Genomic DNA, 72,089 nt, shown 5'->3' on the forward strand with positions numbered 1-72,089 from the left:
GGTTCTCTTTTATTTTGGTGCCGTAGTCGGGCCATGAGTGTTTGGATGATGTAATGTTATTTATGTACTTGATTGACGTGGCGAGTGTAAGCCAACTATGTTATCTCCCCTTTTATTATTATATTACATGGGATGTTTGTGAAGATTGCCTAACTTGCGACATATGCCTTCAATGCGATTATGTCTAAGTCGTGCCTCGACACGTGGGAGCTATAGTCGCATCGAGGGTGTTACACCACTTCTAAACCTTTGCAGGCATCTGTGTGAATGACCAACCCATTGGGATGTGCAATAGCCCGGCGGAGATTATGCAAAAACCAAGTCCAGTTCTCCTCAGACTCTGTCTCCAGCACACCAGAGGCAACTGGAAATACAAAACTGTGTGCATCAACTGCACAAAGCTGCTACTAACTGTCCTTTAAACCTCCCTGTGAGAAAAGTGGCATCAATAGCCAAATAAGGCCTGCAGCCTGCCAAAAAAACCCGGCGACAAGCCTCAAAGCAGACAAAAGCCCTCCTAAAGCATTCCTTGGTCTTTGTCACTCCCCTGAATGTGTACTCCACAATGTGGTGATCAATATCTACAATACTACCTGGGCTTGTCCTCTCCACTTCACCTTTGAATGAATACAACAATTGAAAACTTTCCTGCCAGTTACCATAAATAGAATCCATAGCATGTTGTTTACCATTGAACAACCTCATGTATGGTAAATCTATCTTGAACTTATCTTTGATGTTCTTCTGCAAATTCCTTTGGACCCACTTGCTGGTTTTCTTTCACCCACTTCTTTACTTCTTCTGCCATCCATCTTGACTTGGCTCTACTGATTGTATCCTTCCTAAGGGTTGATTCCTGGCATGTGTGCTTAAAAGGGTTCACTTTGACCTGAACATTAGTGCTATTCCGCATTTTAGATGTGAGCAGCCTCCATGGACAATCCTCAGTCGGACATTGCACTTTGTAACGTACTTGATCGCTCTTGTCAACTTTGAAAGTACGTTCTACCTTGATGCAGTATGTCACAAGTGCATTTCTACACTCATTCATGGATGCAAAAACTATACCTTCTTCCATATGAGGGTTCAAAGGGTCCCATTCAACAGTTGCAAGGTCTTCGTCCTCACCCATCGCGTCATCATCCACACGGACTGCATTGTGAGCCTCATCTTGGTTTTCAGTCCGAGGTGCCCGTCGTAAATTCCGAATAACATCAGAATATAGCTTCTCTTCATCAACCCTAGAATTGTAGCCATCAGGCTCCACTTCAAGGGGGACCCTACTGCTGTTGCCCACACTTGTCGAGCCACCACGTCGCTGTGCACCAACTGAACTATTCTGGCTAGAGATGCCATTACGACGACTTGGTTCTCCCCGAGATGTTGCACCCGCCATCCTAGGTCCAAATGCCTGCTCAAGCACATCAACTTGCAGCCTCACATGAAAATTATCTTTCTCTTTATGCCTAACAAACATGGTAGCTAGCTCTTCATCATTACTAACTGTCACCCAATTCTTTTCCCCATCATAGTATTTGTATACCACTTCATCAAGCAAACCCCAAGGATATTGGCTACAAATTACCTCCCCAAATTGTCTGAAACTCCAATTACTAGCCATTGGCAACCGATAATCAAAACCTCCTTGGTATTTCTTCTTATTCTTTGCATCGAACATGTACCGGTCCCTTCTAATGTGCACCATGAAAGCAAACCGCAACTCCATCCTAACCGGTGAAAAACAGAGACGCAATCAGCACACTAATTGGGCAAACCTACTCGAATCGAGTGTTTAGATGCACAACTAAGCTCAATCTAAACAAGAGGCGAGACTTACCCCTCGGGAACCCAGTCGTGGACGCGGCGGATCTCCGGCCCGATGCCTGCCTCGCCAAATACTTCGGGGTCGCCGCTGCTCACCATTTCGCCCTAGGGTTCTTCCTCCTAGTTCAAATAGCTCCAGCAGCCCCCCACCTTTGAGCGCTCCGGTCGGGCGCACGGAAGGAGGCCGCGCCGCGGATCGAGCAGGTGGCGGGCGCCCCACCCGTGGCGTCGCAGGAAGGTGGTGGGCGTCACAGGTAGCCATGGAGCGTAGGCGCAGGGCGGTAGAGGCAGAGCAGGCCGTGTAGCTGGTGGCGGGGCAGGTGCTGGCCGCGGCGCAGGTGGCGGCGGCGGCGACGCAGGACAGCCGGCCGGGCAGATGGGTGTGAGCTAGAATGATTTGGGGATTTAGTTGCACGGGCCTACATGTCAGCTCAGGACCCACGTCCACGCGGTCCCATGTGTAAGCTCTGGACCCACAACCACTAACGCCAGCGGACGGAATGGACTCAAATATGGCCGTTTGGCCTCGTCATAGTTGTTGTGTTCGAACTAGGGGCAAAACTGAGGACAATTCGCATCTGAGGGCAAAACTGAGCACATGGACACCACTGAGGGCAAAAGGATAATTAACCCTAAAAAAGTTTGTTGGACATAGGCCTAATCTTCTTATTGTGGAACTATATATAGCTTGGACATGGATAAATTTCTTGTTGTGGAGTATATGTCACCGATGAAGGAAATGGTTCAGTTTAACAATACATACTTATATTTTTCTTTTTATTTATTTCTCTTCTTTTATGTTCTTTCGTTCTTCTTTGAGGGGAAGGTAACTTTGTTCTCTTAAGGGGTGTAGAACAGCATAATTATTTGAACGATATAACTCTCGTAATTGCAGACAGGTTCGCCATTCAGTACCGTGGTTCCTGAATATTAGTCTTGGCTATGATGTTCAAGATATTTTATTCCCAAACTCTCACAGAACATATTATAATCTAGAGAATCTTCTTCACACTGATACTGTGTAGTATCCTAAATTTTGCATCGAGAAGAAAATATTGATGGTTAGAAGGATCTGAAGTTCATTCTTTGAATTACAACAAGTTAAGTATCTGGTGTTGAATCTATCTAGAAGAAAAAGGATGCAGCATATGTACTCCAGTTCCCTTCGCCCCTGTGTGGTCCTTTGCTTTTTATGTCGACATTACTTGATAGAGATTAATCGCTAACATAGCGATTTTCATTCTGTGAAGTTATACCCATTTCCCTGACACTATTGTTGTTTGTATCGGAACATGTATGAACTTAGTATGTATGGCTCAGCTCAACAGAGCATTTGGTAATTCCATAAATGTGCAACGGCGGCCTCTCGTCATTTCCAAACCTGTATGTTCGTTTTTTTCTAATTTTGCTGAAGGACATTTTCATTCAATCGACATGTCGAGATAATACAACCACACTAAGCGAATGCCCGGCCTCTGCAACGCACGATGCACACAGCCACCACGCCCAACCCAATCTCGATGCACACACCGTTGATGACTAGTGCGCTAACTATTCAGCTCGGTTCTTACCATAAGTTTCATGTCTGGATAATTACAATGCCACATATCTTAAATGGAATCCTAAACTAGTTTTCTATACAAAGGGCGATATACCCCCAAGCACCTGAAGGCTCCTTCATGTGTCAGAATCAGCAGCGGCTGGAAAAACAGGCCACCAACCAAAAGAATGAAATGATAAATCCAGCAGAGAGCACTTCGCCAAACGGTCCCTCGGTGCAGCTCATGCTTCACACGTTTGATACGCGAGTTGTGCATGCGACGATCATCTCTTCCTCTCGGACCGACAGTGCCACACATTTTTTGCCATCGTCATCTCACGTTGCAGCAATGGGTGCTACTAGATTGTAATTTCCTCCACAGGCAGATCATGTTCTGTGGAGACTGATAGTGCGTGCAGTGAAGTAACCATCGAAGCAACCAGCCTGGTAGAACCTGACATCGTGCTGATACTCTACTGACCTATGAGTGATGTTGAATTTCTCCACCCACATGCCCATGCTGACATCTTCCATCTTAAATAGCTGCACAATAAAGAATTGAATGTTTAGCCATCACCATTTCTGCACGACGTGAGTAAATTCAGTGGGTAGGTGTTGGATAGCGTTAGATGTTTACCCGAAGTGTCTGATCGCCAAATTGAGATACAATGTAGCGTGCAATATCTGATGAGATCACATAGACAGGCCCATTAGCATAACTTGAGTAAGCCTCCCCTGGCCATTCCTGGAAAGAAACAAGAAACTGTATAAGATGCCCTTCTGATATTCAAATCATGGAGATGGAAGGCCAACAAGGACAACACAAAGTTCAAAACATCAGACTTTGTTGTCACAGGATTGTATATCCATGTTTTCCACATAAATCAGTTTGTCGACTGTGCATCATGATTTAATCATTCCAACAACTATCCTCATAATTCACTACAAGATTTGCACTTTTAATGTGCCTGCGAATTCATGCAGCAAGCACATAATGGTTTTCACCAATAGAATACCAGGTGTTAGGTGGTAATTGACGGTTTGCCATGTGGCAGCAAACGGAAAAATGGGTGTACTGCGCTTTTGATGTACCTATGAATTCTCGCAGCAAGCACGAAGAAAGAGAGGTCACTTCTCTCTATATATGTTCATGATGATCTTGTGTAATTAATGGTTTCCATTGTTTGCTTACTAGTTAGCGTCGAGTTCTCTATCTATATATATGTAGCAGCTAGCGTCGACCAAGCATGGAGAAAGAGAGGTCACTTCTCTCTATTAGCTAGCTAACACAATATGAAACCCCTAAACCCTCCAAAACCCCAAAAAAACCCTTTCAAAAAACAAAAAAACAGCGCCTGAGAGCTGCTGATGTGTGACTGCCTTTTACTCCCGGTTGGTGTTACCAACCAATACTAAAGGTCCTCCTGCATGGGCGTCCCACAGCGGCCACGTAGACCTCCTTTGGTCCCGGTTCGTAAGCAAACCGGGACTAAATGTTTAGGGCATTAGTCCCGTCTGTTTTGTCCCGGTTCCAGAACCGGGACTAAAGGCCCTCTGAAACCGGGACTAGTACCGTGTTTTCTACTAGTGCAACACACAGAAACACCGGTGTGCTGCGCTTTTGATGTGCCTACAAATTCACGCAACAAGCGCATGATGGTTTTCGCAAATAGAATACCAGTTACTAGGTGGTAATTGACTGCTTGCCATGTGGCAGCAAACGGAAACACAGGACAGCCATTTTTCATGCTCACATTTCTTAAGCAATATGATATATTCTGGAAACTTCTTACACAATATAGATGATGAATGGTGGTTCTGTAATACAGGACATCAATTTACCTCATAAGTCACAACTCACTTGCCAGATCTCAGTGGTCTATGGTAGTAGTTCATGCCTGGCAGATTGGAGGTTTTCATAACAACGACAAGTTTTGCTATTTTCTACCTAAATCTGGGCAGATTCCCAGCACTTTTATCTAAATCTGGGTGGATTCTCAGGCATGCCTCAGTGCAAGTCTGGGGCGATATATCCTCCACACCGCAAGCACTCGGGACCGGCCTAGCTGGATGCATGCACACAAGCTCATCTTCTTCAAAACTTTTTTTGGCTGTCTTCCTTCAGGCCCTATTTTTTTGTTTTTGTTTTGGAAATGTCTTCTTCAAAGCCTTTTATTAAGGCTGCTTTAACGTCGCGGATTCATATAGCTTGAATTTACAAATAACTGCCTACATTTTTATAAACCATCATCTTTGGTTACTTCTAGTCCATGTGTATTTATGTCAATTTGTCAAACCCCTTATGATTTAAAAAGTTAATGGAAAGGTGCCTAGATTTTTTTCAGAACAATAAAGGTTAATGGCTCTGCATATTTTCAAATCAAGCTGTGTAACAACTGAAATGCACTATAGCAGTACCATCTTTCAGCTTGCTTTTTTCTCCGCCCCTTTTCCTTTTGCTGTTGTTTATAAGCCAGTTCATCTTTCTCTTGCCATTTTATAACACATATAAATAAAAGTTCAAGACCCAACACACAAAATGAGACGATTCATCACCTGCGCAATTGCTAACTCATCAAGCAAATCAAGCATGATCCATTAAATAAATTAAATAAATTCGGCTGTTCATGCATGCACTCCAAATCAAGCATGAAGCTGTGTCGAATTCATTCACAACAAATCCATCACTAGACTGGATAAATCATTCAACATGTTCCACAATTCTTCACCACTATTCTGAGAAGAAGATGCTAATCAAACTAACATCTCTGATTGATGAGTCTAACTGCTTCTTTAGCAACATCTCAGTTGGAGGAAGAAGATGCCTTGCAATGCAACTGTTTCATCATACACACAGTGTTACAGGGTACAAATAGAGCGAGCCCCCAATGTTTCCCGTAAAGCTAGGCACACATGCCTCATATGTGGAGAGGGGGTCGTGATCCTACAATCAAGGGATCGATACGACATATGGTTATAGAACTTGACAGCCCCCTGCAGTCAGAACTCTCTCAGGGCGGAAGTTCAGGCTGGACCGAAAATCAGCCAAAATCGTAATGGGCCGGCCCTCAGAGAAGACATCAGCGTATTGGGAAGCCGATGGGACGTGGAGGACCCGCACCTCTCCAAGAGCAACACAATCCTTGACGAAGTGTAGATCAATTTCAGCGTGTTTGGTACATTGATGTTATAACCTGGTTTGATGAGAGATACGTCACACTGATGTTGTCGCGGTAAACGATGGTGGCACGAGTAGGAGGATACCGCAACTCCATGAGAAGCTGGTGAAGCCATGTTGTTTCGACAACGCAGTTGGCAATCCCCATGAGGGAGTCTTGGATTAGGGGGTGTTCGGGTAGCCGGACTATACCTTCAGCCGGACTCCTGGACTATGAAGATACAAGATTGAAGACTTCGTCCCGTGTCCGGATGGGACTTTCCTTGGCGTGGAAGGCAAGCTTGGCGATGCGGATATTCAAGATCTCCTACCATTGTAACCGACTCTATGTAACCCTAACCCTATCCGGTGTCTATATAAACTGGAGGGTTGTAGTCCGTAGGCAATCAACTCCATATACAACAATCATACCATAGGCTAGCTTCTAGGGTTTAGCCTCCTTGATCTCGTGGTAGATCTACTCTTGTACTACCTATATCATCAATATTAATCAAGCAGGACGTAGGGTTTACCTCCATCAAGAGGGCCCGAACCTGGGTAAAACATCGTGTTCCCTGCCTCTTGTTACCATCCGGCCTAGACGCACAGTTCGGGACCCACTACCCGAGATCCGCCGGTTTTGACACCGACATTGGTGCTTTCATTGAGGGTTCCTCTGTGTCGTCGCCTTTACGCCCGATGGCTCCTTTGATCATCAACAACGATGCGGGCCAGGGTGAGACTTTGCTCCCCGGACAGATCTTCGTCTTCGGCGGCTTCGCTCTGCGGCCCAATTCGCTCGGCCACCTGGAGCAGATCGAAAGCTACGCCCCTGGACATCAAGTCAGGTTTGGAAGCTCAAACTACACGGCTGACATCCGCGGAGACTTGATCTTCGACGGGCTCGAGCCACGGCCAAGCGCGCCGCACTATCTCGAGAGGCATGATCTAGCTCTGCCCTCGGACAGTGTCCTGGAGGCCGCACACGCATCGGTTCCAACCCCTAACTCGGAGCCTATTGCGCCAATCGAGGATGAGTGGTTGGACGTCACCTCCGGGGCTGCGATCCCGAAAGTGATTGAGCCGAACGCTAGCCCCGCACTCTGCACGACCCATGACTCCGAGGATCCGGACTCCTCCCCGGACTCCGAACCCCCCGCGCCCCTGCCAATCGAATCCGATTGGGCGCCGATAATGGAGTTCACCACCGCAGACATCTTTCAGCATTCGCCTTTTGGCGACATCCTGAATTCTCTTAAGTCTCTCTCTTTATCAGGAGAGCCCTGGCCGGACTACGGTCAGCGAGGGTGGGATACAGACGATGAGGAAATTCAAAGCCCACCTACCACCCACTTTGTAGCCACTGTCGACGATCTAACCGACATGCTTGACTTCAGCTCCGAAGACATCGACGACATGGACGACGATGTAGGAGACAAACAGGAACCAGCACCTGTAGGGCGCTGGAAGGCCACCTCGTCATATGACATATATATGGTGGATACTCCAAAAGATGGAGATGGCGATGGAACAGTGGGGGATGACGCCCCCAAGAAACAGCCAAAGCGCCGGCGTCAGTGGCGCCGCTCTAAATCCTGCCAAAGCAAAAACGGTGATTCCGGCACGGGAGATAATACTACCTCGGATAGCGCCGAAGAACACCCACCTCAACAAGATTCGGCACAGGAAGATGGAGAAGCCAGCCCTCATGAGAGAGCGGCAGACCGAGAGGTCGAGGATGATAACTATACGCCTCCCTCCAAAGACGAGGCAAGCCTCGATGACGATGAATTCATCATACCATCAGACCCCGCCGAACAAGAGCGTTTTAAACGCATGCTTTTAGCCACGGCAAGCAGCCTCAAGAAAAAGCAGCAACAGCTTAGAGCTGCCCAAGATTTGCTAGCTGACAGATGGACTGAAGTCCTTGCGGCCGAAGAGTATGAACTGGAACGCCCCTCCAAGAATTACCCGAAGCGCAGGCCGCTACCCCGATCAGAGGAGGAAGCACCTACATCACTAGCGCATGACATGGCAGACCGACCACCTCGCGGCCGCGACAGAGAGGCCTCTCGGCCCTCCACCCAAGCCATGCCCCGACGCCGCTCAACTAAGGCACGGAAAAATGCGCCCGACCCGCGAGACATACTGGAGGATAAGGCAAGACAAACAAGATCGATCTACGGATCGCGCAGGCGCCCTACGGCATGTGACAATGATCTTCACGCCGGATACAACAAATCCGGCCGGGCTGAACACAACAGACATAGCTCTTCCAAGCTGCGTCGTGATATAGCCCAGTACAGAGGCGCCGCACACCCGCTATGCTTCACGAATGAAGTAATGGATCATAAAATCCCAGAGGGTTTCAAACCCGTAAACATCGAATCATACGATGGCACAACAGATCTGGCGGTATGGATCGAGGATTATCTCCTTCACATCCACAAGGCACGCGGCGATGATCTACACGCCATCAAATACCTCCCGCTCAAACTTAAAGGACCGGCCCGGCATTGGCTTAACAGCTTGCCAGCAGACTCAATCGGTTCTTGGGAGGACCTGGAAGCCGCATTCCTCGACAACTTCCAGGGCACTTACGTACGACCGCCGGATGCCGACGACTTAAGCCACATAATTCAGCAGCCAGAGGAATCGGCCAGACAATTCTGGACACGGTTCCTAACAAAGAAAAACCAGATAGTCGACTGTCCGGACACAAAGGCCCTAGCAGCCTTCAAGCATAACATCCGCGACAAGTGGCTTGCCCGGCACCTAGGACAGGAAAAGCCGAAATCCATGGCAGCCCTCACGACACTCATGACCCTCTTTTGCGCAGGAGAAGACAGCTGGCTAGCTCGCAGTAACAACTTATCAAAGAACCCTGGTAATTCGGATACCAAGGACAAAAGTGGCAGGACACGTCGGAACAAGCAAAAACGCCGCGTTAACAGCGATAGCAATGAAGACACGGCAGTCAATGCCGGATTTAAAGGCTATAAATCCGGTCAGCGGAAAAAGCCATTCAAAAAGAATACTCAGGGCCCGTCCAGTTTGGACCGAATACTCGATCGCTTGTGCCAGATACATGGCACCCCCGAAAGGCCAGCCAATCACACTAACAAGGATTGTTGGGTGTTCAAGCAGGCAGGCAAGTTAAGGGCCAAAAACAGAGACAAGGGGCTGCACAGCGACGACGAGGAGCCCAAGCCGCCGAACAACAATGGACAGAAGGGCTTTCCCCCACAAGTGCGGACGGTGAACATGATATACGCAACCCACATTCCCAAGCGGGAGCGGAAGCGTGCGCTACGGGACGTATACGCGATGGAGCCAGTCGCCCCAAAGTTCAACCCATGGTCCTCCTGCCCGATCACTTTTGATCGAAGGGACCATCCCACTAGCATCCGTCATGGCGGCTTCGCAGCATTGGTTCTCGACCCAATCATCAACGGATTTCATCTCACAAGAGTCCTCATGGACGGTGGCAGTAGCCTGAACCTGCTTTATCAGGATACAGTGCGGAAAATGGGCATAGATCCCTCAAGGATTAAGCCCAGAAGAACGACCTTTAAAGGCGTTATACCAGGTGTAGAAGCCAACTGTACAGGCTCAGTAACACTTGACGTGGTCTTCGGATCCCCGGACAATTTCTGAAGCGAAGAGTTAATCTTCGATATAGTCTCGTTTCGCAGTGGCTATCACGCCCTGCTCGGACGAACCACATTCGCAAAGTTCAATGCGGTGCCGCACTACGCATATCTCAAGCTCAAGATGCTAGGCCCTCGAGGAGTAATTACGGTCAACGGAAACACCGAACGCTCCCTCCGTACGGAGGATCATACGGCGGCTCTCGCAGCGGAGGTACAAAGTAGCCTTCTCAGGCAATTCTCCAGTCCTACCATTAAAAACCCAGACACTGCCAAGCGCGCCCGGAGTAACCCACAACAGGACCGCCTGGCACACTCTGAGCAAGCGTAGCAATGCGGCCCCAACCCCAGCTTTCACGACATAGCGAAACCAGTACCTCGCGTACATAACTACGCCCTTGAAATACCATGGGCACAGGGGAAGGGGCACAATAACGACACGCCCAAAATACGGCTTAAAACGTACTAGGGGCTGCCGGATTCTTTTTTTAATTTTTTCTTACTTTCATGACTCCATACTTCGGACGACCTGTTCGGCAATTCGACTGCCGCACAAACGATGCAAGATCCAGGGAGGCAGACAAGCCATGCCGCATTATGGAACTCCCAGGTGGTCTCTGTTACGAGCGGTATACCTGTTTTAAATACAATTCCGCGGCCTGCCCCTGGTCAGGACATACTGAATAGTCCAATAGCTTTTGCTTACCGCACTATTTGTATCGTTCGTCTTTGATAAATAGCCTCTCTATAAACAATTCTTAGCTTCTTGTCTATTTTTTGCATTATCTTCTTTTCACATTTATGTTTATTAAATGACATGATTGCACCCGTACACCATCGTACGGCAAACATGCCAGGGGCTTCAGTACCCCTCATAATGGTGTGAGAAGTCCGTACACTTCCACAAGTGCGGCACCCTGAACTTATAGCACTATATGCATCGGCTCCGAATCATGATTTGGGTCAATAGTTGCGTTTGCCCGGCTCCTATGTTTTGGTGCCTTACGTTCTGCTCTATCGGCTAAGGTAGCACTAGGAGAACCACTGCGATTGTGCCCCGGTTCAGCTGGGTTAAGCACCTCAGTGGAGAAAGCTAAAACTGACTGTCATGATGTGGCGAGAGACCGGTCGCTGTTCGAGAGGTTTTTCGAGTCCCTAAAGGCTTATGCCGCTTCGAGCGAGGAGCTGGCTTTGTCCGGCCAAGGCGTGGATAGCGCCCCGAACTCGGTCTTCTGAACTAGGGGCTTCGCCGAAATTTAAAATTATAGAGTTCTATGGCTAAGTGAGAGTGTTCAAGCATTATAGTTCGATTGCCTGGTTCGTTGTGCTGAGCGCCTCCCTCGAAGGACCCAACTATGGGAAAAAGAGCGCTCAGGTTTATCCCGAACACCCCAGCACTAGTGGCACGGGGGCAGAAGCCGACGACTGGCCATCTCTCAATTTTTGATAAACGGCCGCACAGAAAGTAATATTTTAAATTCAATAAGCATTGCTTAGCGCATATGAACAAGTTTTCAGCGCACAGGATAAACACGAGCGATTTCATTCAAATATCACATCCTTGGTACATTCATCCGCCACAAGGCGGGCACCTGCAAGAACATCTTTGTAGTAGTTCTTGGGCTTGTGATGCTCCTTCCCCGGCGGCGGCCCGTCCTTCACAAGCTTCTCATCGTCCAGCTTACCCCAGTGCACCTTTGCACGGGCAAGGGCCCGGCGGGCACCTTCAATGCAGACGGAGCGCTTGATGACCTCAAGCCTCGGACAGGCCTCCACCAGCCGCCGCACCAGCCCGAAATAGCTCCCAGGCAGGGCCTCTCCGAACCACAGCCGAACTATGAAGCCCTTCATGGCCTACTCGGCCGCCTTGTGGAGCTCGACCGGCTGTTTCAGCTGGTCGCTCAAGGGCACAGGGTGTCCGGCCTCAGAATACTGAGACCAGAACACCTTCTCCGTCGAGCTACCCTCTTCAGCTCGGTAGAATGCGGCGGCGGCGGATACGCTGCGGGGAAGATCTGTGAATGCCCCTGGAGAGCTCCGGATTCGGGTAAGTAATAGGTAGTTCACTTTTATATTTCTGCTTTGCATAAAGAATGCCTTACCCGCTGCTATCTTCCTCATCTCCTCCAACTCTTGGAGGGCCTTTTGGGCTTCGGCCTTGGCAGACTTGGCAGCCTCTAGGGCCGTTGCAAGCTCGGATGCTTGCGCCTTCGATTCCAGCTCCAAACTCTCATGTTTTTTCATGAGAGGTTGAAGCTCTTGCTGCACCTCGCCGACCTGAGCCCCAAGTCTGTCTCGCTCGGTGCGCTCCACGGCCGTTTTCTTTTCGGCCTCAGACAGCGCCTGCTTAAGGGTCGCCACCTTAGTCGTGGCCCCTACAATAAGCAGTACAATCATGTTACTCTTTTTTGCAATCAAGCCTTTTTATAGGCACTTTTTCTGTAAGGTATTTCTTACCTTCTTCCTCCTCGAGCCGCCGCTGGGCAAGGCCGAGCTCTTGCTCGGTCCGCTCGAGGTCCTGCTTCAGGACACCCACCTCCGCAGTCAGTGCGGCGGTGGATAGCAGCGAAGCCTGCATAAGCATATTGACTCTTTTTTGTTAGACTCCTGCGATATTTAATAGATCCTCTATTCGGCTTTTCTTTCCGAACGCCAAACGGAGCATCAGGGGCTACTGTCTATGCGGTAATATTTTTACATATTTTTACTTACCTCGAAGCCTGTTAGAAGGCTAGCGCAAGCTTCAGTCAGTCCGCTCTTGGCAGACTGAACCTTCTGGATCACCGTACTCATAATAGTACGGTGCCCCTCGCCGATGGAGGCATCGTCAAGCACCTCCAACAGATTGTCTGGCACCTCCGGTTGGACGGAGGCCGCCGGCTCAGAAGGCTTGCTCCTCTTGGAAGGAGTTCGCCTACCGCGGTCCGGAACTGTGGAAGATTCCGGCGCGGTGTCCGGCACAAAGCCGGACTGAGAGCCCTGGGGAGCCTTATCCCCTTCATCCCTGGAGTCCGGGAGGTTGCCTTGCGGCTCCTCCGGGACCACCTCCTCCTGCCCCAGAGCTTGTCGCGACGCCACTTCGGCATCGTTTGCAGTGCGGGGGGAGACAGCGGGCGGAACTGAGTTCACGTCCGATGAGTCTAGGGAGCCGCCCGACGATTCGTCGAATTCGGCCCGGGGCGTACTGCATAATTACATTCGACATTAGGGAAAGCTGTGCAACAAAGGAACATCATGAGTTATTCTGATATCCAAACTTACGATTTCGCCGGACGCTTGGCCCTGTTTGGCCACTCCTCTTTGCCCTCTTCGGCGTTGGGGGCGTAGTCCGGCGGAGGGGTCTTCCTTTTCTTAGACCCCTCGGCCTCCCCCGTTGGGGCGGCCTTCCTCTTCTCTCCTCCCTCCGCTGGGGGGGAGAGTTTTCTTCTTCCTCCTCCTCGTTTTCGCGGGAGGAGGGCGTCTCGGACTCATCAGATGACGAGTCCGACACCACCACGTTGCGGGCACTCTTTCGAGTCCCCGTGGTCTTCTTCTTCTTAGCCTTCTTCTCCGGCACCACATAAGGCGCCGGAACCAGCAGCTTTGCTAGTAGAGCTGGGGCTGGGTCTTCGGGCAGCGGAGCCGGACAGTTAATCGGTCCAGATATCGCCCGCCAAGCCTGTCAAAGGTAAGGGAGTTTAGATCCCGCATAGAGTCAAACTATGAAAAAAGCTTAACATCCTGTAAAAGGTGTAGATGGCATACCTCGCTAGCGTGACGCTGCGAGCTGTATCCGCGGTCCTCGGAAGCGGATGCGAGAGCCTCGGCGCCCTTGAATAGCATCTTCCAGGCGTCTTCGTACGTCGTGTCAAAGAGCCTGCTGAGGGTTTGATGTGAAGGGGAACGTAGTAATTTCAAAAAATTTGCTACGCACACGCAAGATCATGTGATGCATAGAAACGAGAGGGGGGAGTGTGATCTACATACCTAGTAGATCGACAACGGAAGCGTTTGGTTGATGTAGTCGTACGTCTTCACGATCCGACCGATCAAGCACCGAAACTACGGCACCTCCAAGTTCTAGCACACGTTCTGCTCGATGACAATCCCCGGACTCCGATCCAGCAAAGTGTCGGGGAAGAGTTCCGTCAGCACGACGGCGTGGTGACGATCTTGATGCACTACAGCAGCAGGGCTTCGCCTAAACTCCGCTACAGTATTATCGAGGACTATGGTGGCAGGGGGCGCCGCACACGGCTAAGGAAAAGATCACGTGGATCAACTTGTGTGTCTCTAGGGTGCCTCTGCCTCAGTATATAAAGGACCAAAGGGGGGAGGCTGGCCGGCCACATAGGGCGCGCCAGGAGAGTCCTACTCCCTCTGGGAGTAGGATTCCCCCCCCCCCCCCCAATCCTAGTTGGAATAGGACTTGTGGAGGGGGGAAAAGAGAGAGAGGGGCCGGCCCCCTCTCCTTGTCCAATTCGGACCAAGGGAGGGGAGGGGCGCGTGGCCCATGTAGGGCTGCCTCTTCTCTTTTCCACTAAGGCCCATCATGGCCCATTTAGCTCCCGGGGGGTTCCGGTAACCTCCCGGTACTCCGGTAAAATTCCGATTTCACCCGGAACACTTCCGATATCCAAACATAGGCTTCCAATATATCAATCTTTATGTATCGACCATTTCGAGACTCCTCGTCATGTCCGTGATCACATTCGGGACTCCGAACAACCTTCGGTACATCAAAATGCATAAAATCATAATATAACTGTCATCGTAACCTTAAGTGTGCGGACCCTACGGGTTCGAGAACAATGTAGACATGACCGAGACATGTCTCCAGTCAATAACCAATAGCGGGACCTGGATGCCCATATTGACTCCTACATATTCTACGAAGATCTTTATCGGTCAGACCGCATAACAACATACGTCGTTCCCTTTGTCATCGGTATGTTACTTGCCCGAGATTCGATCGTCGGTATTCCAATACCTAGTTCAATCTCGTTGCTGGCAAGTCTCTTTACTCGTTCTGTAATACATCATTCCGCAACTAACTCATTTAGTTGCAATGCTTGCAAGGCTTAAGTGATGTGCATTACCGAGAGGGCCCAGAGATACCTCTCCGACAATCGGAGTGACAAAACCTAATCTCGAAATACGCCAACCCAACATGTACCTTTGGAGACACCTGTAGTACTCCTTTATAATCACCCAGTTACGTTGTGACATTTGGTAGTACCCAAAGTGTTCCTCCGGTAAACGGGAGTTGCATAATCTCATAGTTATAGGAACATGTATAAGTCATGAAGAAAGCAATAGCAACATACTAAATGATCGGGTGCTAAGCTAATGGAATGGGTCATGTCAATCAGATCATTCCCTTAATGATGTGATCCCGTTAATCAAATAACAACTCATTATTCATTGTTAGGAAACATAACCATCTTTGATTAACGAGCTAGTCAAGTAGAGGCATACTAGTGACACTTTGTTTGTCTATGTATTCACACATGTATTATGTTTCCGGTTAATACAATTCCAGCATGAATAATAAACATTTATCATGATTATAAGGAAATAAATAATAACTTTATTATTGCCTCTAGGGCATATTTCCTTCAGTCTCCCACTTGCACTAGAGTCAATAATCTAGATTACACAGTTATGATTCTAACACCCACGGAGCCTTGGTGCTGATCATGTTTTGCTCGTGGAAGAGGCTTAGTCAACAGGTCTACAATATTCAGATCCGTATGTATCTTGCAAATCTCTATGTCTCCCACCTGGACTAGATCCCGGATGGAATTGAAGCGTCTCTTGATGTGCTTGGTTCTCTTGTGAAATCTGGATTCCTTTGCCAAGGCAATTGCACCAGTATTGTCACAAAAGATTTTCATTGGACCCGATGCACTAGGTATGACACCTAGATCGGATATGAACTCCTTCATCCAGACTCCTTCATTTGCTGCTTCCGAAGCAGCTATGTACTCCGCTTCACATGTAGATCCCGCTACAACGCTTTGTTTAGAACTGCACCAACTAACAGCTCCACCGTTTAATGTAAACACGTATCCGGTTTGCGATTTAGAATCGTCCGGATTAGTGTCAAAGCTTGCATCAACGTAACCTTTTACGATGAGCTCTTTGTCACCTCCATATACGAGAAGCATATCCTTAGTCCTTTTCAGGTATTTCAGGATGTTCTTGACCGCTGTCCAGTGATCCACTCCTGGATTACTTTGGCACCTCCCTGCTAGACTTATAGCAAGGCACACATCAGGTCTGGTACACAACATTGCATACATGATAGATCCTATGGCTGATGCATAGGGAACATCTTTCATATTCTCTCTATCTTCTGCATTGGTCGGGCATTGAGTCTTACTCCACTTCACACCTTGTAACACAGGCAAGAACCCTTTCTTTGCTTGATCCATTTTGAACTTCTTCAAAACTTTGTCAAGGTATGTGGTTTGTGAAAGTCCAATTAAGCGTCTTGATCTATCTCTATAGATCTTAATGCCTAATATGTAAGCAGCTTCACCGAGGTCTTTCATAGAAAAACTTTTATTCAAGTATCCCTTTATGCTATCCAGAAATTCTACATCATTTCCAATTAGTAATATGTCATCCACATATAATATCAGAAATGCTACAGAGCTCCCACTCACTTTCTTGTAAATACATGCTTCTCCAAAAGTCTGTATAAAACCAAATGCTTTGATCACACTATCAAAACGTTTATTCCAACTCCGAGAGGCTTGCACCAGTCCATAAATGGATCGCTGGAGCTTGCACACTTTGTTAGCTCCCTTTGGATCGACAAAACCTTCTGGTTGCATCATATACAACTCTTCTTCCAGAAATCCATTCAGGAATGCAGTTTTGACATCCATCTGCCAAATTTCATAATCATAAAATGCGGCAATTGCTAACATGATTCGGACAGACTTAAGGATCGCTACGGGTGAGAAGGTCTCATCGTAGTCAATCCCTTGAACTTGCCGAAAACCTTTTGCGACAAGTCGAGCTTTGTAGACAGTAATATTACCGTCAGCGTCAGTCTTCTTCTTGAAGATCCATTTATTCTCAATTGCTTGCCGATCATCGGGCAAGTTAACCAAAGTCCACACTTTGTTCTCATACATGGATCCCATCTCAGATTTCATGGCTTCAAGCCACTTTGCGGAATCTGGGCTCACCATCGCTTCTTCATAGTTCGTAGGTTCATCATGTTCTAGTAGCATGACTTCCAGAACAGGATTACCGTACCACTCTGGCGCGGATCTTACTCTGGTTGATCTACGAGGTTCAGTAGTATCTTGTTCTGAAGTTTCATGATCATTATCATTAGCTTTCTCACTAACTGGTGTAGGTGTCACAGAAACAGTTTTCTGTGATGCACTACTTTCCAATAAGGGAGCAGGTACAGTTACCTCGTCAAGTTCTACTTTCCTCCCACTCACTTCTTTTGAGAGAAACTCCTTCTCCAGAAAGTTTCCGAATTTAGCAACAAAAGTCTTGCCTTCGGATCTGTGATAGAAGGTGTATCCAATAGTTTCCTTTGGATATCCTATGAAGACACATTTCTCCGATTTGGGTTCGAGCTTATCAGGTTGAAGCTTTTTCACATAAGCATCGCAGCCCCAAACTTTTAGAAACGACAACTTTGGTTTCTTGCCAAACCATAGTTCATAAGGTGTCGTCTCAACGGATTTTGATGGTGCCCTATTTAACGTGAATGCGGCCGTCTCTAGAGCGTACCCCCAAAACGATAGCGGTAAATCAGTAAGAGACATCATAGATCGCACCATATCTAGGAAAGTACGATTACGACGTTCGGACACACCATTACGCTATGGTGTTCCGGGTGGCGTGAGTTGCGAAACTATTCCACAATTTTTCAAATGTACACCAAACTCGTAACTCAAATATTCTCCTCCACGATCAGATCGTAGAAACTTTATTTTCTTGTTACGATGATTTTCAACTTCACTCTGAAATTCTTTGAACTTTTCAAATGTTTCAGACTTATGTTTCATTAAGTAGATATACCCATATCTGCTCAAATCATCTGTGAAGGTGAGAAAATAACGATATCCGCCACGAGCCTCAATATTCATCGGACCACATACATATGTATGTATGATTTCCAACAAATCTGTTGCTCTCTCCATAGTACCGGAGAACGGCGTTTTAGTCATCTTGCCCATGAGGCACGGTTCGCAAGTACCAAGTGATTCATAATCAAGTGGTTCCAAAAGTCCATCAGTATGGAGTTTCTTCATGCGCTTTACACCGATATGACCTAAACGGCAGTGCCACAAATAAGTTGCACTATCATTATCAACTCTGCATCTTTTGGCTTCAACATTATGAATATGTGTGTTACTACTATCGAGATTCAATAAGAATAGACCACTCTTCAAGAGTGCATGACCATAAAAGATATTACTCATATAAATAGAACAACCATTATTCTCTGATTTAAATGAATAACCGTCTCGCATCAAACAAGATCCAGATATAATGTTCATGCTTAACGCTGGCACCAAACAACAATTATTTAGGTCTAATATTAATCCCGAAGGTAGATGTAGAGGTAGCGTGCCGACTGCGATCACATCGACTTTGGAACCGTTTCCCACGCGCATCGTCACCTCGTCCTTTGCTAGTGTTCGCTTAATCCGTAGTCCCTGTTTTGAGTCGCAAATATTAGCAACAGAACTAGTATGAAATACCCAGGTGCTACTGCGAGCATTAGTAAGGTACACATCAATAACATGTATATCACATATACCTTTGTTCACCTTGCCATCCTTCTTATCCGCCAAATACTTGGGGCAGTTCCGCTTCCAGTGACCAGTCTGCTTGCAATAGAAGCACTCAGTTTCAGGCTTAGGTCCAGGTTTGGGTTTCTTCTCTTGAGTAGCAACTTGCTTGCCGTTCTTTTTGAAGTTCCCCTTCTTCTTTCCTTTGCCCTTTTTCTTGAAACTAGTGGTCTTGTTGACCATCAACACTTGATGCTCCTTCTTGATTTCTACCTCCGCAGCTTTCAGCATCGCGAAGAGCTCGGGAATAGTCTTATTCATCCCTTGCATATTATAGTTCATCACGAAGCTCTTGTAGCTTGGTGGCAGTGATTGGAGAATTCTGTCAATGACGCAATCATTTGGAAGATTATCTCCCAATTGAATCAAGTGATTATTATACCCAGACATTTTGAGTATATGCTCACTAACAGAACTGTTCTCCTCCATCTTGCAGCTATAGAACTTATTGGAGACTTCATATCTCTCAATTCGGGCATTTGCTTGAAATATTAACTTCAACTCCTGGAACATCTCATATGCTCCATGACGTTCAAAACGTCGTTGAAGTCCCGATTCTAAGCCGTAAAGCATGGCACACTGAACTATCGAGTAGTCATCAGCTTTGCTCTGCCAGACGTTCATAACATCCGGCGTTGCTCCTGCAGCAGGCCTGGCACCCAGCGGTGCTTCCAGGACGTAATTCTTCTGTGCAGCAATGAGGACAATTCTCAAGTTACGGACCCAGTCTGTGTAATTGCTACCATCATCTTTCAACTTTGCTTTCTCAAGGAACGCATTAAAATTTAACGGACCAACAGCACGAGCCATCTATCTACAATCAAACATACATAAGCAAGATACTATCAGGTACTAAGTTCATGATAAATTTAAGTTCAATTAATCAAATTACTTAAAGAACTCCCACTTAGATAGACATCCCTCTAATCTTCTAAGTGATCACGTGATCCAAATCAACTAAACCATAACCGATCATCACGTGAGATGGAGTATTTTTCAATGGTGAACATCGTTATGTTGATCATATCTACTATATGATTCACGCTCGACCTTTCGGTCTCCGTGTTCCGAGGCCATATCTGTATATGCTTGGCTCGTCAAGTATAACCTGAGTATTCCGCGTGTGCAACTGTTTTGCACCCGTTGTATTTGAACGTAGAACCTATCACACCCGATCATCACGTGGTGTCTCAGCACGAAGAACTTTCGCAACGGTGCATACTCAGGGAGAACACTTCTTGATAATTAGTGAGAGATCATATTATAATGCTACTGTCAATCAAAGCAAGATAAGATGCATAAAAGATAAACATCACATGCAATCAATATAAGTGATTTGATATGGCCATCATCATCTTATGCTTGTGATCTCCATCTCCGAAGCACCGTCGTGATCACCATCGTCACCGGCGTGACACCTTGATCTCCATCGTAGCATCGTTATCGTCTCGCCAAGCTTGTGCTTCCACGACTATCGCTACCGTTTAGTGATAAAGTAAAGCATTACATCGCGATTGCATTGCATACAATAAAGCGACAACCATATGGCTCCTGTCGGTTGCCGATAACTCGGTTACAAAACATGATCATCTCATACAATAAAATTCAGCATCATGTCTTGACCATATCACATCACAACATGCCCTGCAAAAACAAGTTAGACGTCCTCTACTTTGTTGTTGCAAGTTTTACGTGGCTGCTACGGGCTTAAGTAAGAACCAATCTCACCTACGCATCAAAACCACAACGATAGTTTGTCAATTTGACTCCGTTTTAACCTTCGCAAGGACCGGGCGTAGCCACACTTGGTTCAACTAAAGTTGAAGAAACTATCACCCACAAGCCACCTCTGTGCAAAGCACGTCGGGAGAACCGGTCTCGCGTAAGCGTACGCGTAATGTCGGTCTGGGCCGCTTCATCCAACAATACCGCCGAACCAAAGTATGACATGCTGGTAGGCAGTATGACTTATATCGCCCACAACTCACTTGTGTTCTACTCGTGCATATAACATCAACATATAAAACCTAGGCTCTGATACCACTGAAGGGGAACATAGTAATTTTAAAAAAATTCCTACGCACACGCAAGATCATGTGATGCATAGCAACGAGAGGGGGGAGTGTGATCTACATACCTAGTAGATCGACAACGGAAGCGTTTGGTTGATGTAGTCGTACGTCTTCACGATCCGACCGATCAAGCACCGAAACTACGGCACCTCCGAGTTCTAGCACACGTTTAGCTCAATGACGATCCCTGGACTCCGATCCAGCAAAGTGTCGGGGAAGAGTTCCGTCAGCACGATGGCGTGGTGACGATCTTGATGCACTACAGCAGCAGGGCTTCGCCTAAACTCCGCTACAGTATTATCGAGGACTATGGTGGCAGGGGGCGCCGCACATGGCTAAGGAAAAGATCACGTGGATCAACTTGTGTGTCTCTAGGGTGCCTCTGCCTCAGTATATAAAGGACCAAAGGGGGGAGGCTGGCCGGCCACATAGGGCGCGCCAGGAGAGTCCTACTCCCTCTGGGAGTAGGATTCCCCCCCCCCCCCACAATCCTAGTTGGAATAGGACTTGTGGAGGGGGGAAAAGAGAGAGAGGGGCCGGTCCCCTCTCCTTGTCCAATTCGGACCAAGGGAGGGGAGGGGCGCGCGGCCCATGTAGGGCTGCCTCTTCTCTTTTCCACTAAGGCCCATCATGGCCCATTTAGCTCCCGGGGGGTTCCGGTAACCTCCCGGTACTCCGGTAAAATCCCCATTTCACCCGGAACTCTTCCGATATCCAAACATAGGCTTCCAATATATCAATCTTTATGTCTCGACCATTTCGAGACTCCTCGTCATGTCCGTGATCACATCCGAGACTCCGAACAACCTTCGGTACATCAAAATGCATAAACTCATAATATAACTGTCATCGTAACCTTAAGCGTGCAGACCCTACGGGTTCGAGAACAATGTAGACATGACCGAGACATGTCTCCAGTCAATAACCAATAGCGGGACTTGGATGCCCATATTGGCTCCTACATATTCTACGAAGATCTTTATCGGTCAGACCGCATAACAACATACGTCGTTCCCTTTGTCATCGGTATGTTACTTGCCCGAGATTCGATCGTCGGTATTCCAATACCTAGTTCAATCTCGTTGCTGGCAAGTCTCTTTACTCGTTATGTAATACATCATTCCGCAACTAACTCATTTAGTTGCAATGCTTGCAAGGCTTAAGTGATGTGCATTACCGAGAGGGCCCAGAGATACCTCTCCGACAATCGGAGTGACAAAACCTAATCTCGAAATACGCCAACCCAACATGTACCTTTGGAGACACCTGTAGTACTCCTTTATAATCACCCAGTTACGTTGTGACGTTTGGTAGTACCCAAAGTGTTCCTCCGGTAAACGGGAGTTGCATAATCTCATAGTTATAGGAACATGTATAAGTCATGAAGAAAGCAATAGCAACATACTAAACGATCGGGTGCTAAGCTAATGGAATGGGTCATGTCAATCAGATCATTCTCTTAATGATGTGATCCCGTTAATCAAATAACAACTCATTGTTCATGGTTAGGAAACATAACCATCTTTGATTAACGAGCTAGTCAAGTAGAGGCATACTAGTGACACTTTGTTTGTCTATGTATTCACACATGTATTATGTTTCCGGTTAATACAATTCCAGCATGAATAATAAACATTTATCATGATTATAAGGAAATAAATAATAACTTTATTATTGCCTCTAGGGCATATTTCCTTCATGATGCTGCGCCGGGTCGAACTCCCACAGATTAAAATCCCGTTGTTGGCACGGGAGGATCCGGCGGACGAGCATAACCTGGATTACATTAACAAGCCGGACTGGCTTGTTCACCAGGGACTGGATGCATGTTTGCAATCCGGTCACCTCTTTTTCGTCACCCCACGACAGGCCCGTCTCTTTCCAGGACATAAGCCGTGTGGGGGTCCGGATCGGAACTCGGGGGCTGCGGTCCATTTCGGATCACGCGGCTCGGTGATATAAAACCACCCGGATTGCCATCCCTTTAGGGTCTCCATGAAAGAGCCCTCGAACCATAGGACGTTGGCCATCTTGCCCGCCATGGCGCCTCCGCACTCCGCCTGGTTGCCGCGCACCACCTTGGGCTTGACATTGAAGGTCTTGAGCTAGAGGCCGAAATGAGGGCGGACGCGGAGAAAAGCCTCGCACACGACGATAAACGCCGAGATGTTGAGGATGAAGTTCGGAGTCAGATCGTGAAAATCCAGGCCGTAGTAGAACATGAGCCCCCGGACAAATGGGTGGAGTGGAAAACCCAGTCCGCGGAGGAAGTGGGGGAGAAATACTACCCTCTTATGGGGCCTTGGGGTGGGGAGAAGCTGCCCCTCTTCGGGAAGCCGGTGCGCGATGTCCTTGGACAGGTATCCGGCCTTCCTTAGCTTCTTGACTTTACCCTCCGTGACGGAGGAGGCCATCCACTTGCCTCCCGCTCCGGACATTGCTGGAGAAGGTTGAGGTGGGAAGTGCAGGCTTGGGCGCTGGAGCTCGGGTGCGCAGGAGATGGATAGGCAAAGGAGGAAGAGGGCGTAGGTAAAAAGGTGGATCCTTGTCCCCTTATATGGGTGGATGCGGTTGTGCGTCCCCACCTGCCTAGTAAAACTCGCTTGCCTCCCAAGCGCCGTGATAAGTGGCGCGGTTGGGTTACCCACGTCCGTATTGATGAGAATCCCGTAAAAGGGGGTACACGATCTCTGCTTTGACAAGACGTGCCAAGGAAACCGCCTCGCAAAACACACTGAGGTGGAAAAGTGAAAACGATTCGAGTGAAGGACTTGGCTGTAGTGTGATGACGCACGACGGAATACGTCAGCAGATTTGATTTGTGTTAATATTATTCTCTCTATGGCAATATGTGGAAGCTTATTTTGCAGAGCCGGACACTACTCTTGGTGTTTACAATCTTCTATGAAGGACTTGGAGGAGGAACCCGCCTTGCAATGCCGAAGACAACTTGTGCGCCGGACTCGTCATTGAAGCCTGGTTCAGGGGCTACTGAGGGAGTCCTGGATTAGGGGGTGTTCGGGTAGCCGGACTATACCTTCAGCCAGACTCCTGGACTATGAAGATACAAGATTGAAGACTTCGTCCCGTGTCCGGATGGGACTTTCCTTGGCGTGGAAGGCAAGCTTGGCGATGCGGATATTCAAGATCTCCTACCATTGTAACCGACTCTATGTAACCCTAACCCTATCTGGTGTCTATATAAACCGGAGGGTTGTAGTCCGTAGGCAATCAACTCCATATACAACAATCATACCATAGGCTAGCTTCTAGGGTTTAGCCTCCTTGATCTCGTGGTAGATCTACTCTTGTACTACCTATATCATCAATATTAATCAAGCAGGACGTAGGGTTTTACCTCCATCAAGAGGGCCCGAACCTGGGTAAAACATCGTGTTCCCTGCCTCCTGTTACCATCCGGCCTAGACGCATAGTTCGGGACCCACTACCCGAGATCCGCTGGTTTTGACACCGACACCCCATGTATTGAGGTTGGCCGCTCGAGCGAAAGGCTGCGAGCTGCCGTTTGGAAGACCAAGAGATGAGATTTGGGCCCAAGAAGACGCAAAACCTAGAGGTGGATTTGCGTGTATCGGGGTAGCCGGCCCAACCGACGTCGGAATAGGCAGCAAGGTCGCGAGATGACGACATATAGATCTGAAGCCCAAAGTGTGAGGTGCCCTTGAGGACAAAGAATTCTTTTGACAAGTTGAAAGTGCGAGGTGTGTGGGTCATGCTTGAAAAGGCAAGCCTGCTGGATGGCATAGGAAATATCCGGGCATGTTAAAGTGAGGTACTGTAGGGCGCCAGTGAGACTCTGGTAGAGTGTAGGGTTGGGAAGAGGATAACTATCAGTGGCGGATGCTTTGGATTTGGTGTCAGCAAGGGTCGGTATGGGATTGCAGTTCAACGCAAGCTCCAAAATTTCAAGCACGTACTGTGGTTGAGAAACAAACATACCAGAGAGGTTGCGTCTGACGTTAATGTGAAGAAATTGGTGAATATCTCCAAGATTAATCATGGCTAATTTGGTTTTGAGAGAGGTGAGGATAGAATTCATGGTGAAGGGCGAGTTGGCAGTGAGAATAATATCATCAACGTAGAGTAAAAGATAGGCAACCGAAGAACCATGATGAAAAATGAAAAGTGAGGTGTCGCATTTGGAAGATACGAACCCCAAGGAGAGAATATATGACTGGAAACGCAAGAACTAGGTGTGTTTGGGGGGGGGGCTGTTTCAACCCATATAAAGATTTCTTGAGGAGACATACGTTGTTCAGATTGGAGGAGTCAATGAAGCCAGCGGGTTGAGAGCAATACACGGTTTCACCAAGATCACCGAGTAAGAATGCGTTCTTGACGTCTAGTTGATCAAGGGGCCAAGCCTGAGTTGTAGCAAGACCGAGGATGATCCGAACGGTGGTCGGTGTGACAACCGGACTGAGCATCTCCATGTAGTTGACACCTTCTTGTTGGGTGAAGCCATGTAAGACCCATGGCGCCTTGTTCCGAGCCAGCAAGCCATTGGAATTGAATTTGTGGTGGTAGATCCACTTGCCAGTGACCATATTTGTACCTGTAGGACGAGGAGCCAAACTCCAAGTGTCGTTCTTAATAAAAGCATTAAATTCATCACACATAGCACCATGCCAATTGGGGATTTTAGGGCTTGTTTATATGAGGAGAGGATGGGTGAGATGGTGGTGGTGGTGGTGGTGGTTGTTAAAGTGAATGAACGACGTGGCTGGGCAAAGCCCCGCTTGGCTCTGGTCAGCATGCGATGTGAATTTAGTGGTGGTGTAACACGCACAACAAGGCGACATGGCATGGTGGGAGTGGATGGCGTGAGCTGCGAGGGAGAGTCGGTGGGTCCTGGGGCAGAGGGTGCAGGGGAGGTAGGCACGACAGACGAAGGGATCTGCGGGCGATCTGAGGGCGATCGGAAGTGGGGGCAGAAGGGAATCTGCATGCAACTGGTGGGAGGTGGACGCATGGGGAGCGGTAGGTGGGGCGCGAGACCCGGTCAACTCAGTGGTGGGTCAAGGGGACGTGTGGGGTGCACGGGGTGGGTCGACGCGAGACGAGGTGGAACTAGCGGGATATCCGACGTCCGAGCTAGGTGGGCTGCTAATCTGGGAGCAAATCACACTGCACATGGGGATAGGGATAGGATCCGGTGCGGCTGGGCCAGTTGGGACCATGTCTGTGGGAGGGGTGTAGGAAAAGGTGGTTTCATCAAAAATAACATGCCTGAAGACAGTGAGACGTCGACTTTGAAGATCAAGACATCGGTAGACCTTCTGCTCAAGGGGGTAACCGAGAAAAACACACCGTGTCGAGCATAGCGCTAATTTATGAGGACTTGTGGTGTAGAAATGGGGAAAACATAAACACCCGAAGGCACGGAGATGACCGTAGTTGGGTTGGACACCGGTGACGAGGAAGTAAGGCGTGTAGGGTTTGGAGGTGGTGTGGAGGAATTCGACCCAAAAAGGTTGGGGGAGGGAGCCATGAAGAAGAAGCATACGGACAACATCATTGGTGGTTCCAATCATGCGTTCAATTTATTTGGTCTTTTTAACAGCCCCGCCGGCCCAACACAGACTAGACATCCAAAAATGACCGACTTGCATGCGTTTGCATGTATTAGGTGTTTTGGAAATAGGGTTTGTGGTTGTAAATGGCAAAATTTGAGGTCCACCCATTTACTGTCTATGGGTGTGCCCGGACATGTTTGCGGACGTTTGAGGGCCCAAATTCACTCGTTGTAGCAGTAGATGCTCTAACAGGATCCATTGATTCGTTGTGTTCATGTGAGTTTGCCCCGGGGGAGTTGATCGATCCGATTCATCTAAAGGATGGCTTGGAGTGCAAGTGGGGAAAGAAGAAGGCGGCTGACACAGGGGTTGTCCGGCTGTTGCGGCTCTGCGCGCGTGTCCGCTGGTTTTGAAATTGAGCCCGTGTTGTATGTGGAAAACAATGTTGTGACGTGATCAAGGGGCTACACGTCGACGGTAGGAGAGGACTGACTTGCATTGGTGACCAAAACCGGGGCGGCGACCGACAAAACCAACTGCGAAAACGGCAACGTCCTCCTTTTGGAACGGCCCGCCACCTGATGCATCGTCGACGGGACGAGGCGCCCAATCCAACGCTCGCTTCTAAATGGGCCAGCCCATCTGGCTTCTCCGTTCGCAGAAGCATGAACAGTTTTGGGAAGCTTCTAGAAGCAGCACAAATGCTTTTGTGAAGCTTCTAAAGCTTCCGACTTTTTTTTTGGTTTTTGGTTTCTTCGACTGGGTTTTCTTCGGTTTTTATTCTTTCTTTTTTCATTTTCATTTTCTCCTTTTTCTAGTTTTTCGTTTTACTGAACATTTCCTTAATTTCTTGATTTTTTTCAAATTTGTGAACATTTTCAAATTCTTGAACTTTTTTCAAATTCACGAACATTCTTTTCAAATTCCCAGAATTTTATTCAAATTGTGAATTTTTTTCATATTTGTGAACCTTTTTTTAAAATTGTTTCAGACCTTTTTTCAAATACATGATTTTTTAAATTCATGAACATTTTCAAATCCGTGAGATTTTTTCATACTCGTTAACTTTTTCAGTTTCATAAGCTGTTTTCAAATTTACGAACTTTTCTAGATCCATGTTTTTAAAAGAAAATGGTCAAATTGGTCAACACTTGACCAACAACTGTTAACGGAGTGAACATATACCGGTTGTTTGAGCAAGGCGATTGAACAAAACCGGCTGCATGCGCGAGCGAGTGATCCGTGCGCTTGTTGGGCCAGCCCACGGAGGCGGTTGCAAGCGCCAGGTTTCGTACTGGCGCCTAAAGCGTCGATTAGGAATTGTCGGACAAAGCTTACTTGTAAGGGCCGGTGTCGACTGACACCATGCCGAAGGTAAATTTGGTCCAAAATTTCACTCCTAGCCAAAGGTGTTTGTTTGCTAGTTTATGGCCATCATATGTTCAAGTTGATTTCGGTTTTGGAGCAGTGGAGTAATATGGTAATATGAGTAGTGTGGTACATTTTCAGCTCTAGAGGATAGGTTGTGTCCCTTCACAAGTATCTATCTAGGGCAATATCAATAGTTGGTCCATCTGCTCAAAAGGTGCACTATGGAGCCTCATGCTTTGGTGGATCCTCGTTTTAGTAAGTAGTAGAGGCTCTTTGAATTTTGTGGGAATTTTCTAAGTGGAGAAAATATGGGTTGCTTTGTCAAGCCACAATATCAGGGACATTGTTTTCAGAAAAAAAGAAAATTTCTTTGGGAAGAGTGGCTTGGCTATGGTAAGAGGATTACGGTATATCCTTAGAGATATTTTTGGGTTGCTTGATGCACCTTTCTTCTGGCTAGAAACAAAGTGGTCTAGGAAAATTCAAATAAGGGCACAAAAAGCAAACGAGCCCCAAAAAATGAAAATAAAAAAAGAATCAAGGTATTACAACTTGTGACCACACGTTGCGGTTTAGCAACATGAATATCGTGTTTTACATGGTGGGGAACACAACCACCCAAAATTAAGTTATAATAGTTGTGCCGCTAATCAGTGAGGTGTTGTCCATCTTTAGCAACCACAAGCAAGACGGCTGTGTTGCAGTGTTCAAAAGCAACATGATGGTGTCACCCCTTCTGGCGTCTTCCCCTAAACAGGCTAGCACTGCGGTGGAAGGCAACGATGGCGTCAGCCATTGTAGGCACACACTCTCCAGGTGAAACCCCATGATCCAGCCGGATTAGACGGTGTCGACATCTTGTTACCTTGTTAAAGGTGTCGGATCGAAGCCTGTTTTTAGGGTGATAGCCCTTGTTCTAATATCTGGCTGGGCCAGCCAATATTGGTGTTTGGGCTGTTATTCCTTCTTAAAGGTGTTGTTTTAGAGTGACGCACCCTTTATCTATTACTATATAGCTTCTAGGTTTTCGGTAGCATTTGAAGATGTTGCCACGTGGCTTGCCTATGCGGAGGCCTTTTCCCGGCGGTCTGGAGAAAGCAGCAATCAATAGGACTTTCCTAATCCTCCCTTCCTTTCAGGAAGAACGTGAAATTCTTTTTCCTTAAATGGGAGCGCCTCCGTTACCTTTTGGGAGGCCTACGCCCCATAGAAACTGTCTACCTGAGACTGTCCCTTGGCCCGCGGGTCTGACACAAGGTTAGAATCCGAGCTCTTCCAAAGTGGTATCTCACTGATGGCTCGGGCCTACTCGTTATCAGTGGGATCAGGGATACTTTCAGCAAGAAATATATTGAAGAGTTAGCAATGGTTTAGCCGAAAATCTTAGTTTATCAGAAGCTTGGTCTAAAATTCCCGAAAAATTAGCCTTTTATGATTATATTGGTAATAATTCGGCAAAAGGGGGATTATTCAGAGCAGGCTCAATGGCTCAATGGGTACAAAATATCCATGCTACTGCGCCTGGCGTAACAGCTCCTGGTGCAACAACAAGTACTAGCTTAACGTGGGGAGGCGGCGAGTTAGTAGCAGTAGGTGGCAACCTTGGACAGGTGGTGGAAACTACCAAGCTGGAGTACGGTAGGGGCAGAGGGAATTTCCGCCCGTTTTTCCAATTATGAAGCATGGCTAAGTGATCCTACTCACATTGGACCCAGTGCTCCTTTTCCTCGTTCGAGAGTCTCCGCCCTTCTTCCACTCCGTCCCGAAGGCAGAAAGACGTATATTCCTTGCTCATTATCAGACAATCACTTATTCCCAAACCTCGTGTGGGACTAATCGTTTTCATTTACCATCTCATGGAAAACCCTTTTCGTTCCGAAGAAATTATGGGAGTTACGAAAGAAGCTTCGGACTCATATTGTTCATGGGTTGAGAGCGGGAGTTGTTTCTTGGATTATTTACAAGCGGTATTCAAGCTCTTATTTTTGCAACATTAGCCGCAGCCTATATAGGTGAATCCATGGAGGGTCATCATTCCCCATGTCCCCCCTGTGGTGTGGCGGCATGGGGATGTCAAAAGGAAAGGGATGGAGTTTTTCTCGCTTTTGGCGTAGCAGGCCTCCCTTTGGGAGGCCCGCGCGACGGGCTATTAGCTGCAAAGGCAGAAGGGAGCTTGACTGCAAGACTCACCCGTCGAGCAGAGACGAAAGTCGGCCTTAGTGATCCGACGGTGCCGAGTGGAAGGGCCGTCGCTCAACGGATAAACCAGAAACTGGTGGACAAAAAATGGTTGAATACAAGCCTCTAACATGTCTAGACAAATAGAATACTCCTTTTATACAGAATGGAGCGGGTAGCGGGAATCAAACCCGCATCGTTAGCTTGGAAGGCTAGGGGTTATAGTCGACGTTGGTTGATTATTTTTAACGTCTCTAATTCAAAACCGAACATGAAATTTTGATTTCATTCGGCACGAAAGAAGCTTCGGACTCATATTGTTCATGGGTTGAGAGCGGGAGTTGAACTCTAGGAGGTCGATGGCCTCCGACATGTTTCTTTTATTTTCCCCGTGTCGAGTTTATCGGCCTCAATACTTAGCTTTGCTTGACATTGGTTCTATAATTAATAATACATGATTGTCTGCACCATCTAATGCAGAGGCCGAGGGTGTATCCTCATTAAAAAAACATGGATCACTTGAGTAGATTGAACACATTAAGTGTCTGAGAAGTAGTAAATTTACAAATTTTCCCATAAAAATCATCATCAGAAGACTAGCTACTTCCCTTGAAGATAAATAACACAACTTGTAGACGTGGGGTGATGGCAAGTCCTAGTTTCAGCCTTCACTTGGCGCTCACATGCTCCGTCTGAAATGTGGTGTTGATCTGTCTTGCATCGGTGGACATGTTAGTGTCATATCCCGTTGTAGCCGTTCAGGTTTCCAACACTCGCGGTCGTATAAAATCAAGCATTCACGTCGTTGCGCGCGGCCTCAAGCTTAAGGCACTCCTGTAGTTGTAACACCACGTCGGTCATTGTGGGCCGTTGCTCTGGTAGTTGGGCCGTGCATTTGAGCGCAGTCTCTGTGGCTTTCCACACGCTGTTGACATCATGATCGTTGTGCATGCGCACATCTACTACAGTTTCAATGTTGCCATGGGCGAGGCGCTGTCGCACCCACTGGACAATGCTCGTCGGCTCTGGATCGTTCAGGATGTGAGGTTGCCCTGTGATTATCTCGAGAAGCACCACACCGAAGCTAAACACGTCACTCTTGTTGGTTAGTTGAAATGTTGCTAGGTACCTACCAAAATATTAAATCCATTTGAGTGTCAAGTGAAGTATAGCACGTCATTTGTTAATAATAGGCAAGATGTTTTCACACTATAATCAATAGGAACATGCAATGGTGCACTTACTCAGGGGCAAGGTAACCGCGTGTGCCGACCACCCTGGCCGTGGACACATGGGTATCACCGTTGCTGTTGAAAGCCTTGAGCAGGCCAAAATCGGCGATCTTTGCCTCCAGGTTTGCATTCAGCAATATGTTGGACGTCTTCACATCCCTGTGGATGAGGGGCGGGTTGCATCCCTTGTGCAGATACTCTAGTCCTGCATGCATCAACATCACATCATCATGGACGATATCACCATTAATTTGAGCTTCCATGGTTAAGTTTGATGAAGAAAACCCAGATTAAAAAACTCACCTTGCGCGGATTGCAGTGCAATACGAAGAGTCTGTCTCCAGGTTAAACACCTTGCATTGTTCTCTCTCCCTGCAAAAGATCATCAGATAAGTAGCTTGCGCTAAGCTTTTTCATATTTGTCACTTAGAGCCTATATATAAATTATGTTCTGGGTGTTTACAAATTGAGTAATTTTCATACTTCTTAGATGTTCATGCAAGGCTCCTTCAGACATGTACTCGTAGACAAGGGCCATGTACTCCCTGTCCTTGCAGTAGCCAATCAAGGACACAAGATTCTTGTGATGAATCTTTGCCAAGGTCTGAGCCTAAACTAAGCCAAAAAGATCAATGCATAAGCATAGTGAACTCAAAACTAGTGTGCTTAGAGGAATCAATTATAGTTGTCAAGATCTTATTCACACCTCTGCTAGGAATTCTTGTACACCTTGATCTGAAGATTCAGAACGCAATTTGACAGCCACTTGTGTGCCATCCTCCAAAAATCCAGCATATACTTTCCCGAATCCTCCTCGGCCAATCACTCGCTCGAAGCCGTTTGTCACGGCCACCAGTTCATCATACTTGAACCGTCGATTGTCCAAACACAATGAATCGTGCTCGTTGTTGTTTTGGGAGTGCAAGGGCGTGATATTTGCCTCGTCTTGTGACTTGACGTGGTTGCTTGTTGTTCCTTTAGAGTTCAGAGGCCAAATTGTTACTTAATCACCTCACACTTGCACTCGTGTCTTTTCCAAAAAAAAAAAACACTTGCACTCGTGTGCCCAGATTTATGTGTTTGAGAAAGCTAGCTCACCTTGCATTCTCCTTCGCATGCAAAGGAACATAATTGACAAAAGCACAATCACGGACACTACAATTATTGGGGTAAGAACATAGACGACAACCTTAGAGCTGCTCTTATTTTTAGGAGGTTGGCAATAATTTCCATTCCCGCAGAGGTTTGGATTGTTACCATATCTAGCAAAATAAAAACATCAAGAAATCCTAGTATTCATTAGTTGAGGTATAAAAAGTTTATGATCATAGGACTATCATTGGAAAATTTTGATGCTAGAGGGTACCAACTTAAGTGTTAGGGAGCCATCTTGAGTTCTTTTTAGAAGTGCTGAAGGTATTGATCCACTGAGCTGATTGGTTGTGAAATCTCTGAAAGAAAATATTATATTTAACTGATTAATTCATGTATGACGGAATGGATCTGAAAGCAACGTTTTCATCGATATGAAAACGACATCATGAATTACTTACAAAAACACGAGCGACGGCAATTGCGAAAGGCTCTCAGGAATTGAGCCCGTCAGATTGTTGTGTGACAAATCCCTGCCAATTAGTAAGGTCCCGGTAAAGAAAACAATAACTGCTTACTTTAAGAAAACAATAACATGTTGGTTGGAATTGTTGGTTTAACTGCTTACAAGTACTGTAAACCTCTAAGACTGGCCAAAGAAGATGACACATTGCCACTGAGACCACTGGAAGATAGATTCCTGCAACAAGTATATGCACAGTTACAACTTAACTTAGTGCTACTTCAACTCTTCAGGTAGTTTTGAAAAATAAGAAATTTGATGAGAAACTTCTGACTCACAAGCCTGTGACAGTTGGTGGGCTAGAAGCAGCATAGCTACAACGCAATCCATTCCACACAAAATTCTTGGGCGCACATGGATCACCCATCCAGTTCTTCTTCACACGGTACTTTTCTCTGATGGCCGAGATGGCAGAAACTGTGGCATTCTCAGCAGCAACACATAAATCTATCAGGTTCATGGCGCTATATACATAAATCGTCTGAAATATGATCACCTCCCAACTAGTCCACATGCATTCTGTGCATAACTGCTTACCTTCTTGAACGGTAGTGGCTATGTTGGTGGTGGGGATGACAGAGTAGATCTCGGCAGCGTTGATGATCGGCGGAAGTGTCGAGTTCACGGTGGCATCCAGTGAGATGTTGTACTGGTTGGAAGCATAGACGGGTTTGGTGCTGTAAAGGGTGGTGGTCGAGAGGTTGTTTGGAGTGCAGCTACCGTTCATTAACCAAGATTTTCCGTTGAGAGAGATGTAGAACTGGCGAACACCGGTGGGCTGCAGCTCTGCGAAGTGCAGCATCCATACATACCTACATATATACAATCAAGACTTCTATTATCTGAGTATCTTAAATTTCAGCCACATTTCTAATCCATATGACCAGTTATCAGTATACTGCCATCTTCATCTTTAAGTCACTCCATATATAACCTCCAAACTGGAATTGCACTAATAAGTTACATACACTCGAAAGGTGTAGTTTTACGCTAGTAGCTAGTGCGCGATTTTTTTTGTGTGTGAGAATGTGCAATTTTAGTTCTGTGTACATTTCACAAAAAAGGGTATAATTATCGTCTTGGGTTATCCAACTATTGCTACCTGTATGTTTTTATCTTCGGAGAAGTTATGCTTTACTCGTCGCTTAACTATAACTTATTTTTGCGGGTGCGCTTTAACGATAGCTATATAGACATGATGTGACAAGTTACCTAAACTATTTTTCATCTACTGCTAAACTTTCTGTGCAGAATCACTTGGTTTTTCCTAGATCATCTTATTCAATTTTGTTATTTGAGAAAAATAGCAGGTGCACGCCTTACCTTTTTTTTTAGACAGAAGACTCAAAGTGAGCCCTGCTAGATTGATAAACCCCTCGACCGGTTAGACACATCGTCATTCGGGTCAATGCGCCATCTAGGGAGTCTCACAACCCACAACGGCGAGCCATGGCGACGGCAAAGTGCCGTGCCGGCACGGCGCTTCCTCGTCAAATCACCTTTACTCATCACCTCTAGCTAACGTGCTACTGGCAGACTGCTCATCATCGTTATACAACAGAAAAAAGAGCTTCCTACTCTAGCTAGCCCATGACACGGGCTAAACCTAGCCCCCGCGTCGCTCCTCCCGCGGGTGACACGGGCGGCGCCGCCACCCCTTGCCGCTAGCCCTCCTCCTCCTTCCCTTCCCTGCCGTCGCCGGCCAGAGCCGCCGGGGCAAAGCCCCCCGCGGTGGCTGGCGGCGGGGGCCTTCTCCCCTCCTCGCGTTCGTGGCCTGCGGGAGCGGCCAGGCTGAGCGGAGGCGCCAGGGTGCGCGGATCCTGGTGGCGCGGCGGCGGCCCCATGGCGCGGCTGCAGATGGGTCGATGCCGAGCTGTGTGGCGGCTGCGTGCAGGTCTCCTCATGGCGGCGGCCTTCACTGGCGGCGGGGCGGCACGTGCGCGGCATCCGGCGAGGGGTGGGGACGCGGCCAAGGTGGCTTCTCGTGCGAGTACGCGGAGAAGAGGCTGCGGCGTGTGTCCTCGGGGAGGATGGCTATCCTTGCCCAGATCCGTCGGCGGCATGGCGGCGGAGGTCGCAGTGGCCGGTCAGCGGTGGCGTAACTTGGCCAGTGGCAGCGGCGAGGTTCCGTCTGGATCCCGGGGCGGCGGCCCTGGAGGGTGGTGGCTGGTGAAGCTAGGGCTTCCCGCGGCAGCATGGCGTGGTGCAGTCTCTGTCCAAGGCGGATCTGTGACGGCGATCTACTTTGGATTGGTTCGGATCAGAGACGGTGATGAGCGCACGGGATCCTTCTCGGCGGCTCTCGGGGCTTGGTGAGGCGGGGTGGGAGCCCTCCTCCTAGGCTCCAGTGGTGGCACACTCAGGCAGTGGCCGGTGCGCCAGGGATCCCACAGTGGCACTGTTGCTGCGGTTGGTCGCCGGATCTAGGCGGCTAGATCTGGAGCTTTGAAGGCGGTCGAGACAGTGCACAGGTTGTTGGGTGGATTTCTTGGGACGGATCCAGGTGAAAACTTGATCTTCGGTTGATGACCGGAGCCGATGATGACGATGCCCTTATCATCGTGTCCTTCATGAAGGCATCATCGAGGTGAAGCTCCCAACTCCACTCAATACCTCCGGGGAAAACCCTAAATCAGTTGATCGGATGTTGGTGGCATTCATGTGTCGTAACCCTCTTTGGGGCTGCATTCTTGAAGATGCACTCAGCTTCGTGGGACCAGCGAACGGTTTCTTGTAATAACCGACGGATTAGAAACTAGACGCATTTGTACAATGCAATGCCGATAGTGGATACAAATAGGCGAGAGTTGGCAGTCGACATACAACATGTGACCGACGGTCATAATGCATAATTGGCTGGTTCAGAAAATCTCACGTCTATTTGGTAGTACTAGCAAAAGAGCCCGTACGCTTGTAACGGAAAAAAACACAACACACACTCTTAATCGAACAACTATCACTCAGGATCACAATAGGTCCATCTTCTTTATTTTAGCGACGCATCATATTTGTGTTGACACTTATCCTTTTTCTCACCCTCGCCGGTGATGGCCTTAGTGTTCACACAAATCAAAACGTGTTAGAATGTGGTTAATCCTAAGACGTCTCTCTCTCCCTCTCTTCTCCTCTCCCTCTCTTGCTTTGTCCCACACTCGCGATGAGAAATCTGTTATTTTTCCCTGTGACGTAATCAGAGGTATGCATGTGTAGTTCTCGATGTTTTCTTTTGCCTATATGATTATAGTGCGCGTTTATTTGCAATCCAGATCGCCGCCTGTATGAAAGAAAAATGGATCATGCGCTATAGTTATAAGTTTGCTTCTAAAACAATATTTAAAAAATATTTAACAGGTAAAATTAACATCATATACAGATTTCACACATTTTTCTAATCAAATTTCATATATAACATATTAAAATCGGAGTTACGGTTTAAAAGATATGTATAATTTTAAAAACCATTTGTTTGAATTAAATATTTTCCAAAATAATATTTATAAATACTTAACATGTTAAAATAATCTTATATTCATATTCTACATATTTTTCTAATCAAATTTCATATATAACATGTTTAAATCGAAGTTATGGTTTAAAAGATATAGATAGTTTAGAAAAGCATTTGTTTGACTTAAATAAGATCCGCGGATGGAATACCTAAAAAGTCAGGGGGGTTTTGAAAAACTGTAAAATAACGGTTCAGTGTGACTTAAATCTGAACTGCGGTTTGATTTCATAAAAACGCAGGGGCTTTTTTGCAAATTGACGCGACGGACGGGCAGAAACCCTGCGTGCTTTATTATTAGATAGAGATATAGCATCTGACAATCACAATACATACCGGCGGGTGATGGTTGCATCGAACACTAAATTGTCCGAAGCTATTATCGACAATGAGTTAGTAAATAAAATAATGGTCAGTTATTTGAGAGGAAAGCCGGAGGTTTCCTCAAATAGCCGACAGACAGAGGGTGACGCAAGTCCGTGAAACAGATTGATCAAAATCACGTAAACATTTAAGGCCAGTACTATACTGCATACCCGGGCTAAGATGATGGCTTGAGACTACCCTGATATACTACTTTGTAAGGTCTTTATGAATAATTAATAAAATGACTGCATACATCGCGTAGATGCAAAGGCCGGAGTAATCCTTCTTTTTTAAAAAAAGATACTGCATACCCGGGCTTTGGGTTGTTGGTGGTGCTGGCCTGGGCATCCCAGGTGAAGTCGATGGGGCTGGAGGAGTTGATGGGCGTGATGGCAGTCTGCATCACGGGCAACGGCGGCTCGAAAGTGTCGTTGCCGTTGGTGGCGCTGTTCTGCACCTTCTCAGTCGTCGAGATCACCGACCAAATTGTCGAGTTGCTCCATGGGGACCATATACGGTCGAACCGATCTTCTGGGTACCTGATCCATCATCACAATATATAAGCCATTATAAGATCGATGGAAACACACACGTGTGTGTGTGTGTGTTTTCTTCAACGTTCATGATTACCTAACGAATGTGGTATCACTTGCGCCAAAGTTGGTCCTGGACACCAGAACCAGCCCCTGTGACTCGTCGGCGTGAGGATAGAACTTGTTCTCCAGGGGCCTGACGTCCAGGCTAGAGATGAACGGCGTACCGGAGCCGGTGTTCACAAGGCACACCTGCATGGAGTCGCCAGGTACGACGGTGATGATCTCCGCCATCACGCCGGCTACCGAGACGTTGATGGTTTGCCAGTAGTTGACGCCGATGTGGAGGTCGAAGACGGGCAGCCGGTTGAGGCCGTCGTAGTTGCCGTAGATGAATCCCGCCCGGACGAGGTACTTGAGCCCGGACACGAGGGACCGGACCGTGTAGCAGCTACGCGCACCGGCGCTGCCGCCGGCGAAGCTCCGCACCGTGTGCCAGATCCTGCCTATCGATGGCTTGAGGTACTCGGCCGACAAATTGTGGTTGGTGCCCGTGTCGATGAAGCCCATGTCTGAGACGTACCGGAGTTTGGTGTCGTTATCCACGTAGCCGACGACATTTTCCGGCAGGCCGCAGTCGATGCTTACAAAACCTGTATACACGCACATGGGAAATTGGGAATACACGGGATATAGCTCACTTGCAGACATTGATGAGTGGAGTGGCAGATATTGATCGCCGAAATCAAACAAGGTACGATGTGCTCACCTAAGATATCGACCTGGCCATGGGCTCCGCCGCCGGCGAGGCCGACGAAAAGCAACAGCAGCCACCGGCGGGCCGCCATTTCTCTTGCTCGTGGTGTCGGGCCCTCCACTAAGCTAGCTCTAACGTAGATCAAGGAATTTCTAATAAGTTATAGAAGTACTTACCAAGTTTGGGTAGATCACATGGGCCATGGGTTGACTTGCATGCAAGTCAGTCAACCGCCCTGCTGGGCTCGTGGCGTGGATGCCCGGAGATCTCTGACTTTTTCCTGCGCGATTGTCGCGGTGACAGGCGATCCCTAGGGTTCCGCAGATTCTTGTGGACAAGCTAGCTCGAGCCAGTGTGTCCATGCACATTGGCTTCCAGAGCGTGCAGGTTGCATCGATCATGAACCGTAATAAACGTACTAACACGATAATGTGAGTCAAGTACTGCTCCAGACATGCGATGACTTGCGCCGTTTCCTGGTGTACGAGATCGGATAAAATCACATCACGCTAGGTTGAAATGAATGCTAAAGGGTACTAGTCCACATGATATAACATGCATTTGTGTTCACGCGGGTAGAATGTCTCCGATTCCAGCCAATCGCTCTGCCAACGAGCCCACGTTGCTTGGTAGAGATAGTAGTTGCGGAAACTAATTATACAAATCTAAAATTAAATTACAACAACAATAATAATAATTAGAGGAAAGATAACGAAAGCCTCACTCTTCTAGTTCTTATGATGCACCTCGGATCTTCAAGAGTTCTATGTTCTTGGTCATCGTCTGGTGATCATGCATCCTTGTTTTGTGAGAATAAAATTACTCTCTTCGTGCAAAAATATAATAATTTTACTCTCAATCTTTTGGCGGTGTCATGAAGGTACATAGTTTGTTGTCCTCACAGATCCGATTATTCGGATTTGATGAAATTTATTTTAGCGTGTCAACCTTTGTTTTGTTGATTTGACTCTTTGTGCGGGGTGAAATCTTTCTTCAACACCATGTTGAAGATATCATGATTCAACGGCCTGCATTTCTAGATGATCATCTCCTGTCCAAGTACGTTCATCGATCAAGGTTTCCGTATTTTTGGTTGGACGACTCAAGGCGATGTGTTGCAGGGTGGAGACCCTAAGCATAGATCTTTCACGAATTGAAGGGGAATCCACGAAGAACGCGAAGAACCCGAAGAACAAGAGGGGAAATCACAAGAGGAAAACACTCAAGAACAAGTCCAATCACACACCCACTAGACTCACAACCACACAAGATCCACAAAGGCACAATAACAACAAAGGGAAAGATACAAGGTAAAGTTTATCCCAAATCCAAAGTAGATGAGGTCTTGATGATCCTATGATGGGGATCCCTCTCCAAGAGGAGGCCTTGATATCCACAAGAGGGTCTTCTCCAAGAGGAGGGCTTGATTTCCAGGAGGAGCTTCTCCAAGAGGAGGTCTAGATCTCCAAGAGGAGGAAGATGAGCAAAGCTCTCTCTTTATTTATCAAATACTTTGCTAACCCTAAAAACTGAGACGAGCGCGGAATATATAGTCTAGGGGTGAAAGGGTATGGACCTCGGTGGTAAGACGGGCTTTTTAGCCCAATTCGTAGCGAAACTAGGCCTACCGGACAGTCCAGTGCTAAGGATCGGACAGTCCGGTGAGGACAAATGCATTTTCATGCGCCACCGGGCTGTCCGCTGTGGGGACCGGACTGTCTGGTAGTGCAATTTCAGTGTGACCGGACTGTCCGCTATGGGGACCGGACTGTCCGGTAGTGCAATTTCTGCACGCTTCCTTTTCTTCATCTTGACGCTTCCGGTCAGCTCTTGGGTCTTGGGGTCCTACTCCTTGGCCTCCGGGAAGCTTCCTAGCTGCTTGGTGGCGGTTGCCCTCGTACCTAATGATGCACAATGTTCCATGATGATGTACAAACCAAGTCCAATGGATACTCCTCGTGTTCTAGAGTCCCATAGAAAGGAATCTCATGGTCGGTGTCGAGGTTGTAGTACCTCGTGGAAGTCGCGGACTTGAGCTTGGGGAGCTTCTCTTGAGCGTAGTCTTGAGGTGCTTGTTGGCAAAGATGTCGTATATCCGAAGGCGAGATGCCTTGAATTCGCTTGGCGAAGATGCCAAGGGAGATGGTGAAGTCGTTGAGCGGTTGTTGGTGTTGAGCTCTTGACCTTCACGTTCGTGTGGTGATGGTGTCGATGTCGATGTGATCTTGCTGGAGATGGTATCTCGGAAGGATGTGCACGTGAGCGTCTCTGCGAAGATGAGGAAGATCTCTTGTAGGACTTGATGAGGGCCTTGTTCTCTTCCATTCGAGCTTGCATCTTGGCTCGGTGGAGTTTTTCATGGCATCGAATTCGTCGTTGTTGTTGTAGACTCGAGTAGAGGTGAGTAGGAAATGAGATAAACAATACCAAGTTACCTTTTTCCCAAAGTTGAGGATGTATCCCGTTTCACTCAATGTGAGATGAAAGAATAGTGGAATTGGTACCGGACTTGTTCACTCACACCTACAAACTAAAGCTTATGGAGTAGCTCGGTGAGGATAGTGACACAAAAATTTAATGCAAAATGTTAGCAAGAGTCAATAATATTGAAAGAGATTCAAAAATTCGCAAGTGAAACAAGTAGACCAATACCAAAGAATGGCACACGGAAACACACACACACGGATAGATAAATGGGGTCGTGCAACCAAGGAATGAGCACAAAATGTGGATCCACGGAAAACGCTCGTGTTGCACAACTCAAGAGAGACGTTAGCACGATCGCTCAATAGGCGGATACGATACTTGTGTACAACCTATAAGATGCAAAATGGATAAACTTTCTATCCCAAGTATGCTATTATGTATGGTTCTCGGTGTTTCGCACACGATGATCCAAGATGGTCAATATGGTAGTATGATATGCAATGTGGCGATGCTATGGCTATTGCTTACAAGCTATTTGTTTTCGGTTTGCTTAAAAGCTTATTCTCTTTTTTTTGTATTGCCATTATGCAAAATGCACAAACCAAGATAGCAATTGTGTATATGCGAGAACAATCTTGTGACACAAGAGATGATATGATGATACCAAGATGAGGATACCAAGATGATATGGTATGTATGCAATGGAAGGTGCGGATCACTAATGTGCACAAGTAAAGTTACCGGCAATACTCAAATGGCTAGTCTCGATAGGCAAGTGACGCAAAATGGCTAGGGGTTAACAAAGCAATGGCAAGAAAGAATGTATAATGATGGGATACCACGATACCAAGATGATATAGAGGTTGCCGTTCTTGCTTACGGTTAGGGTGTCAAAATGGTGAAGGTGGACGATGTCGAATCCTTGTTGAAGTTGAGCGGCGGTGTTGTCGATGTTGAACCGTTCCTAGTTAGCTGAAACACCCCAGGAAATGGAAAAACTGCAAACTCAAAATCTCCAACGGAAAATGTCAAATGGTGATAGCGGAATGCGATGGTGGTTCCGGAGTTGACAATGCAGAAGTGGTGGTAGTGGTTGATGAAGACGCGGTCGTCCCTAAGTAGCCGAAACACCTTAGGAGACTCAAGTCACCACTCAAGCAACCACAAATGCTATATGGATCAAAATGGGTTAGGCTGAGGAAAGCTATGGTGGTTTTGCGGAAGATATGGTGGAGGGCCTTGGCAAAGATGTCAAAATATCAAAATTTTGGTGGAGTCAATTGATGTTGGAACACATCTAGATGGATAGGGGATGTCAATAGCTACTCAACGAGCTAAAGAACGTCAAAATCGGACTCCGGATGTGGAAGATATGGCCGAAACAAGAAATCAGCCGAAGCAATTTTTGAACTAGCGGACAGTCCGGTCCTGGGTAGCGGACAGTCCGGTCTTCATCCGAAAACCTTCTGATTTGAGCGGACAGTCCGGTATTGGGGAGCGGACAGTCCGGTCTGTGAGTGATTTGCTCTTGATGCAAGCGGACAGTCCGGTCCGTGAGTGATTTGCTCCTGATGCGAGCGGACAGTCCGGTCTGTGAGTGATTTGCTCCTGATGCGAGCGGACAGTCCGGTAAGGGGGTCCGGACAGTCCGGTGCGGGTTAGGAAGACACGAAATTGAATTTTTTTTGGGCGGAAATGGATGATTTTGGGGTCAAAATTGAGGAGATTTCGTGGATGGAAGGTGGGGAAATGATAACCCACAAGTATAGGGGATCGCAACAGTTTTCGAGGGTAGAGTATTTAACCCATATTTATTGATTCGGCACAAGGGGAGCCAAAGAATATTCTCAAGTATTAGCAGCTGAGTTGTCAATTTAACCACACCTGAAAACTTAATATCTGCAGCAAAGTGTTTAGTAGCAAAGTAATATGATAATAGTGGTAACGATAGCAAAAGGTAACAGTAGCAAAAGTAATATTTTTGGGTTTTCTAGTGATTGTAACAGTAGCAGCGGAAAAGTAAATAAGCGAAGAACAATATAGGAAAAGCTCGTAGGCATTGGATGGGTGATGGAGAATTATGCCGGATGCGATCGATCATGTAACAGTCATAACCTAGGGTGACACAGAACTAGCTCCAGTTGATCAATGTAATGTAGGCATGTATTCCGAATATAGTCATACGTGCTTATGGAAAAGAACTTGCATGGCATCTTTTGTCCTACCCTCCCGTGGCAGCGGGGTCCTATTGGAAACTAAGGGATATTAAGGCCTCCTTTTAATAGAGTACCAGACCAAAGCATTAACACATAGTGAATACATGAACTCCTCAAACTACGGTCATCACCGGGAGTGGTTCCGATTATTGTCACTTCGGGGTTGCCGGATCATAACACATAGTAGGTGACTATAGACTTGCAAGATAGGATCAAGAACTCACATATATTCATGAAACATAATAGGTTCAGATCTGAAATCATGGCACTCGGGCCTGATACGTCTCCAACGTATCTATAATTTTGATTGTTCCATGCTATATTATATTCTGTTTTGGACATTATTGGGCTTTATTATACACTTTTATATTATTTTTGGGACTAACCTATTAACCAGAGGCCCAGCCCAGAATTGCTGTTTTTTGCCTATTTCGGAGTTTCGCAGAAAAAGAATATCGAACGGAGTCCAAACGGAATGAAACCTTCGGGAACGTGATTTTTGGAACAAACATGATCCAAAGGACTTGGACCCTACATCAAGACATCAACCAGGAGGCCACGAGGTAGGGGGCGCGCCTACTCCCCTAGGCGCGCCCTCCACCCTCGTGGGGCCCCCTGTTGCTCCACCGACGTACTCCTTCCTCCTATATATACCTACGTACCACCAAACTACCAGATATGGAGCCAAAACCCTAATTCTGCCGCCGTAACTTTCTGTATCCACGAGATCCCATCTTGGGGCCTTTTCCGGAGCTCCGCCGGGGGGGGCATCAATCACGAAGGGCTTCTACATCAACACCATAGCCCCTCCGATGAAGTGTGAGTAGTTTACCTCAGACCTTTGGGTCCATAGTTATTAGCTAGATGGCTTCTTCTCTCTTTTTGGATCTCAATACAAAGTTCTCCCCCTCTCTTGTGGAGATCTATTCGATGTAATCTTCTTTTGCGGTGTGTTTGTTGAGACCGATGAATTGTGGGTTTATGATCAAGTTTATCTATGAACAATATTTGAATCTTCTCTGAATTCTTTTATGTATGATTGTTTATCTTTGCAAGTCTCTTCGAATTATCAGTTTGGTTTGGCCTACTAGATTGATCTTTCTTGCAATGGGAGAAGTGCTTAGCTTTGGGTTCAATCTTGCGGTGTCCTTTCCCAGTGACAGTAGGGGCAGCAAGGCACGTATTGTATTGTTTCCATTGAGGATAACAAGATGTGGTTTATATCATATTGCATGAGTTTATCCCTCTACATCATGTCATCTTGCTTAAAGCGCTACTCTATTCTTATGAACTTAATACTCTAGATGCATGCTGGATAGCGGTCGATGTGTGGAGTAATAGTAGTAGATGTAGGCAGGAGTCGGTATACTTGTCTCGGACGTGATGCCTATATACATGATCATACCTAGATATTCTCATAACTATGCTCAATTCTGTCAATTGCTCAACAGTAATTTGTTTACCCACCGTGAATACTTATGCTCTTGAGAGAAGCCACTAGTGAAACCTATGGCCCCCGGGTCTATTTTCCATCATATTAATCTTTCAACACTTAGTTATTTTTATTACCTTTTATTTTACTTTGCACATTTATCATAAAAAATACAAAAAATATTATCTTATCATATCTATCAGATCTCACTCTCGTAAGTGACCGTGTAGGGATTGACAACCCCTTATCGCGTTGGTTGCGAGGATTTATTTGTTTGTGTAGGTGCGAGGGACTCGTGCGTGGCCTCCTACTGGATTGATACCTTGGTTCTCAAAAACTGAGGGAAATACTTACGCTACTTTGCTGCATCACCCTTTCCTCTTCAAGGGAAAACCAACACAGTGCTCAAGAGGTAGCAGGAAGGATTTCTGGCGCCGTTGCCAGGGACGTCTACGCAAAAGTCAACACACCAAGTACCCATCACAAACCCTTATCTCCTCCATTACATTATTTGCCATTTTCCTCTCGTTTCCCTCTCCCCCACTTCACCCTTGCCGTTTTATTCGCCCTGTCTTTTCTGTTTTCCTCTTTTTGCCCGTCTCTCGTTTGCTCGTGTGTTGGATTGCTTGCTTGTCACGATGGCTCAAGATAATACTAAATTGTGTGACTTTACCAATACCAACAACAATGATTTCCTTAGCACTCCGATTGCTCCTCTTACCGATACTAAATCTTGTGAAATCAATGCTGCTTTGTTGAATCTTGTGATGAAAGATCAATTCGCCGGCCTTCCTAGTGAAGATGCCGCTACCCATCTAAATAGCTTCATTGATTTGTGTGATATGCAAAAGAAGAAAGATGTGGATAATGACATTGTTAAATTGAAGCTATTTCCTTTTTCGCTTAGAGATCATGCTAAAGCTTGGTTTTCGTCTTTGCCTAAAATTAGTATTGATTCTTGGAATAAGTGCAAAGATGTTTTTGTCTCTATGTATTTTCCTCCCGCTAAGATTATCTCTCTTAGAAACGATATTATGAATTTTAAGCAACTTGATCATGAACATGTTGCACAAGGTTGGGAGAGGATGAAATTAATGATACGTAATTGCCCTACGCATGGTTTGAATTTGTGGATGATTATACAAAAAATTTATGCCGGATTGAATTTTGCTTCTAGAAATCTTTTAGATTCGGCCGCGGGAGGCACTTTTATGGAAATCACTTTAGGACAAGCTACTAAACTCCTAGATAATATTATGGTTAATTATTCTCAATGGCACACTGAAAGATCTACTAATAAAAAAGTGCATGCGATAGAAGAAATTAATGTTTTGAGTGGAAAAATGGATGAACTTATGAAATTATTTGCTAATAAAAGTGTTTCTTCTGATCCTATGCCTTTGTCTACTTTGATTGAGAATAATAATGAATCTATGGATGTGAATTTTGTTGGTAGGAATAATTTTGGTAACAACGCGTATAGAGGAAACTTTAATCCTAGGTCGTATCCTATTAATTCCTCTAATAATTATGGTAATTCCTACAACAATTCTTATGGAAATTTTAATAAGATGCCCTCTGATTTTGAAACTAATATTAAAGAATTTATTACTTCACAAAAGAATTTCAATGCTTTGATTGAAGAAAAATTGCTTAAGATTGATGAGTTGGTTAGGAACATTGATAGAATTTCTCTTGATGTCGATTCTTTGAAACTTAGATCTATTCCACCTAAGCATGATATCAATGAGTCTTTCAAAGCCATGAGAATTTACATTGATGAGTGCAAAGAAAGAACCGCTAGGATGCGTGCTAAGAAAGATTGCTTTATAAAAGCGTGTTCTTCTAGTTTCCATGATAATAAAGATGAAGATCTAAAAGTTATTGATGTGTCCCCTATTAAATCTTTGTTTTGCAATATGAATCTTGATAACGATGGGACTGATTATGATCCACCTTTACCTAGACGACGTTCCAAAAATTCGGAGTCTTTAGATCTTGATGCTAAAATTGTTAAAAGTGGGATTGAAGAAGTCAAAAATTTAAATATTAATGAACCCACTATTTTGGATTTCAAGGAATTTAATTATGATAATTGCTCTTTGATAGATTGCATTTCCTTGTTGCAATCCGTGCTAAATTCTCCTCATGCTTATAGTCAAAATAAAGCTTTCACTAAACATATCGTTGATGCTTTGATGCAATCTTATGAAGAAAAACTTGAGTTGGAAGTTTCTATCCCTAGAAAACTTTATGATGAGTGGGAACCTACTATTAAAATTAAAATTAAAGATCATGAATGCTATGCTTTGTGTGATTTGGGTGCTAGTGTTTCCATGATTCCAAAGACTTTGTGTGATTTGCTAGGTTTCCGTGATTTTGATGATTGCTCTTTAAACTTGTACCTTGCGGATTCCACTATTAAGAAACCTATGGGAAGAATTGATGATGTTCTTATTGTTGCAAGTAGGAACTATGTGCCCGTAGATTTTATTGTTCTTGACATAGATTGCAATCCTTCATGTCCTATTATTCTTGGTAGACCTTTCCTTAGAACGATTGGTGCAATTATTGATATGAAGGAAGGGAATATTAGATTCCAATTTCCGTTAAGGAAAGGCATGGAACACTTTCCTAGAAAGAAAATCAAATTACCTTATGAATCTATTATGAGAGCCACTTATGGATTGCCTACCAAAGATGGCAATACCTAGATCTATCCTTGCTTTTTATGCCTAGCTAGGGGCGTTAAATGATAGCGCTTGTTGGGAGGCAACACAATTTTATTTTTATTCCTTTTTATTAATAAATAATTTATCTAGCCTCTGTTTTGGTTTTTTTGTTTAATTAGTGTTTGTGCCAAGTAGAACCGTTGGGAAGACTTGGGGAAAGTCTTTTTAATCTTGCTGTAAGAAACAGAAACTTTAGCGCTCACAAGAATTGCTGCCATTTTTATTTGGAAAGTGCTATTTAGTTAATTATTTTTGCAGATGATTAATAGATAAATTCATCACGTCCAGAAATTTATTTTAGAATTTTTGGGGTTCCATATCTTGCGCTAGCTACAGATTACTACAGAATGTTCTGTTTTTGACAGATTCTATTTTTCATGTGTTGTTTGCTTATTTTGATGAATCTATGGCTAGTAAAATAGTTTATAATCAATAGAGAAGTTGGAATACAGTAGGTTTAACACCCATATAAATAAAGAATGAGTTCATTACAGTACATTGAAGTGGTCTTTTGTTTTCTTTCGCTAACGGAGCTCACGAGTTTTCTACTTTAAGTTTTGTGTTGTGAAGTTTTCAAGTTTTGGGTGAATGATTTGATGGATTATGGAAAAAGGAGTGGCAAGAGCCTAATATTGGGGATTCCCATGGCACCCCAAGATAATCTAAGGACACCTAAAAGCCAAAGCTTGGGGATGCCCTGGAAGGCATCCCCTCCTTCGTCTACTTCCATCGGTAACTTTACTTGGAGCTATATTTTTATTCACCACATGATATGTGTTTTGCTTGGAGCGTCTTGTATGATTTGAGTCTTTGGTTGTTAGTTTACCACAATCATCCTGTCTGTACACACCTTTTGAGAGAGACACACATGGTTCAGAAATTATTAGAATACTCTATGTGCTTCACTTATATCTTTTGAGATATATAGTTTTTGCTCTAGTACTTCACTTAGTCTTTTAGAGCACGGTGGTGGTTTTGTTTTATAGAAACTATTATTCTCTCATGCTTCACTTAGATTATTTTGATAGTCTTAAATAGCATGGTAATTTACTTAAATAATCCTAATATGCTAGGTATTTAGGACTAGTAAAAACTTTCTTATGAGTGTGTTGAATACTAAGAGAAGTTTGATGCTTGATGATTGTTTTGAGACATGGAGGTACTGATATCAAAGTTGTGCTAGTTGAGTAGTTGTGAATTTTAAAAATACTTGTGTTGAAGTTTGCAAGTTCCATAGCATGCACGTATGGTAAATGTTATGTAACAAATTTGAAACATGAGGTGTTCTTTGATTGTCCACCTTATGAGTGGCGGTCGGGGACGAGCGATGGTCTTTTCCTACCAATCTATCCCCCTAGGAGCATGCGCGTAGTGCTTGGTTTTTGATGACTTGTAGATTTTTCCAATAAGTATGTGAGTTATTTATGACTAATGTTGAGTCCATGGATTATAGGCACTCTCACCCTTCCATCCTTGCTAGCCTCTTCGGTACCGTGCATTGCCCTTTCTCACATTGAGAGTTGGTGCAAACTTCGCCGGTGCATCCAAACCCCGTGATATGATACACTCTTTCACACATAAACCTCCTTATATCTTCCTCAAAACAGCCACCATACCTACCTATTATGGCATTCCCATAGCCATTCTGAGATATATTGCCATGCAACTTTCCACCATTCCGTTTATCATGACACGTTCAACATTGTCATATTGCTTTGCATGATCATGTAGTTGACATAGTATTTGTGGCAAAGCCACCATTCATAATCCTTTCATACATGTCACTCTTGGTTCATTGCATATCCCGGTACACCGCCGGAGGCATTCATATAGAGTCATACTTTGTTCTAGTATCGAGTTGTAATCATTGAGTTGTAAATAAATAGAAGTGTGATGATCGTCATTTTCTAGAGCATTGTCCCAAGTGAGGAAAAAAAAGAGAAGGCCAAAAAAATGAGAGAAAAAGAGAGAAGGGGCAATGTTACTATCCTTTTTACCACACTTGTGCTTCAAAGTAGCACCATAATCTTCATGATAGAGAGTCTTTTGTTTTGTCACTTTCATATACTAGTGGGAACTTTTCATTATAGAACTTGGCTTGTATATTCCAACAATGGGCTTCCTTAAATGCCCTAGGTCTTTGTGAGCAAGCAAGTTGGATGCACACCCACTTAGTTTCTTTTGTTGAGCTTTCATATATTTATAGCTCTAGTGCATCCGTTGCATGGCAATCCCTACTCCTTGCATTAACATCAATTGATGGGCATCTCCATAGCTCATTGATTAGCCTCATTGATGCGAGACTTTCTCCATTTTTGTCTTCTCCACATAACCCCCATCATTATATTGTATTCCACCCATAGTGCTATATCCATGGCTCACGCTCATGTATTGCGTGAAGGTTGAAAAAGTTTGAGATTACTAAAGTATGAAACAATTTCTTGGCTTGTCATCGGGGTTGTGCATCATGAGAGCATTCTTGTGTGACGAAAATGGAGCATGACTAAACTATATGATTTTGTAGGGATGAACTTTCTTTGGCCATGTTATTTTGAGAGGACATAATTGCTTAGTTAGTATGCTTGAAGTATTATTATTTTTATGTCAATATTGAACTTTTATCTTGAATCTTTCAGATCTGAATATTCATACCACAATTAAGAAGAATTACATTGAAATTATGCCAAGTAGCATTCCACATCAAAAAATTTGTTTTTATCATTTACCTACTCGAGGACGAGCAGGAATTAAGCTTGGGGATGCTTGATACGTCTCCAACGTATCTATAATTTTTGATTGTTCCATGCTATATTATATTCTGTTTTGGACATTACTGTGCTTTATTATACACTTTTATATTATTTTTGGGACTAACCTATTAACCGGAAGCCCAACCCAGAATTGCTGTTTTTTGCCTATTTCAGAGTTTCGCAAAAAAAGAATATCAAACGGAGTCCAAACGGAATGAAACCTTCGGGAACGTGATTTTCGGAACGAACGTGATCCAGAGGACTTGGACCCTACGTCAAGACATCAACCAGGAGGCCACGAGGTAGGAGGGCGCACCTATCCCCCTTGGGCGCGCCCTCCACCCTTGTGGGCCCCCTGTTGCTCCACCGACGTACTTCTTCCTCCTATATATACCTATGTACCCCCAAACTACCAGATACAGAGCCAAAACCCTAATTCCACCACCGTAACTTTCTGTATCCACGAGATCCCATCTTGGGGCCTTTTTCGAAGCTCTGCCGGAGGGGGCATCGATCACGGAGGGCTTCTACATCAACACCATAGCCCCTCCGATGAAGTGTGAGTAGTTTACATCAGACCTTCGGGTCCATAGTTATTAGCTAGATGGCTTCTTCTCTCTTTTTGGATCTCAATACAAAGTTCTCCCCCTCTCTTGTGGAGATCTATTCGATGTAATCTTCTTTTGCGGTGTGTTTGTTGAGACCGATGAATTGTGGGTTCATGATCAAGTTTATCTATGAACAATATTTGAATCTTCTCTGAATTATTTTATGTATGATTGGTTATCTTTGCAAGTCTCTTTGAATTATCAGTTTGGTTTGGCCTACTAGATTGATCTTTCTTGCAATGGGAGAAGTGCTTAGCTTTGGGTTCAATCTTGCGGTGTCCTTTCCCAGTGACAGTAGGGGCAGCAAGGCACGTATTGTATTGTTGCCATTGAGGATAACAAGATGGGGTTTATATCATATCGCATGAGTTTATCCCTCTACATCATGTCATCTTGCTTAAAGCGTTACTCTGTTCTTATGAACTTAATACTCTAGATGCATGCTGGATAGCGGTCGATGTGTGGAGTAATAGTAGTAGATGCAGGCAGGAGTCAGTCTAGTTGTCTCGGACGTGATGCCTATATACATGATCATACCTAGATATTCTCATAACTATGCTCAATTCTGTCAATTGCTCAACAGTAATATCTTTACCCACCGTGAATACTTATGCTCTTAAGAGAAGCCACTAGTGAAACCTATGGCCCCCGGGTGCCGGGGTACTGATCCACGGGCACCTATGGGACCGGCGGACCGGGTCCCTTTCGGTTCGGCGGGGGCGGAGATCGTGCAAAGAGCAAATCAAGGCGAAGCACGTGAGCGATTTACCCAGGTTCGGGCCGCACGGATGCGTAAAACCCTACTCCTGCTTTGTGGTTTGTATTGATTTCTTGCTCGGGAGCGCGAAGTGCTACAGTACACTCCAGCAGCTAACGAGACCGAGCGTGAGTGAGTCTGATCTAGCTAACTCCCCCCCACGTTGCACACGGGCCTCCTTTTATATGCTCAAGGGGTCACCGACAGGTGGCAACGGAGGCAAAGGGTAGAAATGGAAAAATGCTGCGGTAGGCACAGCTACCCGCTACAGTGTATCATACCTAACCCTGACGGCAGGAGACAAGAGCCTTAAATGCCCGTCTGTGTCGCCTAAACAGTGCGAAAAGGGACCGCCAGGGACGCCACCGTCCGCCACGATGGCGATCTTGTCAGCGTCGCTTGCCACCGCACGCCCCTAGCTGCACAGCCTTCCGCCACGTACGCCTGGAAGGGCCCCAGAGCGACACATTAGTGGATGTGCTGGAGCGCGGGCACGGAGAGGTGGCCTGCCGCGGCAAGCGCCTTGCCGCGGTCGTTGTCTTGTCGCGTCCGGGAGCTTGTCGCTCACCGGGCCTTGCCGGGACGCGTGGTGCGCCGCGGCAAGTTCCTTGAAATGCCTTGGGTGGCCTTCCCGGCAAGCTCCTCTTGCCGGGGTCTTGGGATGCTTTCGTTAGCTTTCCCGGCAAGCTCCTCTTGCCGGGGTCTTGTCTTCTTGGCTTGGACACTTTGTTCTTGAATGGCTCTAAAGGAACCACGGAGGACCTTGGCGGTCACCCGGCAAGCCTTGCCGCGGGATGCTGCGACTGCCCATGCACAAGTTCGGGATACTAGGGTACCCCTACTCTAGTACACCGACAGGAGCCCCCGGGCCTGGGCCATACACGGTGCCGAGCGCTGTTGGGCCAGGCCCAAAACAAGGCACGGGCACGCGCGGCCTAGGTTACGCCGTATCTCACTCCGTATCCACCGCGCCCTTCCCGAACGGCACGCGTTGAATGCGGCGTCGTGGGAGAGATCGTGGGGGTTTCTTTATTCGGAAATGCGGAACGTCCGCCCCCTCCCCCTTTATAAGCAGGGGGAACAGGGGCAGTTCACACATTCGCCCGTTGCTGTTTCCAATCTCGGAAATCTCCGCCGCTCCCTCACCTCCCCAAAGCAAAGAGAGAGAGAGCAGCGCTCCGCCCCCCATCGTCGCCAGCACCACCAACGCCGTCAACCTACTCCACTGCTTCCGCCATGGCTCCAAAGGCCGACAAGGGGAAGGCCGTGAAGTCGACCGAGGCGCAGCGGCTCGCGGCGCTGCGGAAGGAGCGGTCCGTCTTTCCCCCAAAGCTCGGCGCGAAGGAGCTGAGGGAGAACTATTATCTGTTCTGGTCGGCGGAGACGCGCGCGCATCCGTGCACAAAGGTTCTCCCCACCGCCGCTTGGAAGAAGGCTCCGAATGGGTACCCCTTCTTTGCTCTGTTCTTTTACTGCGGGCTCTGCCCGCCCTTCTCTGATTTCTTCTGCGACATCATGAACACCTATGGATTCCATCTTCTTGACTTCACCCCCAATGCCGTCCTGACAATGGCAATTTTCGCACATCTCTGCGAAAACTTTGTCGGAGTCCTTCCCAACGTAGCCCTCTTCCGCCACTTTTTCATACCCCGAGTAGAGAGAGGAGAGCCTCTATCCGGCGGAATTGCCTGGATCTCAAGGGCCGGCAAGAAAGAGACCTATCTGGAGGGAGAATTCCGCGGCAAGTGGGAGGAGTGGAGAGCTGATTGGTGCTGGATTGACGAGGAGAGCCCGCAGCCATTCACCACCCGGCGCCAGACCCCAGTAGCGCGCGGCAGCGATTGGAGTGACGTGGCCCCGGAGGACGCCAGGCTGAAGATTGCCGTCACCAGGATCCTGCGCCTTAGGCTTGCCGGGCTTACTGTTGGCGCTGTTGGCGCAGACTTCCTTCGCCGCCGCATCGCCCCCCTGCAGGAACGGGGGAGGCCTACTTGGGAGTTTAAGAATGCGGCAGACATCATGAGGCTGCGGGCGGGCCTCAATTTCAAATTCACAGTCTTGGAGCTCAACGCGATGCTGCAAGAGCTGTTCAAATATGACCCCCAATATCCCGAGGTCTTCAGGTTGCTGGGGGGCGTCGTCCCGTTGTGCAACAATTCTACGCTCGACCGCATCCGTGCAATGATGCCGGAGTGCGACTCGCACGGGATTGTGCCAACTTGGCAGGAGCCTTCAGACGAGGTCGTGCAGCAGTTCTTCGACGACTTGGTGGAGGTGCCAATACGCCCCGACGAGAAGGACGGCCTCACCCGCGACACCACCGACGCGGAGATGGCGCTCATCGCCACCAGGCTGGAAGAGGCAGCGGCAGCCGCAGCCGCGGGCGAGTTTGGGTTCACTGTGGAGGAGGCTGATGCAGCAAAAGCGGCAAGCCGTGCTGAGAGAGGGGAGTCTGCCGGCAAGAAGGAGCTTGCCGGGCGTGATGCCGAGCCGAGCGAGCCCGCTAAGGACACAAGCGGCTCGTTGGAAATCAACTCCTCTTCCTCCTCTTCTTCGGGCAGCTCTCCCATAGCCGAGCCTCCATCCCCACCAAGAAGGTGCCTCCGCAAGGCGGGTGACGTGACGGAGCGGCAAGCGGGTCAACAGTCGCCGCGCCGCGTGACACGCTCCACCGCGGCAAACACCGTTGCCGCGGGAGCGCCTCATGTTGCGACGGCAACTGGAGCGGAGTCTAGCCGGAGCACCGCTTCAGTTCCTGCCGCTGCTCACGCGGCGCCGACAGCTGGAGCGGGGTCGTCTCAGACCACCGCCGCTGCTCCCGCCAAGCGGCCAAGGGAAGACACTCCTCCGCCTCCTCGCGCCGGACGTGGGCCAGACTTCGACTTCTCCGCGTTTAGCTCCGACGAAGAAGAAGAAGAAGAAGAGTAAGCTTCTCTTGCTGCTTTTGCATTTCTTCAATTCTTGCTGTTGGTCTTGTTTCTCACTTGCTTTTCCCTGAACCTGTTCTTCTCTAGGACTCTGGCCCAGAGAGCGGCAAAGAGAGCTAAGGTCCCGGTGATCGTCATCGAGGACGAGCCCACTGCGACAGCAGGTGGCGCGCCCGAGACAACCTTGCCGGACCCGGCGACTTTCCTCCAGGGCAGCCCCCAGCGTAAGTGTATGGTTTACTTTCTGCTGCGAGGCGCGCTTGGGTACTTGTCTTTACTGATATTTGCTTGTTGACTTGTATAGGAGCCGAGCAGCCCCACCAGGAACCAAGGGAGGATCCCCCGACAAGGAAGAATTCTCCGGCAAGGGAAGGCTTCCCGGTGAGGGAGAAGTCTCCGGCAAGGGAGGGTTCTCCGGTGAGGGACAGCGCCAGCGGCCCCCCGACGACGGAGACCACGACCGCAGAGCCTGGTAGAGGTACTCCCCTTGCTTCAAAACTTCTCTTGGATCCTTCTTTTCTTGATCTTCTTTTTGTTGGATTTTGTTTGACTCTTCCCCCTTTTCCGACCGTCAGATCCATCCGCTGAGAAGCAGATGGAAACTGAGGTCGCCGACGAGGCAACTGGCGCTGGAGATGCCGCCGGCGCAGAGGCCGCCAAGACTGACGCCGCGGCAACTGGCGAGGGGTCCGGCAACCGCACTGACGGCCCTGAGGCCGCAGGAGTGCCAGGCGCTACACCGACCGCCGACCCGTCCGCCGCTGTCGCAGCGCCAGGCTTCGGAGAGCCCCAGCCAGGCGTCTACCTGAAGGCCGGCGACGACGTCTTCATCAATCTTCCCTGGGCATCAAGTTCCAGAGCGCCGGTCGAGGGGGAGGTCTTCGACGGAGAAGTGCTCGCCTCCGCGGGGTTGAAGCTGGTCGATGCGCCAAGCAGCAGCAACGAGCCTGAGGAGGAGCGGCTGCTGCGGAGACTAATGTCGCTCTACCGCGCGCGGCAAGCCAAGCTGGAGTCCCGCGAGGCACTTGTCGCGAAGGCGGGAGCTGATATCGAGAAGCGCGCGGAGGAGCTCGGGGGTTTCCACCGGGAAGCCCTCCGATCCCTGGCGGAGGAGCGGGAGCAGCTCGCTGAAGCGCAGAAGACCTTCCTCCTCGAGAAGGCCGAAGCCGAAGAGCGGCAGCGGCTTGCCGCTGTGAAGCTAGCCGCGGAGGAGGGCGAGCTGGCGCAGCGGAAGGTCAACCTCGACGCTCACGAGGAGGAGCTTGCCGCCCGCGAGGAAAAACTTGGCGGAGCCCTCAAAAAAGCAGAAGACGCCGCCGCCGCCGCCGAAGCCGCCAAGGAGGAATTGAAGACGAAGGTGGCACAGCTAGAAGCCGATCTTGCCAAGAAGGGCAGAGAGCTCAGCGCCGCCAAAGTCTCCAATGTGGATCTTGAGTTGAAGCTAACCACTTCGACCAAGACTCTGGACAGCGCCAAGAAGCGGGAGGCGGCCTTGAAGGAGGAAATCAAGGCCGACAAGGCGCTGCTGGAGAGTGCTGCCGCCGCCCAGAACGCCTTCAGAGAGACTGTGACACACTGGACGGAGAGTCTGGTGAACGCCGCCACAGATATTGACAAGGAGCTGGTGCAGCTGGGGATGGAAGATCTAGGGTATCCCTCCGACGACAACCTCCAGCCCAGCGCCAAGCTCGTCCTGTTCTTCAAGGGCGTGGCGGCAGCCCTCCAGCGACTCCGGGAGAGGATCCCCAAGCAGCTGGCCGATGAATCGCGCAAGATCTGCGCAGGGGCCCTCCAGAAAGTGTTGATGAAGGTGGCCTTCCGCAATCCTGGCCTCCGCCTCACCAACATCCTCATGACCTTGCCGCCGGAGGCTGATCTGGAGGAGCTCAAGGCCCTTGTCGCACCCATTGTGGACAAGGTGAGCGGGATCAAGAGGGTCGAAGGCGATCGCGTAGATTAGGCCGCCCATTTCTCCTTTCCTTGTCGCTGTCGATCAAGTTATGAAAACGATCTGTTAGAACTACGACAGGCTATCTTTGTAATATAACTTTATCCTAGGTAGCCATTGCAATGTTATTCCCTTTACTCGACTCTTTACTTTGTATGCTTTTACCCTACGCTTTTAGGGAACTTGCCGGTGTAGGCACTTTGGCCGCGAGCGCTGAGTGCGGAACGTCAGCAGCCTGCTGGCGGTGCCGCTACCGGCAAGAAACCTTGTCGCAACTAGTTGCAGCTCACTTAAGTTGTCGAGCGGACTCGAAACAAAGTAAGGGCGCTAGCATCTCACTTAATCTGTTGAGCGGACTCAAAACAAAGTAAGGGCGCTAGCAGCTCACTTAATTTGTTGAGCGGACTCAAAACAAAGTAAGGGCGCAACTAGCTACGAGTTGGTTTCTCCGCGCACAGGTTTTCCATACAAAGTGCGGTCGTTCAAGGGAAATAACTTAAAATTTAAAAATTTGATTGCTCAAACTTTGGCGACTTAGCTTTTCTGTTGTTTGCTCCCCGGCAAGGCGAAACTCTCTTGAACGATGCCCGGTCCATACCATCATCTTCTCCTCTCCCCCCGGCAAACTTGTGGGCGAGGGGAACCTTTCTTTCAAAAGAAAGAAGAGACAATACAGATATGGAGCTTTACGGCTCGTTAGTGCTTACCATGGAGTAGGTGCTGCACAAAGTGTCAGATCATATATGCCAAAAAATAGAAAGCATAAAATCGACAAAATGCGCAGGGCACATGAGCTTTATTTGTGCACAGGTTCTGCGCCCGGCTTTGTACAAAGGATTACATGCAACAGCGGCAAGACTTGTACAAAAGGTGGTTGCCGGAACAGGTTCCGGCAACCGCGCCTTACGGGTAAAACTTACGAAGATGCTCAATGTTCCAGGAGTTGCTCACCGGAATTCCATCTTCGGTCTCAAGGCGGACAGCGCCAGGCCTAGTGACTCGTTTCACCCGGTAAGGGCCTTCCCACTTCGGCGTCAACTTGTTGGAATTCTTGGCGGACTGAACGCGCCGAAGAACAAGGTCGCCTTCCTCGAGACTTCTGGCATTAACTTTGCGGCTATGGTAGCGGCGCAAAGCTTGCTGGTAGCGAGCAGCTCGCACAGCGGCCTGAAGACGGTCTTCCTCAAGGAGCAGCGTGTCATCTTGTCGCAGCTGCTCTTGCTCAAGCTCATCATAAGCGAGCACTCGAGGTGACCCGTATACGAGTTCCGTGGGGATAACTGCCTCTGCTCCATAGACTAGAGCGAAAGGTGTCTGTCCAGTGGCTCGATTTGGCGTCGTCCTGATCGACCAAAGAACCACCGGCAGCTCCTCGATCCAGTTTCTTCCGCACTTGTGCAGCCTGTCGAAAGTTCTGGTCTTGAGCCCGCGCAGCACTTCAGCATTTGCCCTCTCCGCTTGACCGTTGCTTCTCGGGTGAGCAACAGAAGCAAAGCAGACCATGGCGCCAAGATCTTAGACATACTGCATGAAGGTGCGGCTCGTGAATTGTGTACCGTTGTCGGTGATTATCCTGTTAGGGATCCCGAAGCGGCAAACAATCGACCTGAAGAACTTGACGGCTGATTGTGCGGTCACCTTCCTCACTGGTTCCACTTCCGGCCACTTTGTGAACTTGTTGATTGCAACGTACAAGTACTCAAAGCCCCCGACAGCTCGGGGAAAGGGGCCGAGGATGTCGAGCCCCCAGACCGAAAATGGCCAGGATAAAGGGATCGTCTGGAGAGCTTGAGCTGGTTGGTGTATCTGCTTGGAATGGAACTGGCATGCTTCACACTTGGTTACTTGTGCAGTTGCATCCTGGAGGGCTGTTGGCCAGAAGAAACCTTGCCGGAACGCTTTGCCGACAAGTGCTCTTGCGCCAATGTGGTGACCACATATGCCTCCATATATCTCTGCCAACAGCTTTTGTCCATCTTCCCGGTGAATACACTTCAATTTCACACCGTTGAGTCTTCTTCTGTACAGTGTCTTGTCGACAAACTGGTACATACTTGACTGCCGGGCTACTCTTTCTGCTTCTTCTTGTTCTTCGGGAAGTTCTCCTGCCTGAAGGAAACGGACAATCTGTTGCGCCCATGTTGGAGCTTGTGGCTCGACAACAAGGACAAAAGGCAAATCTGCTGCTGCGGGAACATCCGCTTCTACGGCAAGAACCTGCGGCTCTGCCGGAGCTTGACGTTCCCCGACAAGCTTGCCGGAGCAAAACTTGTCGGGAGCTTCTGCTTCAACGGAACAAACCCTAGGGTTTGCCGGAGCATCTTGCTCCTCAGCGCTCTTGGTGTTGGTCTCAGCTGCTGCGGGAACATCCGCTTCTACGGCAAGAAGCTGCGTCTCTGCCGGAGCTTGACGTTCCCCGGCAAGCTTGTCGGAGCAAAACTTGTCGGGAGCTCCTGCTTCAACGGAACAAACCCTAGGGCTTGCCGGAGCAGACTGCTCCTCAGCGCTCCTGGCGTTGATCTTGGGGACCTTCTTGGCGGCGACTTGGGGAAGCTCTGCCGGCAAATAGTCACCAGAAACCAACTTCCTCTTCTTGCTCTGTCCAGTTGATGGCGTTACGGACGGTTGAGTCAGCTTGAGCACAAAGATCCCTGGTTCCACAGGTAACTTAAGTGCAGCGCATTTTGACAGGCCATCGACAATGGCGTTCTAAGCTCTTGGAACATGCTCCATTTGTAAGCCGTCAAAGCGCTCTTCTAGCTTTCTCACTTCGTCGACGTAAGCTTCCATCAACGGACTTTGATAACTCTTGTTTACTTGGTGGACGACAAGCTGTGAGTCACCCCTGACAATGAGCTTCTTGATCCCAAGGTCTGCCGCGATCCTGAGACCGGCAAGCAATCCCTCATACTCTGCAGTATTGTTTGTTGCCTGCTCCTTGGGAAAGTGCATTTGGACTACGTACTTGAGGTGCTCTCCGGTGGGTGCGACAAGCAGCACACCAGCGCCGGCGCCTTGCAGCGAAAAGGCACCATCAAAGTACATCAGCCATTCTTTGCTTGCTTCCTTGACGGGGATGCTCGTTTCTGGAATTTCTTCATCTGGTGTTGGCGTCCATTCTGCTATAAATTCTGCCAATGCTCTGCTCTGGATAGTTGAAGTACTTTCAAACTTGAGGACAAAGCTTGACAGTTCCAGTGCCCACTCAACAATCCTGCCTGTCGCTTCTGGATTCTGTAATATCCTCTTCAGCGGAAAGCGAGTGACAACTGTGATCTCATGTGCTTGGAAGTAATGGCGCAGCTTTCTCGAGGCCATGAGGAGGCCGAAAAGCAATTTTTGCACGCCAGAGTACCTTGACCTAGCCCCCTGCAAAAGGGAACTGACAAAGTAAACTGGGCGCTGCACCATTTTCTTCTGTATCTCCTCTCGCATCTGCGCAGATCCATCTTTGTTGGGACCAGAGCTTGTCGGGGAATCCCCATGCTTGTCGCTGGATGTGCTTGTCGTGGTTGCAGGTTCGTCATCTGCCTCCCTCTCTGCTACTAACGCAGCACTAACCACTTGATTGGTTGCCGCTATATACAGCAGTAACTTCTCTTGTGGCTTAGGTGCGACAAGTATTGGAGGGGAGGACAGGTATCTCTTCAAGTCTTGCAGCGCAGCCTCCGCTTCCGGAGTCCATCTCATTGGGCCTGCCTTTTTCAATAATTTGAAAAACGGCAGGGTGCGCTCAGCAGACCGAGAGATAAACCTGCTGAGAGCAGCCACACAACCGGCAAGTCTTTGTACATCCTTGACGCGCTTTGGTACTTCAATCTGCTCAATGGCCTTGATCTTGTCGGGATTGGCTTCGATTCCTCGCTGAGACACAAAGAACCCGAGAAGCTTGCCGGAGGGTACTCCAAACACACACTTCTCTGGGTTGAGCTTGAGGCTGATCTTGCGCAGATTTGCAAAGGTCTCGTCTAAATCTTGGATCAGGGTTGCTCTGTCTTTGCTCTTGACCACTATATCATCCATGTAGGCTTCCACATTTCTGTGTATTTGTGGCTCGAGAGTGACATGGACCACTCTTGCAAATGTTGAACCGGCATTTTTTAATCCGAAGGGCATTCATACGAAACAGTACGTGCCACATGGAGTAATGAATGCGGTCTTCTCCTCATCCTCTTCTGCCATGAAGATCTGATGATATCCTGAATATGCGTCAAGAAATGAAAGCAAATCACATCCGGCTGTGGAGTCAACAATCTGGTCGATGCGCAGCAAAGGAAATGGGTCTTTGGGACAAGCTTTGTTAACATCGGTAAAATCGATACAAAGTCTCCATTTCCCGTTTGCCTTGCGCACGACTACAAGATTGGCCAACCATGTAGGATGGAGCACTCCTCTGACAAGGCCTGCTGCTTCTAACTTCTTGATCTCTTCTGTAATGAATTCTTGGCGCTCCACTGCTTGCTTCCTGACTTTCTGCTTGATGGGCCGCGCATGAGGGCAAACGGCAAGGTGGTGCTCAATCACTTTCCTGGGAACACCGGGGATGTTAGACGGTTGCCACGCAAACACGTCGACATTCGCCCACAGGAAAGCAACGAGCGCGCTTTCCTATTTAGGATCAAGCGTGGCACTGATGGTCAAGGTACCACCAGTGCCATCCTCCTTGGCGGACACCTTCTTCGTCTCTGGCGGAGCTGCCATCGTCTTCTTACACTTGCCGGTGGAGCTCGATGGTGCGTCCTCAACGGCAACGCAGCACTCCGAAGAGGTGCGCTTGCCGGAGTGGGCATCAGAACTCTTGCCGGACTTGGTCTTCTTCCCCCCGGGAGCTTCAGCGGCAAGTGACTCGCGCTCTGCTGCGGCTGCTGCTTCCCGGTAAATCTTGTCGGCACAGATAAGAGCATCTTTCTTGTCGCCAGGGACAGAGATGACGCTTATCGGGCCTGGCATCTTCAGCATGTTATATGCGTAATGAGAGGCTGCCATAAACTTGGCGAGTGCTGGACGGCCAAGTATCCCATTGTAAGGCAATGGAATATCGGCAACGTCAAATGTGACCCTCTCAGTCCTGAAGTTGAGCTCGCTGCCAAATGTTACGGGCAGCGTGACTTTCCCCTTCGGCTTGCTCCTTCCCGGGTTAATTCCTTGGAATGTGCCGGTCTCTTCGAGCTCGCTGTCAGGGATCTGGAGTTTCTAGAGTACAGTGGAGGAAATCAGGTTCAAGCCGGCCCCGCCGTCAACTAACATCTTAGTGACCTTGAGGTTGCGGATGGTTGGTGAAACCAACATCGGCAAACACCCGACCGCAGTTGTGCGATCAGGGTGATCCTCAATGTCGAAGATGATAGGCGTGCTGGACCATTTCAGAAGTTTGCGTGATTCGACAGGTGGTTCTGCTGCATTGACTTCCTGCACCCACTGCTTGAGTTGGTGGTGTGAAGTGTGCAGAGAAGCACCGCCGTCAACGCACAAGACCTCTGTGGCTTTCTGAAACTCCTGCTCACCGGTCTCAACATCATCCATGTCTTCGTCGTCGTCGTCATCTTCATCGTTGTCGCGGCCTCGGGGAGGTCTGTCTCCTTGCCGCTGCTTGGCCTTGCCGCGGCGTCCTCCCCGGCCGGCGCGCTTCTTGCCGGATTCTCCAGCACCTCCTTGGGCCCTCTCCTTGTCTCGCCGCTCGTACTCAGCCTTTTGCTGCTGGACAAGCTGCTCGACCTTCTTGCAGCTCTGGAGATCATGGCCCTTGGTGCGGTGAATCTTGCAGTACTGCTTGTCGGAGCCGTCCTGCTTGTTGGCGACCGCCAGAGCCTGGCAGTTGGTGCACGCGGCAACTTCCTTGCCGGAGGTACCAACTTTGGCCTTGTTGGCGCTACCTTCATTGCCGGACTGCTCAACGACTAGCGCTTCTTTACCTTTCTTCTTCCTGTTCCGCCACCGGTTTTTCTTTGCCGGGGCGGCATCCTCACTGTCAGATCCTTCTGCTCTGGTCTTCTCTCCGGGGAGTCTCCTCCCTTCCTCAGCACGTGCACACTTGTCGGCCAGGGCATACAGCTCACTGACGTCTCTGATTCTGCACATCGCCATCTCCTCCCGCATCCTGCGGTTACGCACGTTCTGATGGAACGCGCTGATGACCGCGGCGGGGTGGACGTCTGGGATGTTATACTGGATTCGGCTGAACCTCTGAATGTACTTGCGCAGGGGCTCTCCTTCCTTCTGGGCGAGCAGATGAAGGTCACTCTCTTGGCCATGAGGTTTGTGGCCGCCTGTAAAGGCGCCGACAAACTGATGGCATAGATCAGCCCAGGAGGATATGGAGTTGTCCGGCAAGTGCATGAGCCAGGACCTGACGTTGGGCTTGAGCACCAACGGGAAGTAGTTGGCAAGGATCTTGTCGTCTCGCCCCCCGGCAGCTTGCACCGTGATGGTGTAAATGCTGAGGAACTCCTACGGATGCGTCTTGCCGTCGTACTTCTCTGGTACATCTGGTTTGAAATTCTTCGTGCTGAGCCACTGGACTTGCCGCAGCTCACGAGTGAACGCAGGGCAACCTATCGCGTACGGCAAGTCGCCTGGTTCCCCTGGTGCATGCATGTCAACAGAGGGCCTAGCGCGCTAGTCTGATTGACGTTGCGGTTCTCTTCTGCGCTCGATGCGAGTACGAGCATCTTCTTGTTGTCGTTCTTGAAGAACTTGGCGCTGATCGCGACGAGCTCGCGGATCTGACGACGCGGTGGAGTCGCTGTCGAGGTGGATCCGGCGAGTCGGCGATCTCGGCCTTCGGGGCGGAGAGTGCATAGTAGTTGCACCCCCACCAGTCTTGTCGTCTCCGGCTCGTGCCTGGCTGGCTTGCCGCGGCTACAACGTGCTCGGCTGCCGTGGAGTGTCGCCGTTGGCAAAGCCGATGAGACTCTGGATGGTGGCCCTCCAATCGTCGATCTTGTCCGCCGTTGGAGGGTAGTCTAGGAGCAGCTGAGCTCGCGCCAAAGCTTCTGCTGCAGTGGCGGGCGGTGGTGGCGATCAGTGCGAGGAGCGAGATATGCTCGGACTTCTAACCACGTTAGAAGGAGCATTATCCTGTCCAGGCGACCGTGCCTCGCTCGTGCCAGCATGTTGGCGTGCATGGTGGTCATGAGCGCTCCGAGATCCACCTGCCCGATCTTGGTCTAGCAGACGCATGGTACCGTGAGTACCATAACGCTGCCGGTCCCGTGCCTCTTGAGATTGGCGCAGTGCATGCACGGACGAGGAGGTCTTGGAGTGCGCCCGGTCGTTGTGGGAACCGGCTACGCCGCCGACGGGCAGCGCAGCCTTGTCCTTGGACCTGGCAGCAACGTGAGCTTCCTCGTCGATGCGCGTTCTTCCGCCGGTGCCTGCCCCATCAGCCGTTTGCTCCGGCGATGGTGGGTTCGGCGCGGACGGAGCAGCCGCCTCCGAAACCTTCTTCTTCAGCGGCATGTTGATGAAGATGATGAAGATCTAGCTCGCGAGAATGCCGGATCTGGTTCACACAACTTCGACGCCCCCTACCTGGCGCACCAAAGATGCCGGGGTACTGATCCACGGGCACCTATGGGACCGGCGGACCGGGTCCCTTTCGGTTCGGCGGGGGCGGAGATCGTGCAAAGAGCAAATCGAGGCGAAGCACGTGAGCGATTTACCCAGGTTCGGGCCGCACGGATGCGTAAAACCCTACTCCTGCTTTGTGGTTTGTATTGATTTCTTGCTCGGGAGCGCGAAGTGCTACAGTACACTCCAGCAGCTAACGAGACCGAGCGTGAGTGAGTCTGATCTAGCTAACTCCCCCCCACATTGCACACGGGCCTCCTTTTATATGCTCAAGGGGTCACCGACAGGTGGCAACGGAGGCAAAGGGTAGAAATGGAAAAATGCTGCGGTAGGCACAGCTCCCCGCTACAGTGTATCATACCTAACCCTGACGGCAGGAGACAAGAGCCTTAAATGCCCGTCTGTGTCGCCTAAACAGTGCGAAAAGGGACCGCGAGGGACGCCACCGTCCGCCACGATGGCGATCTTGTCAGCGCCGCTTGCCACTGCACGCCCCTAGCTGCACAGCCTTCCGCCACATACGCCTGGAAGGGCCCTAGAGCAACACGTTAGTGGATGTGCTGGAGCGCGGGCACGGAGAGATGGCCTGCCGCGGCAAGTGCCTTGCCGTGGTCGTTGTCTTGTCGCGTCCGGGAGCTTGTCGCTCACCGGGCCTTGCCGGGACACGTGGTGCGCCGCGGCAAGTTCCTTGAAATGCCTTGGGTGGCCTTCCCGGCAAGCTCCTCTTGCCGGGGTCTTGGGATGCTTTCATTAGCTTTCCCGGCAAGCTCCTCTTGCCGGGGTCTTGTCTTCTTGGCTTGGACACTTTGTTCTTGAATGGCTCTAAAGGAACCACGGAGGACCTTGGCGGTCACCCGGCAAGCCTTGCCACGGGATGCTGCGACTGCCCGTGCACAAGTTCGGGATACTAGGGTACCCCTACTCTAGTACACCGACACCGGGTCTATTTTCCATCATATTAATTTTTCAACACTTAGTTATTTTTATTGCCTTTTATTTTACTTTGCATCTTTATCATAAAAAATACAAAAAATATTATCTTATCATATCTATCAGATCTCACTCTCGTAAGTGACCGTGTAGGGATTGACAACCCCTAATCGCATTGGTTCCGAGGATTTATTTGTTTGTGTGGGTGCGAGGGACTCGTACGTGGCCTCCTACTGGATTGATACCTTGGTTCTCAAAAACTGAGGGAAATACTTACGCTACTTTGCTGCATCACCCTTTCCTCTTCAAGGGAAAACCAACGCAGTGCTCAAGAGGTAGCAGGGCCCTAGTGACAAGCATTAAGCATAGAAAAGTCATAGCAACATCAATCTCAGAACATAGTGGATACTAGGGATCAAACCCTAACAAAACTAACTCAATTACATGATAAATCTCATCCAACCCATCACCGTCCAGCAAGCCTACGATGGAATTACTTACGCACGGCGGTGAGCATCATGAAATTGGTGATGGAGGAAGATTGAACATGATGATGGCGATGGATTCCCCTCTTCGGAGCACTGAACAGACTCCAGATCAGCCCTCCTGAGAGAGTTTAGGGCTTGGCAGCGGCTTTGTATCGTAAAACGCGATGAATCCTTCTCTCTGATTGTTTTCTCCTTGAAAGTGAATATATGGAGTCAGGGTTGAGGTCGGTGAAGCATCAGGGGCCCCATGAGGCAGGGGCGCGCCCCCACCCTCGTAGACAGGGTGTGGGCCCCCTGACGTGGATCTTTCTTCTAGTATTATTTATATATTCCAAAATAATTCTCTGTTGATTTTCAGGTCATTCCGAGAACTTTTCTTTCTGCACAAAAATAATACCATGGCAATTCTGCTGAAAACAGCGTCAGTCCGGGTTAGTTCCATTCAAATCATGCAAGTTAGAGTCCAAAACAAGGGCAAAAGTGTTTGGAAAAGTAGATACAACGGAGACGTATCAACTCCCCAAGCTTAAACCTTTGCTTGTCCTCAAGCAATTCATTTGATAAACTGAAAGTGATAAAGAAAAAATTTTACAAACTCGGTTTGCTCTTGTTGTTGTAAATATGTAAAGCCGGCATTCAGGTTTTCAGCAAAGATTATGAACTAACCATATTCACAATAACATTTAGGTCTCATGTTTACTCATATCAATGACATAATCAACTAGCGAGGAATAATAATAAATCTCGGATGACAACACTTTCTGAAAACAATCATAATATGGTATGACAAGATGGTATCTCGCTAGCCCTTTCTGAGACCACAAAACATAAATGCAGAGCACCTTTAAAGATCAAGGACTGACTAGACATTGTAATTCATGGTAAAAGAGATCCAGTCAAGTCATACTCAATGTAAATTAACAGTAATGGATGCAAATGACAACGGTGCTCTCCAACTGGTGCTTTTTAATAAGAGGATGATGACTCAACATAAAAGTAAATGGATAGGCCCTTCGCAGAGGGAAGCGGGGATTTGTAGAGGTACCAAAGCTCGGTTTTGAAATAGATATGAATAATATTTTGAGCGGTATACTTTCATTGTCAACATAACAACCGAGAGATTTCGATATATTCCATGCTACACACATTTTAGGCGGTTCCCAAACAGAATGGTAAAGTTTATACTCCCCCTCCACCAACAAGCATCAATCCATGGCTTGCTTGAAACAACGAGTACCTCCAACTAACAAGAGTCCTGGGGGATTTTTGTTTGCAGTTATTTTGATTTGATTTGCATAAAGCATGGGACTGGGCATCCCGGTGACCAGTCATTTTCTCGTGAGTGAGGAGCGGAGTCCACTCCTCTTGAGAATAACCCTCCTAACATGGAAGATACAGACAACCCTAGTTGATACATGAGCTATTCGAGCATACAAAACAAAATGTTTATTTGAAGGTTTAGAGTTTGGCACATACAAATTTACTTGGAACGGTGGGTAGGTACCATATATATGTAGGTATGGTGGACTCATATGGAACAACTTTGGGGTTTATGGAATTTGATGCACAAGCAGTATTCCCGCTTAGTACAATTGAAGGCTAGAAAAAGACTGGAAAGCGACCAGCTAGAGAGCGACAACAGTCATGAACATGCATTGAAATTAATCAACACCGAATGCAAGCATGAGTAGGATATAATGCACCATGAACATAAATATCGTAGAGGCTATGTTGATTTTGTTTCAACTACATGCGTGAACATGTGCCAAGTCAAGCCACTCGAATCATTCAAAAGAGGATACCACCCTATCATACCACATCACAACCATTTTAGTAGCATGTTGGCACGCAAGGTAAACCATTATAAGCTCCTAGCTAATTAAGCATGGCATAAGCAACCACAATCTCTAATTGTCATTGCAAACATGTTTATTCATAATAGGCTGAATCAGGAACGATGAACTAATCATATTTACAAAAACAAGATAGATCGAGTTCATACCAGCTTTTCTCATCTCAATAAGTTCATCATATAATCATCATTATTGCCTTTCACTTGCATGACCGAATAGTGTTGATAATAATAATAGTGCACGTGCATTGGACTAAGCTGGAATCTGCAAGCATTCAATTCAAGAGAGAAGACAAGGTAATATGGGCTCTTTGTTAGATCAACAATAATGCATATAAGAGCTACTCAACATTTTCATTATGGTCTTCTCCTCTCGACCCCCAAAGAACAAGAAAAGAAATAAAACTATTTACACGGGAAAGCTCCCAGCAAGCAAAAGAAGGACAATAAATATTTTTGGGTTTTCTTTTTAATTACTACTACTACAGGCATGGAAAGTAAACTAACTAAAAGCTACAACTATATTTTTTTGTTTTTCTTAAGGTTTATCAAACACACAAGAAGAAAGCATAAAAAGGAAATTAACTAGCATGGATGATACAGGGAAAAAGTATGAGCATAGACAACTAGCATGGGTGTGTGAACATAAATGTAATGTCGGTAAGAAATACGTACTCCCCCAAGCTTAGGCTTTTGGCCTAAGTTGGTCTATGGCCAAAGTAATAGTTGGGGTTGTACTGAGAAGAATCCCCCTGGTGGCACTGGTTGGCGATCTCTTCCGGATTTCACTGATAAACAGGCTGCCGGTGAGGATCAAATTGTGGTTTCGGCTATGGCTCTGTAGTTGGTGTGGGGTTTTGGTAGGCATGAATGGCCTCCGGTGGAATAAGGTACTTGCCTGCAGATAAGTCAAACAAGGAAGGAGCAGGCAAAGTAATAGTCTCAGGATGATTTTTATCAAATATCAGCTTTTACTTAAGCATCTTTTCCTTATTCTTAACGATAAAATCATGTGCTACCATACTCTTATAGTCTAGAAAAACAGGAGGCAACAACTTCTCTTCTTTCTCATAATGCCTAATAGGTATGTTAAAATGTGCAGCGAGGCGCGAGGCAAAAATACCTCCCAATATGGGGCCCTTAGTACGGTTAGGATTTAACCGCTTTGCAACAATAGCGCCCATACTAAATGTGTCATCACGGAACAAGGTATGGCACAAAATAACAATATCAGGGGCACTAAGGTTGCCACAGTTTCCGCGGCCAATTAAGCATCTACTAGCAAATATTGCAAAGTAACATAAAACAGGAAAATGTATGCTAGTAATTCTTGCATCGGAAACCTTCCTCGTTTCTCCTACAACAATTGTGTCAATAAATCCCTCCACATCATCACGATGTGGTTCCTCTACGGTGCCCTCAAAAGGTATCAAATAAACCCGACAAAAATCACGAAGTGACAGCTCCTTATGCTCATCATATAAATAAAATTCCACCGTAGGTGGTGAGCTCCTAGCATGAAAATGAAAGTTTAGCACAAAGATATTGGTGAGTAAGAGATATTGTTCGCGTTGGTCGTGGAGGAAGACGGTGAGGCCTACATTCTCAGCCAGTTCATAGAAATCATCATAAATCTCGGCTGCTCTCAAGAAATCATCACAAGGCCATTCACACGGCCGAACCTCCGCGGTGCGAGGGAGATTATACTTGGGCTTCTTGTTCTCTTCACTTTGTTTATCCTTCGAGCTTCGGCTCGATGAGCCCCTCAAAAATCTCTTCAGCTTTTTCTGAAAATTTCTGAAATTTTTAGTAACATAAAATAAAAGTGAACCAAACTCAACAAAATTGATAGCAACTACTCCTACAAGTGCCTAGAGGCAATATCATGCATTAAAACTACTTTTGACCATATAAATTTGACATGCAAGCTCAAGAACAGGGTCACCTAAGCAGCAAAAATTTGCAATGAATAAGGCACTAGAACAAAAACTAATTGGACCATTGGAGGAGTCACATACCAAGGAACAATCCCCCAAAGCAGTCTTGTGAATGGGGCTTTGAGCTAGGAGATCGAAAATGGCAGCAAGATGAGCTTGGGCTCGGGTTTGAGCTGGCTAGTGATTTTTTTGGGAGGAAGAAGGAGTGTGTGGTGGCTGGAATAAGTGGAGGGGAGCCACCATGGGCCCACAAGGCAGGGGGCGCGCCCTGGACCCTCGTGTCCAGGTGCTTGCTCCCCCTAATGAGTTCTTAGTGCCAAATATTCTCAAATATTTTAGAAAAAATCATATTTAAATTTCAGGGCATTTGGAGAACTTTTATTTTCGGGGTATTTTTTGTTGCATTGATAATTCAGAAAACGGACAGATAAATACTATTTTTTCTTTATTTAATATAAATACAGAAAGTGAAAGGAGGGTACAGAGAGTTGTGTTTTCTAAATTCATCCATCTCATGCTCATCAAAAGGAATCCACTAACGAGGTTGATCAGGTCTTGTTAACAAACTCATTCCGAATAACATGGAATCGTAGAATTTTCGAATGGCACTATGTTACCTCAACGGAGATATGCACATCCCCAATAATAAGAATATCATATTTCTTCTTGACAGTAGGTAGAGGAAATTCAAAACCTCCAATAGTAATTGTTGAAATTTTTCCAATAGAATTGATATTGTGGACTTGAGGTTGTTTCCTCGGAAAGTGTACCGTATGCTCATTACCATTAACATGAAAAGTGACATTGCCTTTGGTGCAATCAATAACAGCCCCTGCAGTATTCAAAAAGGGTCTTCCAAGAATAATGGACATACTATCGTCCTTGGGAATATCAAGAATAACAAAGTCCGTTAAAATAGTAACGTTTGCAACCACAACAGGCACATCCTCACAAATACCGACAGGTATAGCAGTTGATTTATCAGCCATTTGCAAAGATATTTCAGTAGGTGTCAACTTATTCAAATCAAGTCTACGATATAAAGACAGAGGCATAACACTAACACCGGCTCCCAGATCACATAACGCAGTTTTAACATAGTTTCTTTTAATGGAGCATGGTATAGTTGGTACTCCTGGATCTCCAATTTCCTTTGGTATTCCACCCTTAAAAGTATAATTAGCAAGCATGGTGGAAATTTCAGCTTCCGGTATCTTTCTTTTATTAGTAACAATTTCCTTCATATATTGAGCATAAGGATTCATTTTAAGCATGTCAGTCAAACGCATACGCAAAAATATAGGTCTAATCATTTCAGCAAAGCGCTCAAAATCCTCATCATCCTTTTCCTTGGATGGTTTAGGAGGAAAAGGCATGGGTTTCTGAACCCATGGTTTTCTTTCTTTACCGTGCTTCCTAGCAACAAAGTCTCTCTTATCATAACGTTGATTCTTTGATTGTGGGTTATCAAGATCAACAACAGGTTCAATTTCTACATCATTATTATTGCTAGGTTGAGCATCAACATGAACATCATTGATACGTCTCCAACGTATCTATAATCTTTGATTGCTCCATGCTATATTATCTACTGTTTTGGACTATATTGGGCTTTATTTTCCACTTTTATATTATTTTTGGGACTAACCTATTAACCGGAGGCCCAGCCCAGAAAGGCTGTTTTTTCCCTATTCCAGTGTTTCGAAGAAACGGAATATCAAATGGAGTCCAAACGGAATAAAATCTTCGGGAACGTGATTTTCTCACCGAACGTGATCCAGGAGACTTGGACCCTGCTCCAAGGAACAAAAGAGGCGGTCACGAGGGTGGGGGGCGCCCCCCCTAGGGCGTGCCCCCCTACCTCATGGGCCCCTCGTTGCTCCTCCGACATACTTCTTCCTCCTATATATACACATGTACCCCCAAACGATCAGGATAGGAGCCAAAAACCTAATTCCACCGCCGCAACTTTCTGTATCCACGAGATCCCATCTTCGGGCCTGTTCCGGAGCTCCACCGGAAGAGGGCCGTCATCACGGAGGGCTTCTACATCACCATAGCCTCTCCGATGAAGTGTGAGTAGTTTACCTCAGACCTTCGGGTCCATAGTTAGTAGCTAGATGGCTTCTTCTCTCTCTTTGAATCTCAATACAAAGTTCTCCCCCTCTCTTGTGGAGATCTATTCGATGTAATCTGTTTTTTGCGGTGTGTTTGTTGAGACCGATGAATTGTGGGTTTATGATCAAGTCTATCTATGAATAATATTTAATCTTCTCCAAATTCTTTTATGTATGATTGGTTATCTTTGCAAGTCTCTTCGAATTATCCGTTTGGTTTAGCCAACTAGATTGGTAGTTCTTTCCATGGGAGAAGTGCTTAGATTTGGGTTCGATCTTGAAGTGTCCTTACCCAGTGACAGAAGGGGCAGCAAGGCACGTATTGTATCGTTGCCATCGATGATAACAAGATGGGGTTTATTTCATATTGCATGAATTTATCTCTCTACATCATGTCATCTTGCTTAAGGCGTTACTCTGTTTTTAACTTAATACTCTGGATGCATGCTGGATAGCGGTCGATGAGTGGAGTAATAGTAGTAGATGCAGAATCGTTTCGATCTACTTGTCACGGACGTGATGCCTATATACATGATCATGCCTAGATATTCTCATAATTATGCACAATTCTATCAATTGCTCAACAGTAATTTGTTCACCCACCGTAGAATACTTATGCTCTTGAGAGAAGCCACTAGTGAAACCTATGGCCCCTGGGTCTATTCTCATCATATCAATCTCCATCACTTTTATATTGTTTTGCTATTTACTTTGCCTTTAATTTTTACTTTGCATCTTTATATCAAAAATACCAAAAATATTCTATCTATCAGATCTTACTCTCTTAAGTGACCGTGAAGGGCTTGACAACCCCTAATCGCGTTGGTTGCGAGTAGCTATCGCTTTGTGCAGGTACGAGGGACTTGAGCGTGGGCTCCTACTGGATTGATACCTTGGTTCTCAAAAACTGAGGGAAATACTTACGCTACTCTGCTGCATCATCCCTTCCTTTTTGGGGAAAACCAACGCAAGCTCAAGACGTAGCAAGAAGGATTTCTGGCGCCGTTGCCGGGGAGTCTATGCAAAAAGTCAATATACCAAGTACCCATCACAATCCCTATCTCTCGCATTACATTATTTGCCATTTGCCTCTCATTTTCCTCTCCCCCCAATTCACCCTTGCCGTTTTATTTGCCCTCTCTCTCTATCCTCCTTCTCTGTTTTCCATTTTGTTTGCTCGTGTGTTAGTTTGTTTGCTTGTTTGTCGCGATGGCTCAAGGTACTACCAAATTGTGTGACTTCACCAATACCA

The 72,089-nt window shown here is 47.4% G+C and overlaps 1 protein-coding gene and 1 pseudogene across 1 annotated transcript; one reads left to right on the forward strand and one right to left on the reverse strand.

Annotated features, from left to right (window-relative positions):
- Window positions 1–30,639: 30,639 nt before the first annotated feature.
- On the reverse strand, window positions 30,640–38,313 carry LOC125527419 (putative leucine-rich repeat receptor-like serine/threonine-protein kinase At2g19230). Its single transcript, XM_048691929.2, has 14 exons — window positions 38,160–38,313; window positions 37,488–38,043; window positions 37,169–37,396; window positions 33,524–33,798; window positions 33,265–33,403; window positions 33,092–33,163; window positions 32,925–32,996; window positions 32,742–32,822; window positions 32,470–32,633; window positions 32,078–32,346; window positions 31,855–31,981; window positions 31,675–31,743; window positions 31,384–31,576; window positions 30,640–31,268 (listed from the first exon to the last, which is right to left on the reverse strand). The coding sequence occupies exons 1-14, from the start codon at window positions 38,236–38,238 to the stop codon at window positions 30,929–30,931; spliced, it is 2,664 nt and encodes an 887-aa protein (XP_048547886.1). The 5' UTR covers window positions 38,239–38,313; the 3' UTR covers window positions 30,640–30,928.
- Window positions 33,805–37,156, forward strand: LOC147992408 (uncharacterized; annotated as a pseudogene).
- Window positions 38,314–72,089: the final 33,776 nt, after the last annotated feature.

The sequence above is a fragment of the Triticum urartu genome, chromosome 1A (genome assembly GCF_056163025.1).
Source record: "Triticum urartu cultivar PI428250 chromosome 1A, HENAU_Tu73, whole genome shotgun sequence".
NCBI lineage: Eukaryota > Viridiplantae > Streptophyta > Magnoliopsida > Poales > Poaceae > Triticum > Triticum urartu.

Bases quoted from the DNA above. Each gene is read 5' to 3' on its own strand.
- LOC125527419 (XM_048691929.2), bottom strand. From the start codon at position 38,238: ATGGCGGCCCGCCGGTGGCTGCTGTTGCTTTTCGTCGGCCTCGCCGGC. The intron at 32,997-33,091 runs GTAAGCAGTTAA...ACTAATTGGCAG, and splicing joins CTTAGAGGTTTACAGTACTT to GGATTTGTCACACAACAATC. The intron at 31,269-31,383 runs GTAAGTGCACCA...ATATTTTGGTAG, and splicing joins CGCGGTTACCTTGCCCCTGA to GTACCTAGCAACATTTCAAC.